Genomic DNA, 72089 nt, shown 5'->3' with positions numbered 1-72089 from the left:
AATAACTACCAACAGTGCTCCAATGTCAATTGATAACCTCAAACAGAATATCACTGTTATGTGCCTGTAATGCTGTAATAGTGATATGAGTTATCTACGAGGACTGAACTGGCGGCGCCTAGAAGTAGGGTGAAAGGTTGACTTGTATCTTTTGATCTTAAACTTTAACCCTAAAGCTGTGCGGGTGAAAAATAAATTAATTGAATGGGATGCCAGTTCGGTGTGCATATTAACCCAAATATGAGTTAAAATGGAGTGATGCAATCTTTAGCTTTACGGCTGAGATCAGCTGTTTCAGTATAGGATCATGTTTTAGCCCGTTAAATCAAGGACACCTGGGTCTAGTTTCTAACCATCAAAAAGCTACTGACTTTTCTCAGGATCGAACCGGCGACCTTTTGATTGTTGGTCGAGCACTGTAACTAGCCAGTGCCCAGTATGTCTGTAACAATCACAGAAAATAGAACCCAAAGGTAACAATTCACTGATGAGCAAATAGTGTAATTTTTAACAGCCAATGCTTTTCCTAAAAGGTTTTTAAAGATTCTAAGACAAAAATAAATGCCGTAACAATTAAATTGTTTTGAGATCATGGCTAATGCTGCAAAAATCAGACAATAATTATTAGACAGTTAGTTAGTTATGTATCATTTTTAAGTGTACGTACTTGTTTTTTTTTTTTTTTTTTTGTTTTTTTTTTTTAGAAAAACTGAAAACTAAGTGTATTACTTATAGAGTAAATGTGAATATTTATTTTCAGTATACCAACAGGACCTAGTAGAGCAAGTTAAATTCCAGTTGAATTCTCCCCCTCGAACTTTTGTAATATCTTACACTTCGCATATTTTATTCAAAGTTTTAGTGTGATTTGTTTATTGGTTTTATAGCCACGTTTTTAACTGTACCTCACCGATATTTTGCAATGAAGTAATTTTTAGTGCAACTGCTGAAATAGCTTATTTACAATAATTGTTTTCTATACTTTTGGAACTATACAGGTTTTTTCCATGTACAAGTAACACTTTTTTATCAAATATACAAAAATACTTCCAACTTGTCAACTGGAATCATTAAAGAATTATATTGTGTTAAAAACTTATCTACACAGTTTTAGGTCTAATCAGATTAACCAAATTATTATGTCGACACCAGAAAAGGATGAAGGGTTGAATTGTTCAAACAGTTCGTTTAAAATATGCATTTACTCCAAAATTAAGCAAATGTGGAGTTCAAAGAAAAATGTTCACAATTGCCAAATGTTTTTATTCTAAATTGTGAAACCCTCAAATTACTATAGAATCTGAAAATAACTTAGATAAGCTGGCTGAGGATATTTTCAGGATATCAGACGAGAATGAAACTGTAAGGACTTTATCGAGCCAGCTCAACAAAGACCTTCGTAGGTCAAAGGGCATCAGATGACGTAAAGACACTGAATGTAATCCTACTGTAAGTAAGCTTACAAAGCATTCAAATATGTAACGTTATACCTTTTAGGATGTAGTATCATTACTCATTGCAATTTAGTAATGTTTAAGTAATGTTTTTGGTGCGCAAAATATGTCGTAGGTTGGTTCTACTATTTAAAAGTATGGTAATATACATTCATATTATAAGCTTGACAAGTTCAAAGTAAGATCAAATACAGTGAAGAACGTATTTTTAACGTCACCAGTTCACTTGACTATTTTAAACCTCTCTTTTTGGTAAAGATTTCAGTAATTTAGTCTGTGATCCTGTATTGACCTTTGAGCTTTAAAATTAAAATACATCAACTTCTCAATACTCTTAGCACATTTTAAACTGTTAATTTTACCAATAAAAGTGTTTATGAGATGCGAAAACCAACAATTTCAATTTGAGTTAGTTCAAGAAACGTTCTAAACAATTGAGAAAGTAAAAATAAAATCGTAACGATCTAATTTAGAACATCGCCAACCATGTGATTGGAAGATTAACTGTTATTACTTTTACGCCCTTGTATGACATATTGGCCTTTTGTATAGAGGGCCAAAATCAAAATTTGTGCATTGACGTCAATGGACACTCACTGCATTATTGGCCAATCAGAGAACGCCTTAGTCCACTATTCTAGTCCCATTTCATAACCTTTCAAACCCCCATTAACACGTTCGCTACTGAGCGTCGCATATATGCGACGCCACGGTCATTGCCACAGACCGAGGTATACATTTGAATCTTACACATAGACCGACTGTCACTTGGATAACAGTACAGACCACGGGCGAAAACCTGTAAAACAGTGATCATTTACATTGTAATACGCTACAATTGTGTTTGTAAATAAATTATTCCTGTTTATTTGTATTTTTTATAACCTTTTGTAATGTCGCATATTTGCGACGCTCGGTCTACAGCGAAGACAATAGTGAAAATTATCATATTTTTCTTGAAATAGACTAAACGTCGCATATATGCGACAGTTCATTTTTATGTGTTTTAAGGTGAAAGTAAGTAAATAAATAAACAGATTATTCAAGAACAGTTTATAACTGAACAAATATAAAAGCTACATAGGATAATGCAGCATACATACTGCATACATACATACAGTGATGCAGAAAAGTAAAGACCAGTTTTTCCAACTATTGTATGACGTCACCAATCATCATATCCACAGACCAAGCGACGCAGTTGTGCGTCAGACATCTCTGTAGACCACTGCAGGGAATTCAGTGCCTTCAAATAGACCACTACAAAGATATAAGCATTTTAATAACATTAGAACCCCGACGCAAATATGCGTCGGCAGTCTATTTTAATGTGACTAGCCGTCGCATATATGCGACAGCAGTCTATGGGTGGAAACCGGCCGTCGCATATGTGCGTCGCTGGTCCATGTGAATGGAAAATTTCGTACTATTGCAGTAGCGAACGTGTTAACTGTTGATAAGAATCTGGTTGGGATCAATTGTGATTGTTGTTCAAATAATACAACAGACACTGAGCAACATTTAAAATAAAGTGCTGTATATTACAAAACTGGGATTATGTTTTAGGGATCCAGTTGTACGAGTATGTTTTAGGGATCTAGTCGTATGAGTATGTTTTAGGGATATATTCGTATTAGTATATTTTAGGGATCTTGCTAGTCGTAGGAGTATGCTTTAGGGATCTGGTCGTACAAGTATGTTTTAGGGATATAGTCGTAATCGTATGGTTATGTTTTAGGGATCTAGTCGTAGAAGTATATTTTACGGATATAGTCAAATGAGTATGTCTTAGGCCTTTAGGGATCTAGTCGTACGAGTATGTTTTATGGATATAGTCGTACGAGTATGTTTTAGGGATCTATAATCGTACGAGTATGTTTTAGGGATATAGTTCGTATGGGTATGTTTTAGGGATATAGTCGTGATCTAGTCGTACAAGTATGTTTTAGGGATCTAGTCGTACAAGTATGTTTTACAGATCTAGTAGTACAAGTATGCTTTAGGGATCTGTCGTACGAGTATCTTATAGAAATCTAGTCGTACGAGTATCTTTTAGGGATGTAGTCGTATGAGTATGTTATAGGGATGTAGTCGTACGAGTATGTTTTAGGGATCTAGTCGTACAAGTATGTTTTAGGGATCTAGTCGTAAGAGTATGTTTTGGGTATCTACGATTTATTCAATATTGCATAGTGACAAATATAGAAATCTGATTTCACAATGGTACCTTTGATGATATCTGATAAGCACAAAATATCCCAGTTCTATGTTAAACTTGTCAGTAAACTGTTAGTTTATGTTCAAAAATAAATTCCAGAGAAATAATTCCAGAATTTAACAGCGAGCTGCAGTCAGCAATTATTATTTTCTGCCGTGTCAATAGAACGACACAGATAACAAACCGTTACAAAGCCAAAGTGAGAGGACCGTATTGCAAACCACAGCAACTTTATGTCTTATTCTTGCAGCTAATTTTTCGTCATGTAGCCTATGAATATTCGGGGGAAGTAGCAATTAATTGTTTCTCGATACTCCTTGGGGTCGCTCAAGTGTTGCATCACCCTATGCAGTTTCTCTGTGGATCGAAGAGACTAGCGGAAGGCTCGATTGCAGCATAACACCTTTAGATGACTCAGTCAGTATCTGTTGACAAAGTTTATCTATGGTTTCGCCGTTCAATGAGGTAACCAGTTAGCGATACGGCCTTTTAAGGGTTCCATTACATACACCTCCCCAACTACACTATAGAAGTTAATTTATTTCGTTACACAATAAAGGTGGCAATGTACTATGCAAATATTAAAACGTTTGCTCATAGCTCCGAAAATTGCAAATCGTCCTATAAGTCCGAAAATATTTTAAGCTGTAGGAACTTTAGGTTTATTAGCTACTAAGTTATCGGATTAAAGGAACTTGAAAACGACACTTGTTATCAAAAGCCACGTGTTATCGAGGGTCTTCTAATTGAGGTTCCACTGCATTTAAATTACTACAACTCACCATTAAGATTATTTATCAAACAAAACAAAAATGAATGAAACTTGTAGAAACACAGCTGACCTACTTTGGGTCAACTTAAGATAACCGTTATCTGCTAGCAGACGACAGACGTACATAGAGGAAGCAGTGACGTGACGACACGCCTCCATCGATTGTTGACGGTATTGTGAGTGCGGTGTTGCCAAATCTACCAAACTGCGTCGTATCCTTTACCTGCTAGCAGACGACAGACGTACATAGAGGAAGCAGTGACGTGACGACACGCCTCCATCGATTGTTGACGGTATTGTGAGTGCGGTGTTGCCAAATCTACCAAACTGCGTCGCGTCCTTAACCGGGTCAAAGGGGGGCAAACAGGGGGCTCGCCGTGCGTAACGTAATAAGGGGGGGTGACGAGGAAAATGCGTTCAAAGTCAACATTGGGTTAGGTCACGTGTGGAGGTTTGTTTGGTGACCTTGGGCGACCTTAGTACGTTGTAGGCAAATAATCATCCAATACGTACTATAGTGGATGGTATTGGTTGTATTTGGTTGCATAAGAATTCTTATATATTTTGTAGAATAAGAATAAATTGCATAACCACAGAGTTTGTGGGATTTTTCTCTCTTTGGGTGTTTGAAATCTGCAAAATGTTGCATCATCTAGAAGAATTCGTTCGGAAATAAATTGTTTAGTACATCACTAAGATTCTCAACAATGTGATACCGGTGTAATTCATTGATGAAAATCGCACTTCTTCACTACCTACTTAGTATAATTCCATTAATTAATTAATAGAAAAATCCAAACAAAATATGTTACACACCCTTTTGCTATTATATTTTCTTATTTGACTTGGCTGGTGCAATTTTAGGGGGTATAACGATATCGTTTACCGTTAAGATGTGTAAAGTCTTGCACAATTCAATCCAATGTTAGAGAAATGTTTTTTTTTATCTTTGAGTTGATGCATGTCTAACAGAGAACCAAGTATACATATATTAAGTTATTACTCATGAGTTTTAAAACCTAAAAAAGTGTTTGAACTCAACAAAAACAATTTTCACTATCAAAGAAACCGGAATGGTAACTTTTAAAATACACAAAAGACGTAATCCTACGTATTTGTTCTGACGCCACTGAAGTTGTTTTGTAAGTTGTTACTTTCTATCAGCTGTTGCTGTTACTATTTTCGTGTCGAAGCCAAACTTTGTGGTTGATTATCGACAGTTTGGTCCCTTATTGCGTCACATCGTTGCAACATATTCTTTTCGCTGCGTAGTTTAATATATCTTATCTGAACAGTTTAAATCCCTAGCTTATTATGTAAGGCCATAAGGGATTGGGCTGTATATTATGTTGTGTATGGTGAAAAACAGATAAGAAAAGCTTAGGTGGTAAAATAATAGTGAAAATGTTCTGAATATGTTTTCGGATCCAATTAGATTTTAAGCCTTGCATCCTTTTCAATCATTTTATTAAGTAGTTTCCAAATAACATATGTTTAAATGCTATCTTTATAGTCAATGATGCTATGTATGTTATGTGTTAACGCTATGTATAAATATAAACACCAAGATCTTAGTCTAGCAGTAGGTAAACCTGTTGATTTTCAACACAAGGCTAGAACAAAATTCGTAGTAACTTACATAACTCTGAAAACAAATCAAATGTGTTCGGACACTTCGTACTCAGTGTTTATGTAACTACAAACCGTAGTCAGGAAGATAATACAGTATTGATCCCTGACTTTCAACAGTCCATTCCCGTTCAGGTTGACCTTGTTATCAACCAAGGTTCAGCATCATCTGTCATTTCCCTTCTCGTTGCTGAGTATTAATGACAGCAGGCGCTATTTTTTGCCATGGCGTACTGTTGTACCTGAAACATCTTTTTTTTTTCAATTTAATTTCAGACTGTAATTTCTAAAAAATTTTACCTCGCATGAAAGAAAAAATTTCATTTTTTCTTCGCCATTGACATCTTTTACGTTTTTTGGGAACGGTCAAAACCATGGTTTTTACTGTGGACCTATTGTTGGATAGCACCATTTTCATTTTGTAAGAAACCACATGAACTATCTTCATTGCTGATAACACAAAACTTATTCAAACCAACAATGAGACGTTTAAAATTTTGTGTGTTGCAATTGGTATTTTTTAAGTTGAATCTATTTGCAATTAATATTCTTCCGCCTTTTTAAGATATCTGCCCAACCCATGGTCTTGTTACTATCTACAGTGGACCTATCCTTGGATTCTGTATTACCCTTAACCGATGGTCCAATGAGGACTGAACGGAATTAAGAATTTTCAACGTTTGGAATTGATCCATCAACCTTCAGACGAAAGCAGGCACTATAACCATCTGGCTACACAGACAATGGAATATTTTGTTTTAACTATCAAATTAGAACAAGTAAAATGTTTCATTGCGACATTATTTTTTACAAATACCATTCACCCTTTTTCCTTGTTTACGTTAAACTATAAATATTGACACCAGATTCCGTTCCATTCTTCAGTTCAAGGCAACAACAAGGAAATTGAAACCTTTGTGGAAAAAAAGTCGGACATTAGTGAAGTCAAGTTTTGATAACAGACTAATGATGTTGTCGCAAAGCATCATGGGAATTCCCTGGTAGCTTGAATAAGTTGGACAACTGGTGGGTTTTCCTTGTGCGTATGCGAAGTTTTTTTCTGTGAATGAATCGAATGGTAATGAATCGCGATAGCGTAGTTGGTGAGTTCTAAGAACTCCGATTTAACTGCCAACCGGCGTGCAAATAGGTAGGATTTTCCAACTTGTAAAAAATTAAGTATATTTTGATGGATGAACGTATGAATCAAACACAGGAATACCAGCTGCGCTTTGAGTTCACAGATAGCAAAAGGGAGAGAGAGCACATACAATTGGGTGAGGTCTTACAAATGGCAGAATCCGTCAGGGCACCAAAGGGTCGTGCCAGTTTGAGACATCCTATATTGGCCTCTACTCTCTAGAACACATCAACTAAATAAGTAGCCTCACTTTCGTTTAGAGCTTAGTGTAATGTTATTTGCAGTTAACAGTTTTAGATTTGTTTTCATATACGAAATCCATTTCTCAAAATGCAATTCCAACTCCTTTCATCCTCAAGAACACAGACACACTTCAACAGATCCTTGAGGGACACACGTGTCAATCTATTTTATAACACTCGTAATCAATGTAAATGACCAAGGCTTGTACGACTTCCTACCTTCCCACATCTCCAGACCGCTCCAGCTCCACACCCCTGTCCGACCTTGGAACGGCTCCAAGGTCACTGTTATTTTTAGCGGCTCCGGAGTTCCCGCTCCAAGAGTCTTCCTGCGACGAACCACCGCACAGGAATGCGGTGTGAAAGCTGAGAGTTTATGACTCAACGCGCCATGAGCCATCAGCCATCATCCGTGAGCCATCAGCTATCAGCCGCGGGTCGTACACTCATCCGAATGACGACATGTTATGCTTGGAGATTTTCCATAAGTCTTCAAGGTTATCTTAGAATGTATAGGGAATCCTTTTATTTATGTAAGGTATGTGCAAGTGCAAGACTTATGGTGCAAAAGAGTATTGCAACTAACACAATACCCTTGTGTTTCGCAAAATCACTTTCACCAAATACCTATGTAAATTATATGTATAGTAAATCTCTGTAGGTTACTGATATTTTAGTTACAAGCCTTAATAAAGGCTTACCATTTACCTTAAGGACGTCCATTTTTATTTTTCTGAAGACAGGTGAGAAAAAAAGATGCGATAACTTAAAAAATCTTACAAATAACCATCAAAATTTTACTATACCATCATATCTATTGAAACATGATTATCTCATTAAGTCAATTCATATAATTAGCTACAAAATGTGCTACTAAAATAACACTTTATATTCTATCATGAATCATGTTCATACTGTACATTACAGTATTTTTCTAGTAATCGTGACATTACACCATAGATATCTCCTCTATCTATCTCTTACATAGTAACAAAATAATGAACCACTGAAGTGGCAATACACGACATCTTAATCCACAATACATCATTAGCCTCTTGATAATCCACAACAATACATCATTAATGACACTATCTATAATCCTGATGAAATGAAATCATTGCAATGCTACTATCCATTCTCAATCTATTACGATACGATCATTACGATAGCCATATCTATCCTCTACTAGGCTTATCTACATAGACGTTATCTATTCTTTGAATCCATTCTCAATCCTTTACGAAAGTCATGTCTATCCTCTTTATAATATATTTGATATTAAACATTACACACACTCGCACGCTACAGTTGGTATGGATACTATCTATACTACTACATATCTATCTATCACTTCTATTATCTATTAGCCTTGCCGACGACCTCGGGGTGACCGTGACACCATAGTTTCGAGGCAATGTCCAAACCTAAACTAGACTAAACTAGTCTAATATGTGCCATACTTCGTTGGAATCGTTGGACAATATGGATGCAATTTCGTGAACATCTCCGACGATTTAATATCATTCAAAAAATGATTTTTCTTCCAAACTGAAATCGGTAATTAGAATATTGACAGCGAAAATGGGTTTTGAAACCTAGGTGAGGTTTAAAGGAAATAAGAAATGGCTAGGCTGCTGTTTTCTTTGAAACCCTTCAAAACTACTAACGAAGAAACGAAGATATTCCAAGCTAGATATGAAACAAGAAAACCACCAACGTTTCATCGGTTATTGCGTTGTTCGTTTATATTGTAACTGCAAACGTCGTTATCAAAGAGTGACGCAAACCACGAAATTGGTCAGTTCTAATCGATCTATTTATAACACAGGGAACCTATATCGAACTTTACTTAACAACAATGCACTTTCATCTTCTCTCTAGAACCGGATGAGATTTGACTGCAGAAATAGAACAAGAAGAAGTAGAAAGAAAAAGTATATTAAAAGGCCCCATCTAGGCTTATAACCTACAAATGGAAACGTCGTTTTTTATCTGTAATGAAATATAATGTTTGAGTTGATCCTACTAAAGATTATCTTACTAGTTCTAATGACGATGGAGACATCAAAAGTGCTTGATAAGTTAATTTTAAGTTTAAAGAAGCTGAGTGAGAAAAGAAGTATATGACGTCAACACTATCTGTGGTGGTTCAACATTGAACTTTTTCATCAGAAATTTGACTTGACATGTTGCATATGAAGAAAAGAATTACATGTTACTTTATGAATGTAATCGAAACCCAATGGTGTGAAGCTGTCAAATATTCTGTGCCTGATTCTGATGTACCTAGATCGGGTTTTATATCTATGTTTGTTGTTCCATGACAAGTGTTACAGTACTTGAAAATTGATTGTCATGGAAGTACTGTACGAGTGTTTTGAGAATACTCTTTTGAAAGCGGCCCAAACACCTCTTAATTATGTGTGTAAATGCCAAGGATCTACATAGTAGAAAATATGAGTTTTTCTTCGTCTCCCTAAAACAATATTTCAACAATTGTTAGTTTAAATAATTTATTTCAATATGAATAGCTGAATGAAAAATGATACACTTGTTGTGCAATCGGCCTCATAAACTTGACAAAGTCATGTTTGTAAAATATCCATTTACTTCCATCTTTTACTGGAACAATCGTGGATGCAGAATTCAGAATGAGTAGATTAGGAACTATTTTACGTAGCAGCTACGCTACATGTCTAGGACACAGAATACGTTTTGTCTAGAACTACGAACTAGACTGTCGAGGTGAATGGGAGTTTCGAATTTCGGAGAGGGGGCTCAGAGGGGCTGGGGGCTTGGGGCACGTGGAGAACCTTCATTGACCCAAATGTTGTTGTGACGAGTTGCACGTAGGCCTACGCAATACGCGCCGACGCGGTCGCACTGCGTAGCGTAGGCCTTGAAAGAAAGGATGGGGTTATTTCCGGTACCCATGAATTTATGTATAAATCAAGTGCTGATTTAATATTTTTACGCAGTCGAAATTTTGTTACTCAGTCGGTTTTTGCGTTAAACACGAAGGATCAATTTTGCGGACGTCAGTAGGGTTTATTTGATATTGGATACTTTTACAAATTTAGAGAGTGAAGTTGTGGTGTTTTACACAAAAGGGTTATGATGGGAACTCTAAAGAACATAGTTCTACATGATGTAGCAATCAAATATTGTTGACAACACAGTAAACGTAACAACTACTCACGAAAAACATTTCTGTTGTGAGCATTGAACATCCCTTGAAAAGTTTTGACAAAACTAGCGTGATTTTGGACTGAAAAACTATTGTTTTTGTTTAGAACACATATTGTTAACTCTGGTATATGCAGAGTAGTTCTATGGTAGTACAAGAACGTTACGTAAACTACGTTATTTAAACATTACACATACAGCTGTATTGAGATCATCACACAAACAGCAATCCCATACTATGAACTTTACACATAATGCTATACTGTCGATGTGTACATATATCTAAAATTTTTCACGTTTGCACAAAACTATCAAGAATATTAGAACAGAAACGGTATGGATCACAAACATGCACAAATTATGTCACTGGTACGAAAGTAAAATAATATTTTTAACATTACATGGAGCTGTCCACACCATGTCTAGATTAGTATAGGATTCGGGTTACGTAATTTGTGTTTATGATCCATACAGTTTCTGTGATACAGTACTTGATTTGGTATACAGTACATGATTTCACCGGGTAGTACGGGATTCAGCAAGCGTCCAAATTTTAGGTAACTGTAATAAATATAAGGGTAGAACAAGACAATCGTGGATAGGGTTGTTTAGTTTTTGAATTATTGAAACCAAAGTTCTTATATAAAATTCATTTTTGTTGTCGTTACCTATTATTATTTCTTCTAATTAAAGCAGTATTGTATCTTGTCATGTTTATTCAGATTATAAAACATATAACAAGTGTATAGGCTATAGAAGAAACTTATTGTTATACTTTCGGATATCTGGGATTATATGGGGGCTCGGAATTCCTACGTTTTTGACACCTTAGAATCTAGTTAAACACCAACACGAGTTTCTTCATAAATAAAATACAGTGTTTTGCCAACTCAATCAATTAGCTTATCCCAACGCAAAACCTGGAGCATATTTCTAGTTATATCTTTACGCAAATATATATATATATATATATATATATATATATATAGAGTATTTATACTTTGTTTAAGAGACTAAAATTCCCCCAAAATACACCAGAAAACATATAAATTCTTCACTGTTGACTAAACCATTACCATGTAGCTTATGGCCGATTTTGTAACTAAAATCCATATTGAAAACAATAAATTATTATGGACAGAAGAGTATATAGTTTGGCGACAAATTTATTCGTCTTGAGTATTGCATCCTTTGTCTTTGATGGACATTTCCCGATGCTATTGTCCATCTGCGACCTGAGGTAGAGAACGGGACAGAGGCAGGTGTGCGTGGCAGTTTGAAGTGTGCGTATTTGGCAGTAGATGGCAGCACTTTACTCGACTATGCTATTTGCCATTGTTATCTACAAGACACAAGTCACTTTCTACCTCACACCTACATTTCTTGATGTGTTTTCCTCATATAGTTAAGTAGAACTCTAGGCTACTAACTACTGATGATAAAAGTTTACTGATGACACTAGCTTTGAGGACACTTTTTTCTTCGGATTTCCTATTTCAAAAATTGTTTTCTTGAAATAGGTTAGTGACATCCAATTTTTGATTTCACTCTAAATGCATTATCGTTCCTGCCTCAAAATCTTAATTGGCGTTTCGTGTATTCAATCAATCCCCAATTAGGTTGAGGCCAATAAAGTCCAAGTCAACAAACCGGACCTGGGGAAGTGGCTGTGTTGCAATAGCTCCAACAATAACCGAATCAGCTGAACAGACGCTATTTTTAGCAACACAAGCAGTCGTTTGACCCCACAGACGAGTGGAAATTTCCACTGATCTCGGCCAATGGGAGAGCGCGGCGGGGAGGCGCTGTTTCTCGTAGATCGATGCGACCGCGGCGCGCCAAGTGACGACCTTGGGAACCATCCGGACCACGTGACTTACCTCTAGTACACACCTCTCAGGTGATTCAAAAGACTTCCCGCGCTTTTGACCCCCACCTCGCGCCAAAACGACCCTCGTTCCCGCCTTATTCGCCCACAGCACGGAAATGAATGGAACTGGTTTCATAATTACATGCAGTAAGTGGAGGGCTGCTTAGTTGTTTCATAATAAAATTACAATTTAATCAAGATGAATTTCCAGAATATTTTATACTTTTTAAATCAAGGGGAAATTTGTGGAACGACGTTGACGGGATCGGCTCAACGATTTTGTGGTGACGAAGTCACTGAGAAGCTAAATTTTAAGGCATTACATTATCCTTTAGGTAAAATCCATTGGTGATTGGTGGGATTTGAACCCGGAACCTCGGGGACCAAGTCCCTAGTACCGTGATAACAATGATATATACTGAACCATTTGATATTAATTAAATAAGAGTCGTTTATAGAAGGAGCATAGTTAATTTTAAAAACTTTATTAACAAGAACATGCCACTATAGCATGCAAATCATGTTTTTCAACAGAACTATTTACAAATGAGTTGGGTGATAATTTGTCTAAGTAACAGAGTTTTTTACTCAGAAAGTAAATTATTTTGTAATGTTGTGCTAATAAATAACCAATTATCCAAAGGTTACACACCGGTATGATATCGGAGTTAAGAACGTCCTAAACCCTAAGCTTGACTTTTCAGGGTTGTTTGTCAGAAGCCCTCAATTTTCAGTACATCAAGACATCAAATTAGGCAGAGGAGCTCTTTGATGGTGCAATATACAGTAGACCGCCTTCCTCGTTATCATTTATCAACCTCTTGACGAGCCGCCGACAGATACAACTTACACCTACATCTCTTATCATGATAATCCTAATATCAACACTAGTTGTAGGCGACACTTGTGGAAAATTGTACGACCTTGTCTAATTCAATGAAGGTAATTAAACTCAGGTAATTACTTTAATCTTGGGTTTATATTTTTCAATTTTAGGTAGGTGTCAACTACAATAAACAGTATACTTTCTCCCATAAGCTTGTCAACAACATTTATAATGATTAAGCGCAAGGTGGGAATAGGCTAACTATGATATTTTATTGGTAAAATCGCAAATACACTTTTAAACCGTATTTTTTACAGGAATTGGGGTTCCACCATTTCCATTAAAGGACTAGCATGTTAAATTTTAACCAAAATCGTTTAAGCGCTGTTTTTTTTTTTTTTGTCAAGATGCGATGTTTCCGCAGGGGTTTAAATGGGAAAATTGCAATTATCAAGTACAGTGGGAGAAGTTACAAGCTACATAACAAAGCTATATTATTCATTTCATCCATTCATCACTCAACCAATTAAAGATATATAGCGAAAACCCTACCCAATGAATGTCCTGTGCGAATAAAATCTGTTAACATATAATAAAATGCAGTTATATCTGTGGTCTATCTGCTTTGCCTCAATTTTAAATCCAATCCTTCTTAGTCAAATCAGGTGAAAAACGAATAATAAATTTCGATGACGACAAATGAGGAAAATGCACCATCTTGTATAACATGACCTTGGCATGTGATAGCATTGTAGTCTCGCGAAATTTAATCTCTTTGAAGATAACAAAGCCCGAGGGGCGTGACGAGTATTTGCATGGAGTAATGAAAACGAGAAGCAACATGAATGAGTCTAGACAGAAGCCTTGTGTACTCTGTGGCGCCGGATCATATAACAACATACACCACATCCTAGTTTAGTTAGTACATGCGCCTTGGTCTTGGCTTCAGGAAAATTTAATTTACTGATTGAACCTTTAATTAACTACTAGCATGTTATAATATTTAACTAAATTGAGAACATTTCCTCCACAGTCACGTCAAGACAAAATGAAGATTAAAAAGTAAAAAAAATTGAGAGTTTTCTATGGATGCCTATGGGAATCTTTGTCTCAAATTGGCTTTACCTATGCTTAAGTTGTTTGGCATCAATAAAGCAAAAACTAAACCATTTTATTAGACATTTAATTTTAAAGAAACAACAGGAATGGCTTGATTTGCAATTTCTACTGGTTACACAATACTGGAGAAAAGATTAAACTCCCTCTGAGTTATATTCTAGTTGCCAAAAGGCATTTTTCACCCAAACCTGAAAGTAAGGTCCACCCGAAGTTTTATGGTGTTTTCTGTTTCTTCAAGACCTACATAACTAAAATCTGCAAGGTGCCACTTTGTCACCCTTGAGCAAATTGAAATATTCAAGATGGCTTAAAAACTGTATATTTGCTGTATCTTTTCCTATAGAAGAGACAGGATAATAATTTTTGTGTCTAATTTTATGTTTTAAGGGTCAGAAAATACCAATAATTGATTATCTTAGTAATAAAAAGACCCCCGCCACAGCAAACCTGCCAACTAAGCGAATTTCCAGTTGCCTGAATTGATTTTCAATTAAATGTATTTAATTAACATTAATTTTTATGAGTACTTAGGCTTGCTGCTACAGGGAGGGTAAAAAAGTGTTTTTTTGTGTGAAATATTAATAACTTAGTATAAAATAAATAAATTTACCAAGTTTGATCAAAATATATCCATAAACAAGCAGACTACAACATTTTACAATATTCCCCATAAGAATAACATAGGAATTTTAAAATAACAATTATTTAAATTTTCTCCGTATCTAATAATGGTACAAAAACACTTTGATATACTAAATTATTTGCTTTTTTAAGCTCTTTAAGAAGGTTTGAAGAGAAATTGGAAAATTTTGCGTTTAGAGAGTCAAAAATTAGAAAAAACAATTTTTACTCCATAAAACCCCGCGTAAAACCCCGTTCCCATGGTCCGATCATGCTGGTTCTCGAACTCATTCAAGTTTATCCTGCCATACACCTTCAAACCAAATTTCATCAAAATTGTATAAAAATTACTCAAGTTATCGTGTTCACGGACACATATATGTAATTGTCTATTATGAAAAATTGAATTTTGGTATGTTTCAAAACCCCAACTTTTTCAATCAATCAATCAATCAATTTATTTATTGAACTATAATGAATACATGCATATTATACAATAGGTGCAAAAAGCATACAAGGCTTTTCTGCACCAACTTATTATGAAAAACAGTGTTCAGTGTTCTCATGCTAGGATTTTGTCAGATCTTTTTATACATTGCCCTATATGTATGAATGTATGATTCCAAATTATGTTTTAAATGTTCTCAAAGCAATTTTTCCCACCTCAAAGTGTATTTTAATCGAACTAGATGTAGTGGTGCAGCCTGCGTCACGACTAGTGTTCCAAGTTGAAGACTAATAACAATATATCCCATAATATATCTTCAAAGCAATATACAAACTGATATGAGGTTGATAATTGTTGAAAATTGTATTCAGATTCTTTTAAGAGCCACAAAATATGAATGTTCTTATCACCTGAGTTTGTATTTGCAAACATTTAAAGGTTTTACAAAAAAAATCTTCGAAATTTGCTATTGTTTCAATTTAATGCTGTCTATTTTAAATAAAACAATAATGAAATGGTATAAGGTTATTATTATCTTAAAGTAAACTTGAAGAGGAATCTATTAAGACAAACCGCAAATCGTTAAGACGATTAGTTGTCAAATAATTGATGTTTTACTAAAAGCTTACATAAATCCAATATGGCGGAAGTTTTTTCAAAAATGGCGGCTTTCCACCACTTGGATTTTCTTGATTTTTAGTATAATATTCTTGACACCTTTTTTGACAAAATCCCATATATTTTGGAATATATGGGGAAGAAATATATTTTATTTCTTTTACCTTAAGTTTGATGTTGGACCGTATTTTGACTAGCCTAAAGAACAGTGTTTTTTTCTTAATTCAAGAAAACTATAATTTAAAAAGCAGTTGATAAAGTCATTCACTGTTCCTGAAGAAGGATAATGCACTGTCCACAGTACAGCACAAGCATCAATTAGGAGAACTGCTTGTAAGTTAACTGATTTGATGACTGTGTTCTGTTTGAATGTAGCACTTATCCTCAGAAACCATAGTTATAATGTTTTAAGTCAAGTAAATACTTGAAAACATTGTTGATAAGGTAACTTTGCAACAAATTAATGTGGAAATTTATTAAAAACTTATATTGATTTATTATTTTGGGTAATTTTCTAATTAAAACATCAAACTAGGCACAAAATGATTATCCTGTCTCTTCTATAGGGAAAGATACAGCAGATATACAGGATTAGTAAACCGAACCAGCATGATCGGACCATGGGAACGGGGTTTTACGTGGGGTTTTATGGGGTAAAAATTTGTTTTTCTAATTTTTGACCCTCTAAACGCAAAATTTTCCAATTTCTCTTCAAACCTTCTTAAAGAGCTTAAAAGAACAAATAATTTAGTATATCAAAGTGTTTTTGTACCATTATTAGTTACGGAGAAAATACAAATAATTGTTATTTTAAAATTCACATGTTATTCTTGATTATATTTTATATATTAGGATATATTTTGATCAAAATTGGTAAATTTATTTATTTTATACTAAGTTATTAATATTTCACAAAAAAAAAACACTTTTTTACTCTCCCTGTAGCAGCAAGCCTAAGTACTCATAAAAATTAATGTTAATTAAATACATTTAATTGAAAATCAATTCAGGCAACTGAAAATTCGCTTAGTCGGCAGGTTTGCTGTGGCGGGGGTATTTTATTACTAAGATAATCAATTATTGGTATTCTCTGACCCTTAAAACATAAAATTAGACACAAAAATTATTATCCTGTCTCTTCTATAGGGAAAGATACAGCAAATATACAGTTTTTAAGCCATCTTGGCCGCCATCTTGAATATTTCAATTTGCTCAAGGGTGACAAAGTGGCACCTTGCAGATTTTAGTTATGTAGGTCTTGAAGAAACAGAAAACACCATAAAACTTCGGGTGGACCTTACTTCCAGGTTTTTTGACCGGCAACCAGACTATATCTGGAAATATTATCTTCAATAATTATTGTTGTTGTTGGGGTAGCAGGTTTACCTAAATGGAAAAGTCCATTCTGGAAAAAAAAGCTATGTAGTTATATAACTGAATACTGAATCGGATAGCCTTTTCATCGGGGTTTTTAAAGTCCAATCAAAAGATATGTTACTTCAAAAACTAAAACCTTCCTCTGATGTAATGTTCTAATTTTTGAGTGTAGTAAAACTTTCTTGTATTACTTTACTTAAGTGAAATTTCCAATTAAAGTAAGCTTACTAAAAAGAATTCCTTAAACCTCTGCCCTTCCCTTGTGCTATACATGACATCATAACCAGTTCAAATATAATCATTTACACAATCGAACACTTTTACAGGTAAGTTATTCAATTCACATGTATGAACTCTTTCTCTGGACAAAAATAAAGTGTTTACACAGTATTTGCCCCTGACCTGAAACCCCACGATTCACAACACTGTAGGGCTGGGGATGAATACATTGAGAGAGAAGCTATACAACCTCCTATTAGTTAGTAAATTATTCCCACTTTTTAAAATTATTCAAATTAATTTTATGACACATTCCCCTCCCCTTGTAAATAAACATTACCTTGATCACGTAGGTTATTTACCTTCTAGGTCAGTTTGTTCCATTTTTTTATACACTTTCAAAGGTCAGTTATTCTCCTCATCAGATTGTTTATACAACACCAAAGGTGACTTATCCCCCAGAACAGTTTGTTTTATACAATATCAAAAGTGATTTATCCCCCAGAACAGTTTGTTTTATACAATATCAAAAGTGATTTATCCCCAAGGTCAGTTTGTATTACAATATCAAAGGTGACTTATCCCCTAGTCAGTTTTTTAATATAAATTTTGGGTGAGTTATCCCATAGGTTACGTTTTTCATTGTATGAGTCTATTTGACATATACTTCACATATTTCTATTGAGAACTCATCAGGTCTTCTTTTGTGAGTTAGAAAACACATAGAGCAAAAACATTTGATTTATTTAAGAAATTTACTTACACACTCTACAAATAAAAATACAACAGATCACAAAATAAGGTTTAACATTATTTATTTAAGAAAAAAGTTGAAATAGTCTATTTCAAAATGTTTAAGGAATAAAAAAGACTACATTAGAACTGCCACAGTAAAGTGTTAGCAGGGTTTGTAAGTCACTAAACAGAATACAAATAAAAAAAAACACAACATAAGCTAGTTAAAAACTAGAGTCTGAATCTCAATAAAAAGTGTACCGGTATCTCCGAAATAATTATGCAAAATTTAATGAATTTGCCAGATAAATGATTAATAATTGCACTAGGTTTATTCCATCATGTTATACAGATCAATCAAATATTGAATCCAAATACACTGTAGTACTGAAACTAAAACAATTTACTTCTTAGGGTAGATCTTACAATTATTGTTGCTTGCCCTTTAATCGTAGTGAATAGGTTTCTTTAATTGAAATAGTTTGAAAGGTAGTTAAATAACCAGGAAGGAATTGTAAACAATCAACACCTTAATCCAGACTGACACACAACTTAAAATCCTGTAGCTGATCTACAAGGGCAATGATTTAAAAGACAAAAAATGGTAAGACGATTTTAACATGAGATCTCAATGGAAACTATTTTAATGGCAGGTCTGTGTAATTTTATCTTTGGGTATGCTCAAATAACCAAGAATGTAGTTTACAAATCTAAAATAGCTCATTTAAATCCAGATAGCACACCTACATCCTTGGACAGCTAATGTTGTATTGTGTATCTGTATTTAGCCTGAGACCCTATTATTAACACACTAAATATAGATTGACCGCATTGCTGTTTAAGGCTGAATGAGATATGACATTTATGTTGGTATTTATATAAGAAATCAAAATCAAATGCATTACTTTACTTTCTTCCTAAATTAGAGGATTTGGCAATGTTACACATTAAAGATTGAAAAGTTATGTTTAGTTTGGATACTAAAATCTTTTTGTTAACCAGCATTATAGCTCTATATTTTATAGAAACTGCTTCCCAATCTGGAAAATTAATTAAAACAAGGAATTTCAATAGAGATGTTTAACCTAAAAAAGTATATCCCACTCACTCAATGTAAATAGGATCATTTTTAGTTTATAATATCACTGTAATGAACCTTAACTATTATATACAGTACTAGTACTGTAAAAATCTTAAAATATCAAAAGCTATACAGTATTGAACAAGTATGAATTAACGGTATTAACAATATATACATTACATTTCTCTTATGTACAAAAACCTTAAATAAAAGAAACTTTACAAAATCTACAAATACAAAATTTCAAGTGGGTTTCAAGTTCAACGATAACATCTCATTGAGAATGTCGAGAGTTTTTAACTGAAAAATCACTTTTTGGGAGTTCGTCATGACTTCAAGATCTGGCAACAAGCACAGTATAAAAATTAAATCTTTACTATCAAACCCATTTCTCAAGTTTTCGCACTTGAAAGCTTCTTTGATGAAAGGCGGTGCTCCATCTAGGTATTCTTCCAGCTCCTCTTCTTTACTCTTCGTTCTCTTTATTATTTGATCTTGAACATTGCATTTCTTACTATCCAACTGGTTACTTAACATACTAATTGATTGCATTACAGCATTAGCCGGCAAAGAAACCGGAGGTTTAAATAATACCTTTTTGCCATGGCATAATTGAGAAAAACCCTCAGCGTTAGCCATAATAACATTTGCATTATGTCTAACACTGTCATGTTTGAGTGATTTACAATCCAAATTTGAACCTGATTGTATTTGTTCATGGCTTATATGAGCACTAACAGACTTACATGTAGTTGCTTTGCCCGTATTGTAAGTGTTCAAATTTGTTTGTGTGCCTTTTGCCTGCTTTCTTGCTAAACCAACATTCATATGACTCAAATCACTTCTAGAACAAACTGTGTTTGTAACATTTGAGACAAGTTCACTTAGATTCTTGATCGAATCACTAGTCTGACAAGATTTTCGTCTTTTTGGAGGAGTTGGCTTGTCCGAATCAGGAAATGTTGTAGAAATTTCAGGATCAGATTCGGACACAAATAGAACTTTCCCGATATTTGCATTTTTCTGAGAGAGTAAACCCTGGTTAACTGTATCTGGATGCTCCCTTTTTGCATTTTGATTCAAAACATGTTTATTTTTCTCAAAGGTGGAAGATGAGCCTCCATTGGGGTTTATGGGTTCAAGCGTTAGTAATTGCTGACTATTTGTGGAGTTTGGTAACTGAGTAGTAGACTGAAGCTTGCCTGTGAGTTTGGACGGAATAGTTATGTAGCCAGTCATTGATTGACTGTTTGTAGGTTTATTCACTTCTACATTGTAGGCAGAAGCAGTTGACGGATTGAGAGGAACAATATGTTCACCATCCCTTACAAACAGAGGAGACAATACAAAGTTTAAAGCTAAAACAGGATCACCATTTACATTTGAAAAATGCTTTTTTGACAAATGCTCTTGTTGTAAGCTTGAATTGGTTAAAGGTACTTTGGGTTTTGGCAGGATAAGTTTATTTTTTTTCTCACATGAAACGGTGGTCTTTGTTGGCTGAGGCGAATCGAGGATCCTGTGTAAGATAGAGCTCTTAGAAAAACTAGTTGGTAATGAACTGGAGAAATCTTTGCTGTTCGGCTCTTTCAAACATTGCTTTTGAACATTAGTATCAAGACATTGAGAATCTAATGAATTTTCTGAAGATTTACTTAATCCCTTCAGATTAGGGGTAATAGGAATGCAAGATACATCATAACCTATCATTGTAGGCTTATGAATGCTGCCAATTCCTGATTTATCAATGGAAAACTGATTTAACTGCTTTTGGTCAAGAGGTAGCTGATTTAACTGATTTTGATCGAGAGGTAGTAATAAAATAGATGTTGTGGAGGACTTAAAACTCTTAGGATCTTTGAACTTTTCACTGGAAAATTTATCTACTTGCTTCATATCATGAGGTGAAGCAATGGAAGATAAACCAACATCTTCAGGATAATGTTTGTTTTCTGATGACCTTTTTGAAGGTTGACCTATTGGAGTATTTCCTTTTTGGACAGTAAACCTCTGATCATTGGACACTTCTGATTTATCAACCAACTGATTTAAACCCTTCGAATTGTGAGGTGGTGACAAGAGTGGAGTAGAGGAAAGGTTGTCGTCTTCATCATCATCAATCACAATTACTTCAATGTTGTAGTTGTGTTCTTTTGAGATTTCTTTCTTATTCATGGATCGATTCAAATTGTGGGATTGGTGTGAGAGAGGAGGAAAGGGAACTTTGTCATCATCTTTACCACCAGCCAAGCTGGGTTTTGTATGTTTTGCGTAGCTTTTATCATTTTGTTTCTTTGAAACTTCTTTTTTACCCACCGGTCGATTCAAATTTTTCGAATTATGAGCTAGATGTGATAGAGGAATGGTAGAAACCTTGTCATCTTCATCATCAGTAATGCTTGATTCTTTCTGCTGTGTGTCCCTTTCAATGGATTGTTTCTTCGAGACTTCTTTCTTACTCACCGATCGATTCAAATTGTGAGATAGGTGTGAGAGAGGAATAATAGAAGCTATGTCATCTTCATCATCATCAGTCATGCTCAATTCTTTACGTTGTTTGTTCCTTTCAATCGTTAGATTTTTTGAGATTTCTTTCTTATCCACCGATTGATTTAAATTTTTAGCTAGATGTGAGAGAGGAATAATAGAAGCAATGTCATCTTCATCATCATCAGTCATACTGGGTTTTTTATGTTGTCTATCCCTTTCATTGGTTTTTTTCTTTGAGCCTCCCTTTTTATCTACTGATCGATTCCAATTGTGAGCTGGATCTGAGAGAGGAATGGAAGAATCACTATTATCTCCATCACCGTCAGTCATACTGTAATTATGTTCCATTGCAGGTGATGCTAAAAACACCTTTTTATGAGGTGAGCTCAATTTTGGAGTCTTGGCAGGTGGAGTTAGTTTCAACTGAGAAAAGTATTCCCTTGAATGTACGATAACATTTGTACGATTTGCTGCATCAATTGCTGATTTTGGTGTTGAATCACTTTTACTTGTAGGTTCAGGGTTCTTGAAAATATAGTTTTTCAATTCAGGCAGTTCAGTTTTACAGCAGTCTACAAGAGAAACAATGGGATTAGATATTCTAGCTAATGTCTCTAATGAGGTTGTATTAGACAAATCCGTACCTTTCTGTGTGTTTTCAGAAGCTACACCATCACTTATTTTGCCTACAGAAATTGATGAACTGGTTGTTTGATTCTGTTCCCCAATTATATCCTTTTTTGGCGACATCTTTAACGGATTGACTAACCATGTGCTAGCTCCAGATATGCTCTTCCCTTTGAAATGCTTTCTATTTAATGATTCTTGCTTTTCAATCTTGGATTGTTTGCAGTTTTTTTGTTTGTATTCGTTAATTTTTCTTCTAAATTGAAACTTATCTTTAGAAACTGGATTTTCATCAGAACATTCATTTTTTCTTTTTGACGTGTTTACTTTTTTCCTTGATTCGGTAAAATTTCTAACATTCCTGGATTTTAGAGAGGTCAAATTTGATATAGAACTATCTTTACCAATGGTTTCATTAAATATATCTGATGTTTGTAGGATTTTATTATTTTCTTTTTTCATATTACGCATAATCCTTTTGTAATGTTTAGGTCTTTCTACTGTTTTTTTATAAGGAAAAACATAGTTTTTAGCATTAGTTTTTCTTAAATTAAAGGTTCTACTAACTTGTATTGATTTTATATCTTCTTTTGATTTTTTCTTTGTTACTTCTTTTTTTACAACAGTAGATTTTGCAGTATTCTCTTCAATGGCTTCTTTATCTTCAAACTGACATGACTTTTCTCTTGTGAATTCCTCGGATATTTGATGAATTAATTGCTTTCGTGATTCTTTTAATGTACCCTCTTTTCCTTCTTGGTCTTTTGATAATTGTGTGTGTTTTTCATGATCATCTTTCTCAGCTACATTTTGTTTAGCCTGCAGGGACGCTTGAGTAATTAGTTTGCCTAGTCTACAATTGACCAGATCCCTTTCTTTATCTTCAATCTGACATTTTTTTTCTCTTGCAAATTTCTTGAATATTTGATGAATTAATTGCTTTCCTGATTCTTTTAATATATCCTCTTTTCCTTCTTGGTCTTTGGTTAGTTGTGAGTGTTTTTCATAATCGTCTTTCTTACCTACATTTTGTTTAGCTTCCAGGGGCGTTTGAGTAATTAGTTTGCCTAGTCTACAATTGACCAGATCCCTTTCTTTATCTTCAAACCGACATGTTTTTTCTCCAGTAAATTCCTTGGATATGTGTTGAACTAATTGCTTTCCTGATTCTTTTGACATGTCCTCTTTTCCTCCTTGGTCTTTTGATGGTTGTGAGTGTTTTTCATGATCATCTTTCTCAGCTACATTTTGTTTAGCTTGCAGGGACGCTTGAGTGATTAGTTTGCCTAGTCTACAATTGACCAGGTCCCTCCGCATCTGTTCAAATTTACTTTCCTGAGGTGGTTGTTCTTTACATAAAATTTCTTCTTTCTTTGTGCATTGTGTGTTCTCTGTTGTTACCTTTTGGGAAGCAAGTGGACATTTTGTAATAGATAAGTTCTCAAATGTGCAATTGGTCATAGGTTGATTCGTAGAAACTTGTTTCGGTATACTTTTCCCTACTGATTGACTACTGTTTGGTAAACGTTCATCTGAAACACAGGACTTGCTTCCTGTACTTTGTTCAACTTTTACTCCTTGTTTTCGTGATTTTGGAGGCCTATCTATTCGTGTAGATTTGTGAATGAAAAGATCATTCATTGCTTGATTTGTAGAAACTTGTTTTGGTATACTTTTCTCAACTGATTGACTAGTGTTTGATAAAGGTTTATCAGAAACACAAGACTTGCTTTCTGTATTTTGTTCAACATTTACACCTTGTTTCTGGGAATTTGGAGGCCTATCTATTCGTTTAGATTGATGAATGAAAGTATCATTCATTGCTTGATTTGTAGAAAATTCTTGTGGTCTACTTTTCTCAACTGATTGACTAGCGTTTGGAGAACCTTCATCAGAAACACAAGACTTGCTTCCAGTATTTTGTTCAACTTTTACACCTTGTTTCTGGGATTTTGGAGGCCTACCTCTTCGTTTAGATTGATGAATTGAAGGTTCATTCATTGCTTGATTCGTAGAAACTTCTTCCGGTATACCTTTCCCAGGTGATTGACTAGTGTTTGGATAACGTTCGTTAGAAACACAAGACTTGCTTCCAGTATTTTGTTCAACTTTTACACCTTGTTTCTGGGATTTTGGAGGCCTACCTCTTCGTTTAGATTGAGAAATTGAAGGTTCATTCATTGCTTGATTCGTAGAAACTTCTTCCGGTATTCTTTTTCTAGGTGATTGACTAGTGTTTGGATAATGTTCATCAGAAACACAAGACTTGCTTCCAGTATTTTGTTCAACTTTTACACCTTGTTTCTGGGATTTTGGAGGCCTACCTCTTCGTTTAGATTGATGAATTGAAGGTTCATTCATTGCTTGATTCTTAGAAACTTCTTTCGGTATACTATTCCCAGGTGATTGACTAGTGTTTGGAGAACATTCATCAGAAACACAAGACTTGCTTCCAGTATCTTGTTCAACTTTTACACCTTGTTTCTGTGATTTAGGAGGGCTACATTTTTGTTTAGGTCGATGAATAGAAGGATCACTTTTAGTTGGTTCGACACTTAACTCTTTTGCTCTAGGCATGACTACAGAAAGAGGTTTTAACATGATCGAGTTGCTGGAAGAATAACTAAAATTCGAAATTGAAGTTCCTTTACTGAAAACATCGAGAATAATTGGGGTTACCTCTTCATAGTTTGTTGTTGGATTTGGGCTTGAAAACACATTTGGGCAATCAACATGACTTTCCTCAATATTACAATCAGGCAAGGAAGTATCTTGATCATCTGATAAAGAGCTCTGAGGAAGCTCATTGTCAAATATGTGAATACTACCTTCGCTGAAACCATCTTGTGATGCATCTAAAGCTGCATTTGACTCAAGTTCAGAAGTGTTTTTGGTATCTAGTAAATTGTTTTTTGTTGCTAATTTGTCCTCCAGATTCCCATATTCAACAGAATCATTAATCATAAAAATTTCCTTTTTATTCTCTGAGGTCATGACTTTTTTAAGTTTTTGATTTTTGCCAAAATTTTGTGGAGAGCTGACTAACGCTATTTCTGCATCATTTGCAAGATTTAGAGAATTATTAAGTGACGATTCTTCCTCTTTGCTTCTGATTTCCACTTGGTATTTGATGTTTTTAAATAACACAACCATTTCTGATTCTGATGTTCCTTTTGTAGAATCAACAGTTGAGTCTTCTTCTGGTTTACCAATATCTCTGGAATCTTTTCCTAACTCATCATTTCTCAATTTCTTTGTCTTTTCATGCTCACCTTTCTCTTTTTCCTCAGTTACCGGAACATTTTCGGTTTCTTCTACTTTCCTGTTGGCATTGAAAAAAGTAGAGTCTTCTTCTTTGCTGAGTTGATTCTGAGTAAAAATTAATCTTCTTTCTATTTCCTCTTTATCCAAAACTTCACTTACCATCTCTTCTTCTCCAGATATCCTTTCATGTTGACGTGTGGAATCCGATTCTGATTTCAAGCCAAGTGCTTTACGGTCAATAAGCGAAATATCAGCTTTAGATTCGTTCGTTGACTCTCCTTGAAGCTCACTTAGATGAGTTGGAGGAATTTCGACATCCAGTTTGATCTCCAAAACACCTGAAAATAAACACAATAAATAACGTTTTTGCCACCCTACACAGTAAGCAGCGTTTCTTTACTTTTTATAAACCAGAAAGTGGATGTTTACAATCATGTAATAAATCAAAATACCCCCGCCGCAGCAAACATGCCGACTAAGCGAATTTTTATTTGCCTAAATGTATTTAATTAACATTAGGTTTTACGAGTACCTAGGATTGCTGCTACACTGCTACAGGGAGAGTAAAAAAGTGTGTTTTTTAGTAAAATATTTTACAATATTCTCCATAAGAAAAACATAGGAATTTTAAAATAACAATTTTTTGAAATTTTCTCCGTAACCAATGATTGTACAAAACACTTTGATATACTGAATTATTCGTTTTTTTTATGCTCTCAGGCCCCCAAGTGGTTTTTGACCTCAAAAAAGTAGGAAAAGTAGGACTTTTTCAGCAAAAAGTAGGACTTTTTACTGAAAAGTAGGACTTAATTTTACATACAAATCGAACTTTTTTGCTGATACAATATATATTAAAAACCAAATAATACTAGCATACACAATAGTTTATCAAATATAATAGTGTATATAAATATACAGGGTGTTTCCAAATTGTCTGGACATATTTTGTGGACTTGTTTCTGGGGCTAAGACAAACATAAAATTCTATATAAGTATGCATGGGTCTAAAATGCCTAAATTTTTGTTGGTCGGTCTGTTTGTGACATTTAAAAATTATTTTATATCTTGGGCATTTTTCAAGATAGAACTTTTAAAATGGTTATAAATGTGTATTTTAGAAGGTGAAAAGAGCTTGCAAAGTTTCGATCCAATATCTCAAGCCGTTTCAATATGGCAGTCATTTAAAATCTTTAATGCCAAATTTCATGAAAACCGTAAATATTTAGAAAATGGTTTCCAGGATCAAAAAGATAGAGAATTCAAATCCAAATCAAATGAGACCTTGTTTGTAAAATCGGATGACAAACAACCATAAATAAGTTTTTTTTCAACATTCGGTTACGCAATTTAATAGCACTACCATACTGTATTTTTATTTGTTATTTTTCAGAGCAGTATGGGTAGTCCTATTAGGTTGCGTAAACAAATTTATAAAAAAACTGATTTGGTTGTTTGTCATCAGATTTAAAAAAAAACAAGGTCTCATTTGATTTGTATTTGAATTCTCTATCTTTTTGATCCAGGAAACTATATTCTACATATTTACGGTTTCAAATTAAATTTGGCATTAAATATTTTAAATGGCTGCCATATTGAAACGGCTTGAGATATTGGATCAAAATTTTGCAAGCTCTTATCACCTTCTAAAATACACATTTATATCCATTTTAAAAGTTCTATCTTGAAAAATGCCCAAGATATAAAATAATTCTTAAAAATCACAAACAGACCGACAAATTAAAATCTAGGCATTTTAGACCCATACTTATATGGAATTTTATGTTTGTCTTAAGCTGGGTCCTAGACGCGGAAGCGGAGAGAGGAACGCGGAGAGCGGAAAAGAAATTAACATGGTGTTCCGCTCCGCTTCTAGGAAAACAGAAACATTAAATTACCTAAGACAAGTGGAGTCCGCTCTCCGCTTCCGCGCCTAGGAAAACCCGGCTTTAGCCCAAGAAAGAAGTCCACAAAATATGTCCAGACAATTTGGAAACATAACTAAAATAATTCTATATATAAATTTTAAAATTAAAATCAATAATTAATTATTTTTATTTAAAAAATCTTCAACTAAAAGGCCGGATATAGTTTTAGCTGAGATTGTACACCAAATATTCAGAAGTAACGCACAAGAGAAATTAAAATGTTAAGGAGTCATTATCTACAGTCATCACAAAAAAATATTTAGGACAAGCAGCATTAAATAAAGGATAGAAATAAATATGTTTCCCTAACGTTAACCAGCCCTAATTTGTGTTTAAAATGGTGTTATAAATAAGAAATTTGTTCTTTTTTTATATTATTTAATATTTCAGAACTAAAATTAATATAAAAGTAAAATGAATTTTTTTGGGTGGAAAACAGAAGCATGAATAGTTATTTAAGTAGGCCTATAAAGTACGGAACTAGATATAATATAAAATTCTAAAAATATGTTCCATAAGTATTTTGAATTAGTTAGATTAGAGCAATCTTAAAAGTAGTAGGAATGTTTGAATTGTAATGAGTAAAAACTATTTGAGCCAGTGAAACTTGGACATTTAAACTTAAACTTAAGCCTTAATTTATTTTGAATACAGTTATGTCAAAAAATCATGTTTAGGCTAATCAGGGAAACACTGGACCGATAAGTGCTAAAGTAAACTACTTTTGAACTAGTATCCCAGGGCTCCCCAGGAGCATTGATTTCCCCTCAGTTCACTTCATTGGGGAATCTATAGTTCGGCCGCTTAGAAAGCGACCTCCTCCAGCATTGGTTTAGCATTAGCACGCAGGTCGTTTTCTAAGCGGCCGAACCATAAAAGACATGTCAGAATAGTAAGCACTGATAATAATCACAATTTTTATTTTCTATCACAATAGTATTGCCATGTCTTTGAAAATAAAAATGTTTTCACCCAATAACAATGTTGATAAGATTAACCATACAGATACTACGGTACTGGAACATATAAATTTAAAATTTAAAATCATTTAACAAATTGTTTTATAAAAAAATTATCTCAGTCAGTCATATTTTTTAGGAAAAAACTTCTCATTGGGAAATATTGATAAGTAAACATTAATAAGTGTAATAAAATATCGCAAAATCGACATAATTTTTATAAAAAAGTAGGAAAGTAGGACAAATGTGTAAAAAGTAGGACTTTTCCTACTTTCCTACTAAAAAGTAGGAAAAGTAGGACGACTTGGAGGCCTGTGCTCTTTAAAAAGGTCTGGAGAGAAAATGGGAAATTTTGTGTTGAGAGGGTCAAATATAAGAAAAACCAATTTTTATCCCATAAAACCCCCCCATTCCCATGGTCCGATCATGCTGGTTCGCGAACTCATTCAATCTTATCCCACCTTACACATTCAAACCAAATTTCATGAAAATCGGACAAAAATTACTCAAGTTATCGTGTTCACGGACACACATATATATATACAAAATTGGACGAATGGTGTTTAGGCCGCGGCTCCACTTGCCGTAGATTACCGCGCTGCAAATTGTAGCTGGTCAGTTGAGGAAATGGGAAGGCAGCGATCAAACGAAGGTGGCTCCACTAGCGACAGTCTGCAGCGCGCTACATTTTACGGCGCGCCGTAGAATGTAGCGTCGCGCGGGAATGGAACTCGGACCATTTTCGCGCTACATTTTGCAGCCAACAGGCGGCTCCACTAGCTGTAGATTGTAGTGCCGCGTCAAGTCAGTGTACGTAGTAGACACACGCTACAATCAGTATAGACCTTTTAGTGTCCTTATTTTTTTTTATTTTTTTGTGGATTGGTTTGTAATCAATGGAGTCTGAACTGGACTGTGAAATTATTATATTAGAAATTATTAAATTATTACATTGGGAGTGTGGGAATCTTGTTTTATAGAGGTTGTGTAGGTGTTTCCTACTTTATATTATAAAGTAATACAGTAGTGATTGGAGAAACGAATACGCGAAAACATTCAATTTGTTTTTAAATGCAGCAGTCGTACAATTGTTACGATTATTAGCCCTATAAAAAGCTCCTAATGGCTGTTTTAGATTGTTATTAATAGGTACAACAAAAATTCACGAAACTCATTGATGTTCACCTTACATTGGTTACTTAGAAATATTACTTCTGAGGGTAAATGAGTGTAATAAAATTCAAATAGAATAAAAATATAGATAAAATGACCATTAAAGTAGAGTAATTTGATACACCAAGGATTGTTGAAGCAAGGGTTCACTGTTTAAAATTAATTAGTAAAAATTCAGTACACTAAAATTACCTTAATGTCACTGAAAGCCTTTCCTCTACTCCAATTGGTTCTCTTAGTTTGGTATCCTTCTTCTTCAAACGTGTTGATACTGATTCTATTAAGTAATCAAATGAGTTTTGGGACATTCGATAAAATTCAAAAAAACATGCCTGAACACTTTTGTAGTTTAGTATGCAATGTGTGGAACATTCCTTCGGACTTTCCGTTGCTTAATATTGGATGGATCAACCTTTTCCTGCTGTGTTCGGCGTCATCTTGGTCTTGATAAAGTACACTGATAACATCACTACGAATGTTAATTTGCGGCATGATCCAGGGTCACATTTACCTTCGCGCTACACTAAACTGCTAGTGGAGCCACGGTGCATGTGAGAGGACGCTGCAGATTGTAGTTCGTACTCTGCTGCTAGTGGAGCCATCCAACATCAAAATGAAAAAGTAAATCGATCCTGGGCCTAGGTCTTACCATGCCACCTACGGTAATAGCTACTTCCCTATAGGGAAATTCGCTAATAGACTTCAACTTTAAAACCAAACATTTTGTCTAAAAATGGAATTCCCTTATACATTAAATTAGTACCAATACAATTCTACAATGTAAAAATGATAAAAGAGATAAAAAAGAAAAAACAAATTTATTAAGAAATTAAAAATGTAAATTAAAAATGCATTTAAGAAGAAAATATACAAAAAAAGGTAAACATTACGATTTTTAGACTTAAGTCACAGCTAAATAAGAATGGGATAGCTAAGGTTCCTTGCACACTACACTATTTCGCCCATCTGAGAAAAATCTGACAGGCAAATATTTGTAGTTACAAACCAGGCCAGATTATTACCCGTTTAACACCCGGCTGGTGCCACTATAGAGGTCAGCTCCCAGCAAGGATAAAACCAGGTCTCCAGCTAAGTGGACTACGAGATAAATGGACGTTTCCACACTAAATTGGCTTATGGGTTTTAGTTGTCCGGGAACCATCCTCACGTGCAGGTTGTTATGTGTAGTTTTGATTTTGATTAAATGATTTCGCTATTAAGTTAAATATAAACTACTTAGTTATTGGCTGAATTTTTTATAGACCCATGAAATTGTGTATCATGTAATTGTATTGTAAGGTGTCAAGTGTCTATGTAGAAGAATCCAATAGATGGACTCAGTATTCTTAAACCGTAGTAAGTTGTCAATCGCAAAGATGGTAATATGATATATCGCTCTTATTTAAAATAATTTGCGCAGCCTACATAGAACAACGGTTTTCCCAATGTTGTGACCCAATAAACCAACACAATAGTTATCCTCTACAAGTTAATTGTTTGCCAAGTCCATCAATCATCAATCAAATAAACATTATCAGCAAACAAACACATGCTGTCTCCTATTAGCGTTTGATTAAACGCTGGGAGCAACTATAATATTTTACCAGTGGCCATAAATCACAAAAATGCATAACTTATGATCCTTAATTTTTACGGAATCAGGGGTTGTACCTTGGGTTGCCAACTAAGGTTAGGAAAAAATCAGGTAGGGCTTCCTCCTCCAAGGGTAAACACTGACAAAAAACAAATTATTTTAAAAACTCTAAATGAGCATGACAGCAACATTGTTATTAATGTCTCTTACTCTTTCTTGCAATCACAGTGACATTGTGATCATTTCTACTGTTGCCATCAATCATTGATTGTATCCCACGATATAGTGGCAACATCTGTCAAATCTTTTCGTACTACCATTGGAACATAATGATTAATGACACCTATATGCTATTGCTTTTGAAAGTTTCCTAGTTCATACAAAATATTGGTGCAATTTGGACCTAATTTCTTGTCAAAATTCACACACGATTCTCGGTTTTTAAGGTTGCCTGATACCTTGTTTAAGAAAAGTTAAACTTAAAAAGTTATCTGTAAATAATTACCTGTTTCACAGTCAACACCTGAACTAGAAGCTTGTGGTTCATCAATTACGTCTCTTGTTGGATGCATGGGAAGATTTTCCAAGACTGAAGGAATCTTTGTATCTCTGCCAGAACTATCCTGCCTAACCCCTGCAGTAACGTCTCTTGATGGATGCATGGGCAGATTATCCGAGACAGAGGGAATCTTTGTATCTCGATCAGAACTGTCCTGCGTAACCCCTGCAGTAATGTCTCTTGATGGATGCATGGGAAGATTATCCGAGACTGAAGGAATCTTTGTATCTCGGTCAGAAATATCCTGTGTAACCCCTGCTGGAACGTCCTCTGATGGATGCATGGTCAGATTATCCGAGACTGAGAGAGTCTTGGTATCTCGGTCAGAAATATCCTGCGTAACCCCTGCAGGAACGTCCTCTGATGGATGCATGGTCAGATTATCCGAGACTGAGAGAGTCTTGGTATCTCGGTCAGAAATATCCTGCGTAACCCCTGCAGGAACGTCCTCTGATGGATGCATGGTCAGATCATCCGAGACTGAGAGAGTCTTGGTATCTCGGTCAGAACTATTCGGCGAAACCCCTGCAATCAAATCAAAGTTGTATAATGCATGACCCAAAAGATATGTACAGGTATTGAGTCAACTAGTCTAGGATGGAAGGTATACAACCAAATAAGGTTTGAAAATATAGTTTGGAATGAAATCCAGTTATAATCATCAAAAATCTGTTTAAGTAACTACTTGATTAAACGTAGGACTATTCTAAGAATCCTATTTAAAAATTTTGAATTAGATTGCAGATTTATTACATCGAATATGAAATCTATTAGACTATGAACATGTATACTGAAATAATTTTTATTTACTTTATTTTAAACTGTTCAAAATCTTATATTTTTAAAATTGTAAACAAGAATGACAGCAACATTGTGATCATCTACCACCATCACAGAAACACCCATGAAGGTCTCTTGCTCTTTCTCCAAGTCGCTGTCACGGTGACATCATGATCATTCTTACTGTTGCCGCCAACATCTTTGATTGTCTTTCACAACCATGGATACATCTTTGAACCCCCAAGACCATGATTTATAAACAACCAAGGGGATGGATTACGGATATATGCAATAGCCCCATTTCCTGGACCCATACAAAACTTAAGCTGTACCATGGATCTGTGGCTGGATACCATGGATAAGAAAAGTTAAACTTAATTAATTATCTGTATTTAATCACCTGTTTCACAGTCACCAACTGAACTAGAAGCTTGTGGTTCATGAGTAACATCTCTTGATCGAAGCATGGGTAGATTATCCGAGACTGAGGGAATTTTTGTATCTCCGTCAGAACTATCCGGCGTAACCCCTGCAATCAAATAAAAGTTGATTGCTATAAATCATGAGAACAGAAATGTGCAGGTATTGAGGCTACAAACATACAGACAGCGTAGCGTAGCGCAACGTAGCGTATCCAAGCGCAGCTAAGTCCAAGAACTTTTTTTAAGTATGTAAAAAAAAACTTAAACTGTTACTAATTGATAGAGCATTTTACTCATTTGAAGAGTTTTACAACATGTAATTACATTAATTAGATTTTCCTTTTTTATTTAGTTTAACCAAGTATTTTTAATTAGTAATAAGCTGTTTTGACGCCATTCTGTATTTATGCATATATTTCATGTAGGTATATAATGTATAAATCTTGAATAAAGCTTTTCTGATTCTGATTCCAATACACACAGAGGATTGTAGGTTGTAGACGATCTTAATAAGGTACATCAGTAGACAATGGCTCTGTCGAAGACGGCTCGTATTAGTCGTGTCGAAAATACCTCAAGGTGGCAGTTTATGATCAGTAGGAGAAGTGTCGGGGTGCATGAAGTGTGGAAAGGCAGGGACAAACATGGTGAATATCACCAACTATTTCCAATCCTTAGGAAACACGAGTCTCGGTTTATGGATTACACAAGAATGTCCACTACAACGTTCGATTACATGGTTTGGTGAAGGATGATTGGGAGAAGCTGACAATAAATTGGGGGAGACCAATTGGTGCAGAAAAGAGACTAGTATTAACTTTAAGCCTGTCTGCAGTTGAATGCGCTCCAATACGCTCTGAGAAAAAATAAATAGTTTGTTCCTCGGTCGTACGCTGTGCTGCGCTACGCCGAAATACGCTACTAGTATGTCATACCTCATTTCAATGCACGATTTTGATATAAAACATGCGTTGCGCTAAGCTACGCTGCGCTACTCTACGCTGTATGTATGTTTTTACACTAAGATGGAAGGTTTACAAACAAATAAGGTTGTGAAAATATAGATTGAAATCTTAATTTATTTTGCAAAAAAAGTATGTATGTACATCAACCATTGCAGTGACACAAATTAAGGGATAAAATGGAATTTCAAACTTTAGCACAAACAAGTCCCATTTTGTGAGAGTGCCAAATTTTAAGGCACACAAATCATTTGTCTGTTCTATGTCGATAACATTTCTTTTTGATACTTCTTGTCTCTCACAATAGTAGCAACATCTGAGATCCCCCAAGACCATGGTGACACCATAATTTATAAAAAAAAAAAAAAAAAAAAATGGAATCTAAATAACTATACAGCCCGATGTGTAACTCACTCACTCAATGGGGATACTAATTCTAGACCACTTCTAGATGAGCTAGAGATCTGAAATTTGGCACACTTGTAGGTCTTGGGCCCAAACCCACGGGAAAATCCTAAAAAGTCGCATTTTTTTACATTAACCCCCCCCGTAATCTCGAATTTCCCCCCCTTGTTATTCTTATGGGAAATAACATTGAAAATTCCCGACTTTGGTATGGTCATATGAATCGTTTAGAAACGTGCTAGAGACTTCAAATTTGCGTAGTATTGTAGTAAGAGACCTTACATTACCGGTGGAATATGCAAAAGTCCCATTTTCAAATTTTAACCCACCCAAAAATCCAAAATGGCGGACCTCTGAAAACGAAAAAAACACTTTTTTTTCAACCGGATGTAGCTCGAAAACAGTAAGAGCTAGAAAAGATTTGAGAGTATATCCAGGAACAGGAATTAAATTTTATACAAAACCCTGTTAGGCGTTTTCCAAAAATCGCACTCCTTCAGCTTCAAAAAACGCCCTACTTTCAAAATTTGGTAAATTTTTATTAAATTTTTACCGGTTTTCGCCATGTTTTCATACTTAAATAATTTATTTTTTCAAAAATTATTATTGCTTTGCATTCTCCTTACTTTATTTTAAATTTTACTCATTACATGTTTTTTCGTAACTTTACTCCTTGACCCCAAAACTTAATTTTAATCTCAAAATTTGAAGGTTTTTTGCCACTTTTACGAGCCCCGTGTTATTCTTATGGAGAATAAGATTGAAATATAATGACTTTGGTATGGTCATATGAATCGTTTAGAAATGTGCTAGAGACTTGTAATTAACCCACCCAAAAATCCAAAACGGCGGACCTCTGAAAACGAAAAAACACTTTTTTTTCAACCGGATGTAGCTCGAAAACGGTAAGAGCTAGAAAAGATTTGACAGTATATCCAGGAACAGGAATTAAATTTTCTACAAAACCCTCTTAGGCGTTTTCAGAAAATCGCACTCCTTAAGCTTCAAAAAACGCCCTACTTTCAAAATTTTGTAAATTTTTTTCAAATTTTTATCGGTTTTTGCTATGTTTTCGTACCTAAATAATTATTTTTTGCAAATATTATTAATGTTTCGTATTCTCCTTAGTTTACTTTACATTTCACCCTTTACATGTATTTTCGTAACTTTACTCCTTGACCCCCAAAAACTTAATTTTAATGTGAAAATTTGATTGGTTTTTACCGGTTTTACCAGCCCCATGTTATCCTTATGGAGAATAGCTATGTAATTTTAATACTTTGGTATGCTCATCTGATTAGTTTAGAAACGTTCTAAAGACTTTAAATTTTTGTAGTATTGCAGTATGGGATCATCCGTTAATGGTGGAATTTGCAAAAATGCCTTTTAAAAATTTTAACCCCCAAAAAAATCCAAAATGGTAGACGTATAAAAACGAAAAAACACGGTTTTTAATACCGACTATAACTAAAAAACGGTAATAGCTAGCAAAAATTTGAAAGAATCTTCATGAACAGGAATTAAATTTCCTACAAGACACTATTACGCGTTTTTAGAAAATCGCACTCCTTCACCTAAAAAAAACGCCCTACTTTCAAAATTTGGTAAATTTTCTTCAAATTTTTAACAGTTTTTGATAATTTTTCGTACATAAAAAATTTTTTCTTCAAATATTATTAATGTTTCGTACTCTCCTTAGTTTACTCTACATTTCACCCTTCACATGTTTTTTCGTAACTTTACTCCTTGACCCCCAAAACGCGTAGGTCAGTAACGCTGTATAGTCATTTGGTTCTCGCTCTAATTTTTGCTAATGGATTTGGCTACCCATGATTAAGTTTCACTGTCACTTCTTCCTATTTATTGGACTTGTTATTTTGGCGATTTTGCTGCAATTTTCTGTAAGCATGGAATTCTCTTGCGTTGCTGCTGGGTCGTTCCACCAGGGAGATCCCAGATTTACCGAGAGCAACAACGCTCAATGCATGGCAAATGCAACCTGTGCCCTCGCATGGCAAGCATTCTGCGGCGGATTCAGTACCAACGCTATTGACGCTATACTCATGGCGGGCGATAGCTTGTATACACTATCTCGCCGTGAGCATAGCATCACTAACCGGTATCTGTTCCCTGAGGACCTCGCCAGGCACTTCGTGGTTGCACACCATCGTGTTACCATCGAAGAAATTTCTTGTGTTTGGGACGGGTTGTATCCGTTACGAAACGATGGCCTAGATGAGGTGACCTCTTCCTTGTCTTCGGTTTTGGAAGCAGCTATGCCCGGTGACTCCGTTGATAGCGGTTTTTTGTTTACGGGACAGTTGGTGACAGTCGCTTTTTGGCGTTTCCAAGGGCGGCTGTACCTCTTTGATTCCCACGCGGTAAACGAAAACCGTCGTCGAGACATTGATGAGGCGAGAAATAAGGCTAGGGTGTTCGTCTGTAATAGTTTTCGTTCTCTAGCTTCCCTCATTTTGGTGAATTCTGCGTTCGTCGGTGGGCAGTACTCCGTCACAAAAATAAAGTTTTCCGTCAACGAAACTCAAACTGTCCACACGGTCGACTGTTCGGACAATGACTTAACTCAGTTATCAGAATCTGCCTCTGAGACAGTTGTTCAGAAAACCAAATGTCCTGGTAGACCAAAAACAATAAAGCGTGGTCGTCCAAAGCTTTTAGACACGACCCGAGAAGAGCAAGTGGATGCGGCGAAGAAGAAGTATAGGGAGACGCACGCTGACAAACTCCGGGATGACAGTCAACGTTACACTCAAACCCACCCTGAGGTGCACCGAAAGGCTGTTCAGCAATACGACCTGCATAATCCCGGTGCTTCTGCTGAGAGAGTTCAGATTTTTCGCCTGAAAAATCCGAAAATGTCTGAACTTCGCTATATGCCCGCATCACTTGCTCGGTCCGTAGTCAAAAATGGCCCCATGTCTGTTTGGAATGGGGAGCCACTCAATGAAATACAACCATACAAATTAAAAAAAGTCAGTCTCTGGGTTGACGACGTTTACAGATGTCGTCATTGCCAAGCACGGCTCTTCGAGGAGGAGAAGAATAGAAAGCAATGGTGCTGCGGGGAAGGAGCGTTCAATGTTCTCGACATTCCTCCGTTGCAAGAACGCTTTTATTCCGACCGTCTCTTCCTGGAAAGAGCCCGTGCGTACAACGACCTGTTTGCTTTCTGCGCGCTCGAAGTGTCAGGCGGGTATCGTCATCCCAGTGGTCTTTCTTTTTTCAAGATCGAGGGAAGAATGTACCACCAGGTCTACAATCTGGACGCCCCAGGACAAAAGTTCACCACTCGTTCTGGGAACGTTCAGTTTGTGAATCGGTCCCGCCTGTATATTGACGATGGCGAAGAGCGCCGTAACATTGCGATGGGTAGATCGCTTGATGCCGAGATCATCGACGGTATTGCTGATTTCCTGTCTAGGGAAAATCCTTACATTGAGCATTACCGTCGATTGAGCAACGAGCCTTCCGTAACAGCTCACTTGGCTTTTGAAGTAACAAGCAGGTCTACCCATGGCCCTGTTCTCGGTGATCGGCAAACAGGCGTCGAAGTGCACGCCGTGCTCAGCAATGATGAAAACGACACTGAGCCCCGGAGACTGACTATATGGAAATCCGGTTCCGATAGACCTACATTTATTGATCTTTTACACCCCCTAATGGAACCTTTCCAATATCCCCTACTTTACCCGCAAGGCACTGTGGGATGGCACGTTGGCCGCCTTGATAACAAGGGTGCCAAACTGACTCAATTTAAGTACTCGCGGTGCCTCCTACTTTCTGAACCTCGCTTCTCTCACCTAGGCCGTCTCTCACAAGCTTGGCAGGTTGAGATGTTCGCGAGGTACGAGGAGGAGAAACTGCGTTACATTAAGTTTACGCAGCTGAAGAACACCGATAGTGCCTTGCGGGTGGGGCCGGTTGACGAGATTCGGAATGCACAGCAGGTCTTGAACGACATCGCTCGTGATGAAACCGTCCAAGGCGAGGGTGGGGTGCAGGCAGGAAAAGTCTACCTCCCAAGTTCGTTCACCGGGGGGCCCAGGTACATGAAAGTAAAATACGAAGACGCTATGGCAATCGTATCGCGCCTGGGTTCCCCCACTTTCTTTTTGACGTTTACTTACAACGCGACTTGGGAGGAAAACAAGAAAGCTTGCCCTCGTGGAGGTACTCGCAGTGACCCTAGCACTGCTTGCAGAGTTTTTAGGATCAAACTTCTGGAACTTCTCCGAGACCTGCGCAGCGGAGCAATGTTTGGACGCTCTGTCTATATCGTCTACGTCATCGAGATGCAAATGAGGGGCCTTCCTCACGCCCACATTGTATTCAAGATTGACGGCGACGGACCAGTTCAGGCGTCCGAAATTGACTCCATCATCCGCGCGGATATTCCCTCGGAAGAAGAGGCCGGAGGCCGACTGAGAAAGTTGGTCCTCAAACACATGATCCACGGTCCATGTGGTAATGATCATAGGACTGACTTTCTCTGTTGGGACTCTGCAAAGGGTTACTGCACCAAATACTTCCCCAAGCCCTGCTGTGAAACCACCCACGTCGACGAGAGGGGATTCGTCCAGTACAAGCGAGATTATACCAATCGGGGGACAATTGTATCACGCAATAAGAACATTATCGTACATGACGGTTGGGTTGTGCCTTATAATCCCGCACTGATGTTGAAATACGAGGCTCACATCAATTTGGAGCTGGCGTCTACTCGCCGCGTGATTAAGTACCTCTTCAAATATCTTATGAAGGGAGGATCTCTCCAGAACGTCACAGTTACTCCCTTCAGTAAGCAAGATGATGAGGTACAGCATTACGTGACGAAGAGAATGGTGGGTGCCAGTGACGCGTGCTGGCGTTTATTAAACTTTCCAGTATCAGAATCTGAGCCGGCTGTTGAATGTCTTCCCGTCCATCTGGAGGGCAAGCAGTCCGTCCTGTTTAGACCTGGCCAACTGGCAGAGGCAGCCGCTAGGAACAGCTCCAAACTCACCATCTACTTTGACCGGCCTCGTATTTCACTGTTTGACGACCTGACTTATCAGGGGTTCTATGAAACGTTTGTGGTTCATGTCAAGCGCCCAAAAACTGCGGAGATATACGAGCACCCCGATGGCGTCCATTTTATCACTGCCCGACAGCGTGGCGAGAAGGTGTGCAGACTGTTTTGGGTCTCACCGAGCAGGACAGAACAGTATTACCTGCGTATCCTGCTTATGACTGTATCTTGCCGTGGTTATGCCGACCTCCTGTCCCGCGGTGGACCAAACTGCCGCACTTTTCAAGGGGTCGCGCGGCATCTTGGCTTGGTGCAAGACGAACAGGAGTACCACTACGCACTGCGCGAGGCCGCCACTTTCATGACTGGCCCGAGACTTCGTTCTTTCTTTGTGATCCTCTGCAACATGGGGGCTCCTGCAGCTCTCCTGTGGGATGCTTTCCGTGATTCCATCTGCGAGGACCACATAGAGCGTAATCCTCTCGATGTTGAACTGGCCTACAAGCTAGGTCTCATCGATATTGATCGGAGTCTTCGTCGGCAGGGTTCTTGCGTCGCAGATCATGGCCTCCCCGATGTACACGATGACACGACGGAGTTGGGCAGAGAACTGCTCTTACATGGTGAAAATCAACAGAGAGTGTTTGTGGAGGAGTGGGTGCCAAAGCTCTCTGAAGATCAAAACCGCGTATTTGAGTACGTTACCTCCGTTCTCAATGCCCCTGCCAGCGGAACGTCGTCGAAAATCATTTTTCTTGACGGCCCGGGAGGCTATGGGAAGACCACTCTGATTCGTGTCATTCTCGCATACGTGAGAGGTTGTCGTCAGGTTGCACTGGCAGTCGCTAGCTCTGGGATCGCCGCGGGTAACATGCCTGGTGGAACTACAGCTCACAGCATGTTCCGGTTGCCACTCGACTTCGGTGACGGCACCGGCTTTTGGAACATCACCAACGGCTCCCAGCGAGCAGAGCTCATCAGGGCCGCAAGGCTCATTGTCTTTGATGAGGCCCCGATGGCACATTGGTTCGTTTTCGAGGTTCTTGACAGATCCCTGCGAGACCTCATGCGTTCCAGTGAGCTATTCGGTGGTAAAATATTCCTCTGTTGTGGCGACTTTCGCCAGATCGCGCCTGTCGTTGTAAACGCTCGTACTCCAACTGACATTGTTTGTGTCTCACTTCGGGCTTCCCATCTGTGGCAGCATTTCAAAATTTTTGCCCTGACAACAGCTCATCGGACTAGTAGTTCCACAGCCTATTCCGAATTCCTTCTTAGGGTAGGCAACGGAACTGTCAGTTCGACCACTTTCTTGGAGGGACGGAACGAACAAAGTCTAATTCCGCTGCTCGGGATTAGACAAGTGACGTCTTTGACTGATTTGGTCGATTCCGTCTTTCCCGCAAACGTCCTACTCGACTCTGATATGTGTTCGCGACGCGCAATCCTCTCGACTCTGATAGTGAACGTCAAGGAGATCAACGACCACATCTTGAACTCCCTCGACGGTCATCTGTACGAGCTGAGGAGCGCCGACACAGTCGACAGAGAGAACGACGATGGCCTGGATGTCGACGTTCAACTCCTGAACACGGCTACTGGCAAGGGCGTACCAGACCATGTTCTGCGGCTGAAGATCGGTTCTGTTTGCCTCATTATGAGGAACCTCAACATCGCTGAAGGACTCGTCAACGGCACTAAAGTCATCGTAATCGGCATCACCAACCGCCTGATTACAGTGAGACTTCCCGGACAGACGCAACCTATCGGAATTCCCCGGATTACCTTTACTTTTGCGTTTGTCGAGGGTTCGCCGTTACGTGTTCGTCGACGTCAGTTCCCACTGATGTTGGCCTATTGCATGACCGGACACAAGAGCCAAGGTCAGACAATAGATTCAGTCGGTGTTGATTTACGGACCGATTGCTTCACGCACGGGCAACTATACGTCTTGCTCAGTAGGGTCAGACATCCAGACCATATTGTTGTTCTCGTACACCCCGAACGTGTCCGAAATGGAATCGCATACGCAAAGTACATCGTGTATGGCGATCTCCTTCTCTAAACCTGATTTGACATTAGCAGTAGGCTAGGGGATCTGCTTAATCAAAACTCCCCGTTGTGACTTGACAACATCGGCAGTACGATAGGGGGCCTGCCTTATCAAAAGTCCCCGTTGTTGTATAAAGTAGTTAGTAAAGTTTACTAACTTGTACATTTGTAAATAATTGTAAATATGGTTCCGACGTTTCCTGGCCTCCCCGTGGCGGAACTGGATATGCCATAAATTGTATGGCTAACCGACAGGGAAACAAACATTACTTGATCTATTTTCATAAATATATACATGAATATCTACAATAATCTATTTAATTCATATGATACTTTACTATTATCAACTTATTCACTTATCAATCGACATACTAATCAATCTACTCATCTTATACAACAGTTCTCTAATTTGTACATTTGTAAGTAATTGTAAATATGGTTCCAACGTTTCCTGGCCTCCTCGTGGCGGAACTGGATATGCCATACAGTTTGTGGCTAACTGACAGGGAAACAAACATTACTTAATCTATTTTCATAAATATATACGTCATGAATATCTACTATAATCTATTTTCTATTTACATCATATATACATGAATATCTAATATAATCTATTCACATCATATAATACTTTACTATTATCAACTTATTAACCTATCAATGAACATCAATATAAATTTACTTATCTTGTACAAAAGTTTACTAACTTGTACATATTCAAATAATTGCAAATATGGTTCCGACGTTTCCTGGCCTCCTCGTGGCGGAACTGGATATGCCATAAAGTTTATGGCTAACCGACAGGGAAACAAACCTTACTTAATCTATTTTCGTAATTATATACTTGAATATCTACTATAATCTATTTACTTCATATAATACTTTACTATTATCAACTTATTAACTTATCAATCTCCTCTAATAAATTCATGAAATCGTTATTACTTTAATGTCGATTTTTACTATAACGAACCCTTCTCTCCTCATATTATTACTTCCTTTGACCAAAAACTCAATTGTAAAAATACTTGACTAACATACTCACTTACCGCAACTTAAAAAATGATTTTTTTATGAGGTGTTCCTTAAGCTAGAAGTTATCTTACTCAAAGTTAACTTATATAACTTAATATTGACGGTTTCACTTCTTGCTTTGTTACAACTTAACTCTAATCTACTAATGACGACTAACAGCTAGGGGGCCTGGGGGCGGAGCCCCCAGCGAGCCAAAGGCGAGTGGAGGACATATACTATTGCTATTAAGTTTCCTGGTCCCGTACCAAATTTTGGACGATTTTTATTTATAAGATTCTTGGTTTTATAAGATTGGTGGTCAACACCCTGGATTAGAAAAGTTAAACTTAATTAGTTATGTGGATTTAAATTACCTGTTCTGCAGTCAACAGCTGAACTTGAAGCTTTAGGTTCATCAATCACGTCTCTCGATGGAAGTATGGGCAGACAGTAAGATGCTGAAATTTTTGTATCTGGGTTGAAATTCTCCAGCGTAACCCCTATAATCATCAAAGTGGATTGCTTGAAAGCATGATAGCACATATGCACAAGTATTGAGTCATATCAATCAAGATAGAAGGTTCACAACCAAATAAGGCTGTGAAATCATAATTTGTATTTAAATTATCTGTTTTAAAAGTAAAATTAAGTTACTCCACATTCCACTAAACAGTGTGGTGGGAGAAGGTTAGTGGGATTTCTATTGTTCGGCTGTTAATGATTTTTTTTTCAAAAATCAAGTCAACACGCAGATAGAAAGTTTCAAATGTCCTATAGAGGCGAAAGAATTTAAAGCTTTTGGATTCGGCAGTGTAGGATTTATTTTGCTTTCAAAGCTATAGGAATGATCCTAAATTCGGTACTCTGACTTTTTTTTAGTGTTCGTTCGAAGCTGTTGGATTTTAAAATAAATATTTTGGCTCTGTAACACAAACTTCTCATTTGGTACTGTAGGAATTTAAAATCCTACAATGCCGAACATGATAATGTATTCGACAAAATGGGACTAAAACATGATTCGGCACTATAGGATTCTCTGCTATGGCACCTTCTCAGTGTTATTAAGAGGCTAAATTCTATTCTAGCATGATTGCCTAGCTTAAAACAACATTACCTGTCCCACTATCTACTACCGAACTTGAGACTTCTGGTTCTTCGATTTCCACTTTCGCTTCAAGTTCTTCTTTACAATTTGGAGAATCATTAATAGCTGATGAACTATTGATAGATGTATCAGGATTTAAAGCATCAGTGGCATCACCTGAGAGAAGAAGTCTAAAGGTTAGAAGAATTTTCTGATAGGTACTAAATACTTTTTGAATAATAGGCGGTACTTAGGTATTATCGGAGACCACCCATATACGGCGCGCTTTGTGGCGGTTATTTTCAGTTGGGTTATTTTAAATATGTATGTAGAACTTTCCTCATTTTGTTATGAATCTAACGATACCAGATGAGTCATACTGGCGCCTCCCAAATCCCAACCCAAAGTCAGGTCATTGACCGGAGCACACGCATCACCTTTCACCGCCTTCTTGTATCTAGGTCAGTGTCGTGAGTGACTCATGTGGTATCGTTCGATTTATTACGTAACGAGTAAAGTCCTATGAACATATTTATTATAACTAAACCTAATATAACTGCCTCAAGCCCACTATATACCTACTTGGCGGAGTAAATGTGACAGCAAGCGGTGGCGACGCTTTCAACTCAATCCTAGCCTACATCGCTGCCTTCTAGGAGGCAGAACTAAAAGGTTGCTAATCGTAATCATGTCAATTAAAGTATGTTCTTTCCAATTATGTAGTTATTTTTGGTCTCCAGAATAAAATCCCTCTGAAATAAATGGCTTCCGGATAATACCAAAGTAGGCCTACCTAATAGGCTGAACTTGTAGGCAGCTTAGTATGCTTTGTAGATAGGAGTGATTGGGCATCCTTGTACATAGTACCGGTACCCCGATTTTATAACATTTTAGCTTAAAAAACAAACGTGACTGAGGGTATCATAACAGAATCAAAAAACAGAAATGTGATGCTGACATCTTGACACAAGAAACCACAAGGAGAGACAGCCAAACTCCTTTCAAAAAACTGACCCAAAAAGAGAGGCTTCCACCTATGACAGCAATAATACGAGGCGACCAGGAAACTTTGGATGACTTTTTCACTAAGAATATAGATTACTAAGATTACTTCAAAGATATAAATATCCAACACAAGGAAAGATTATCAGCCTCGATTAGTCACTCTGAAACCCCAGGCTTTAGAAGTACCTTGATCCCACCCCAAGTAGATACCAGCAACACCCAAACCTCTTTTTTAGGACCCTCAACCAAAACACCGGCAACAACATAACAAAATCTAAAAACAGTGTTGACAACCAATCAAAACACCCACTAGTTCGCAGACACCAGCTCACCCTTGCCCTAAACAACCAGACTTCATAGTTGTTACAGAACATGGTCTCTCCCGAGAAAACTTAGAAAAAACACAGCTAGCTGGCTACACCCTAATTGGAGGTTACACTTAAGAAATCATACAAAAGGGGGAGTTGCAGGATATGCCAAACATGGCCTGGAAAAGTATATGAAAGTACGGTACTTAAGATAAGTGATGACGACTCAGAACTAGTATGTGAAACTGCTCTTTGCGAAATAAAACTGAAAAAAGGAAATAGTCCAGGTCATGGGAGTCTACAGGCCTCCAAGGGACAATCTGGAACAAGCGATAGATAGGTATCTTAGCAAGCCAGCTGGAATATGCTCTCCGGTAATATACCTGCCCAGTAAAAATGACAAGGAAAACACAACACAACCCAAAAAATTGCTGGGATGCTGAATGCTCTAGACTTAAAAATCTATATATAAATGCCCTGGAAAAAGAAAACTGCACAGGTCTACCTGAAGATAAAGCAGAAACCGCAGCAAGAAAAAGGGACTATGACCTAAGACTAAAGACTTTGAGGAAAACAACATCCCACTATATAAGCAATGCCGACAACAAGTCCACGGCAATCTGGCAGGTTATAAATAATGAGAGACAATCAAGTACCAGTATAGCAAATGAGTGGGAACTCCTAGTAGATGGGGAGCCATTACAGGACCCAATTAAAATAGCAAACCACCTCAACAGTTTTTTTGCTACAGCTGCGGAAAAGACACTTCAGGCCAACAACACCAACACACACACCAGAACCCCCGAAATTCCTCCTTTAACAGATAACAAACTAAAATTTCAGCTTGCAACACGTAACGAAGTAATAAAAGCAATATACTCACTTAAGCCAAAAACTTCATCTAGCACTGATGAAATATCAGCCAAACTGGTCAAAACATGCAAAAACTGATTAACCCACTAACAGCACTCATCAACAGCACTAAGTCTCTCAAACAAAGGGTTTTCCCAACACAGCTGAAAACTGCCAAGGTATACCCTAAATATAAAAGTGGACCAAACACAGATGCTAAAAGTTACAGACCAGACCTTCTCTAAAATCTTTGAAACAATCGTCCTTAACAGACTAATATCCCATCTAGACCAAAATCTGCTGCTCACCAGCCAGCAACATGGCTTCCTTAAAGGAAGATCCACTTCCACTGCCTTTATACAGCTCACCGAGCACATAATAGAACAACTAGAAGATGGTTCCTCAGTCACAAGTCTGTTTCTGGACTTTAGCAAGGTCTTTGACTGCCTTAACCACAAGACACTTCTTAGAGAATTGGGAACTCTGGGTATTGAGGGATAGTCTAAACAATGGTTCCACAGCTATCTTAATGGCAGACAGCAACTAGTAGAAATTCAGCATGTAGAAAAAAACAATTGCCATAAAATACATTCCGAAACTGTCCCTATACGGAGAGGAGTACCACAGGGGTCAGTTCTCAGACCAGTCCTGTTCCTCCTCCTCACAAATGACCAAACAACGCTACAAGAATACTGCCAAACCACAATGTATGCAGATGACACTGTCATCACACTAACTGACAAATCAACAGAAACTTCAAACCGAAACATCAATATAGCCTTCAACATGACTAAACAATATTGCACAGTAAACGAATTGGCTCTAAATGAAAAGAAAACTGTTCAGCTGAACTACTCTACTAAAAATAAAGACACAAACGTATTAATCCCTGGGATAGAATCACAAAATAATACCAAATATCTCGGCATTATCATGGATTCAAAACTGATATGGAAACAGCACATTGACCAACTCTGCAAGAAGCTACGCTCTGGCATTCATGTCATCAGGCGAATGAAGCAGGTTGGTGGTCTGGACACCGCAAAAACAGCCTACCATGCCCTGGTCGAGTCACACCTCAGGTATGGTCTGGTGGTCTGGGGAAGTACATCCAACAACTATCTAAAAAGAGCCCTTGTCCACCAAAAAAAAGCTATAAGATGTCTAGCAGGCCTTCAATATCACATAGACATTCACCATCACAATACACGGAACGCCTCAAGCTTTACAATACCACCTCACCATCTAAGTCTCTTTGAAAAGAAGCCATCCTACAAAGGGGCCCTATATTTAAACAACCTACCAGAACAACTTAGAAATGAACCAACTCACTGTTTCAAGAACTAATTAACAACATGGCTGCAAGAAAGGCCATTCTACTCAGAAAAAGAATTCCTTGACAACCAGCTTTAACAACATATTAAATCCACAAATTTTAGTTATCATTCTGACGCATGTACTGTTCTCAACGAACATGTAAATAAAGATCATTGTCTATTGTCATAGGGCCTTCAATTTACTATTGTATCTAAAAAGATTTTTTGTTAGAGAGTAACAAGACCATGGTTTGAAGCTTTTGTTGTAAAAGAACAGGTATTGTGAAAGAAAAATAATTATGGACACAAGAGTTAAAAAAAAAACGCAGAATATAACACATAAGGGATATCCCTCTTGAACTGTTCTAGGGATAGAACGGCTTTTACGGCTCAATTCACAACAGTCTCCTGGTTTTATCCTGTAGTAATTACTAGAAGCTACTAACATGTAGATACAAATAACGGTCTTAAGTGTAGGTCCTTGGTAAAGTCTGTAACCTTGACTCTGTATTCACGAAAGCAGACTTGAGAGTCCAGCAGCAGTTGGTGATTTGCTTTATCTTAACATCTGCTGAGTCAACAAGTATTCAGCATTGAGCTCACAGCAAATATGAACTGAGTCGTTTGCCATAAGCAAATGGATCAATGGATCAAAGAAACCAGTTTGGACAATGCTTTAAGCGTAACTAAGTTGTTGATTTGTACCAATATGCGGATAGAAACCATCATTCTCATAGATAAGGGAGATTTCAACTTTAGGCCTAAAAATCATCAAGAATGTCTTTGCTGCTGTTAATCAACGGTAACAAGAGTTGTGCATAAAACTCGCATTGAGGGTAAAGATCTTAACTGGTTGAGGCAGATCTCCTTAACTCTGGGGTTTTCTAACTAGCCATAAAATATTGTCAATGTTTGCTGTCTAGTCCTCACTCCTTTAAACCGGGTTAATATGAAGCCAGTTGGCGGACAGGTTACCTGAAATACATTAGAGGTAAGTAATCTGCCCCGTAACCTGCCTGCTCTACTGGCCTAACTTAGTGTAAGCGCAGCTTTATAGTGCAGAAGTGTAGATAGATGCACTCAACAAAGATATAAATTGCCATCACTAAGTGTTTATACAAGAGTAGCGTGCGTAGGATACACGTGACGTCACCGCGACGACTCGTGACAGCCACATGCGCGCGCAACCCGAAATTCGGAGACGAGGGTCGAAGAGTGAGTCAGTCAGTAGTGTGTGGTAGCGGCCTGCAGTGGACTTCTTCGATCGGATGAGTAGCCTTAGCATGAGTAGATAATACAGTGTGTAAATTAAGTATGGAAACAAATCTGTATTTTTAAAACCGAAATAGATGGAAACATTCTATTTGTGGCAATAATAGTTAACAAAGATTCCGCAATTTTTCACATGAAAAATATTTTTTTACCCCCCTAACAGGGTAGGTGGTAGGGGGTGACTTATTTTTTTCAAATAGCAACCCCTATTGAGTGACCCCTCATTTTGAAGGGTTTGTCAAAAGAAACACAATGACGCAAATCCGAAGTGAATATCTCACTCCTAGCCCAAATGGCGGATATTCCAAAATTTGATTTATTGTACGTGAAAAGCACCAATTTCACAAATAATGGAAAGAAATCTGTATTTTTAAAACCAAAATAGATAGAAATATTCTGTTTGTGGAATTGATTGTTGACATAGGTTCCGCAATTTTTTTAATTAACAATATTTTTCAACCCCTTTAACAGGGTAGGGGGTGGGAGTGACTTATTTTTTTCAACAACAACCCCTATTGAGTGACCCCTCATTTTGAAGGGTTTGTTAAAAGAAAAATAATGACGCAAACCCGAGGTAGATATTTCACCCCTAGCCTAAATGGTGGGTAATGAAAAATTTAATTTTTGTAAAAAAAAGCCCATTTTGGAATATCCGCCATGTTAGCTAGGAGTGAGATATTCACCTCGGATTTGCGTCATTGTGTTTCTTTTGACAAACCCTTCAAAATGAGGGGTCACTCAATAGGGGTTGCTATTTGAAAAAAATAAGTCACCCCCTACCACCTACCCTGTTAGGGGGGTAAAAAAATATTTTTCATGTGAAAAATTGCGGAATCTTTGTTAACTATTATTGCCACAAATAGAATGTTTCCATCTATTTCGGTTTTAAAAATACAGATTTGTTTCCATACTTAATTTACACACTGTATACTAGGTAGTAGGGGTTGTTAGGTTCATTTCAGTATGGTTTGAGCAATGACGAGAAATGTCGGTGATTGGTGGAAGATATATTGGGCGAGGTAATTTGATTAACACTCACACAACCATATTTCGCTCCATAAGTGCACATCTCCTGATAAAACTTGCAGATGTCAAATACATTGCCTATGGTAGTTTTTTTTTAATCGCAACATTGTTTCAAGGACAAATCTGACTAGTATAAAAGATGTATTGTGTGAATCATCAACTTTACAAAAACTAACTTGATTTTTAAATCAGAAAAATTGTAGGCCTACCTATTTTACTTTCACCAATAAAACTTGAGTCTTTTGGTTTTTCATTCTTTTCTTTGTTTTGAGGCTCACTTCTACAATCAATTGGATTTTCCTCTGTTCCCAAGGGACCGTTGACATCTGCTGTTTTCTCCGCCATTATCTAAAAAAGTAAACCAAACGATTATACAAGGGCCCTAAATTAAGGTATCCTTCAAGGTCCTCTTGCAGTTTGTTAAAATCTCAAATTATAGGCTAAATGTGTTTTTTGCCTCGCACAAAACAGTTGTTGTAACTAGAATAGGTTTTTACTACAGTACTTATTCTAGCCGGAAATAGAGTTTTAAGACTTTTTATATCAACTTTTGCAGAATGAAGCATGCCCTAAAAGAAACATATAGATCCAGATGAATCTCATAAAATCAATCTGAAATTGGGGAATCTTAGTACGGGTGGGATTCTTAGGAGTGAGCGATTTTAACTTAACTAAGTATTAAAGCAAAGCAATATCAGCACTAGTACTAGTAGTAGTAGACAAATTAGTACTTTTTTAAACAGTTTTAAATATAATAATAATATCTATAGTTCTTACCGTCAACGCAATCAGGGGTAATATTCCACTACGGCCGTTTCGGAGATGACTCCATCGTCAGGTGCGTAGTGGTACACTAAACTATAGTCTTGTCACATGTAACACGATTTGTCTTCATTTGCATTGCGTCAGGGGTTGAATAAATAATACACATATATTTATTCAACCCCTGACGCAATGCAAATGAAGACAATTCGTGTTACATGTGACAAGACTATAGTTTAGTGTATTACTACGGACCTGACGATGGAGTCATCTCCGAAACGGCCGTAGTGGAATATTACCCCTGATTGCCTTGACGGTAAAAACCATAGATATTATTATTATATTTTCACGCAATCTGCCACACTCAAGAATATAAAGTTTTAAATAGTAGTAGTAATATTTTTAACATTTGTGTCAGCGGCATCCTAAATAACGTAAGTTGCATTGAAGTTATGCTCAACTAACTTGTACTAAGAATTTTATCCGTGATTTTAGTGCTAGCTCTTAACAGTCACTTCTTGAAGAAATATTTTAAGGTAGGTACACTACAAGACAACTGATGATCAGAATACTAAATCTTTAATCTCTTACACCTGTTTATTGAATTGTTTTAATCCTGCTCCTGTGCACCATCAGAGGTTAAATCGATACTGATGAGAAGTCTCTTCTTTGGAATCATCTCAAGCTCATTATCCTTTTTTGAAGGACCTAACCTAAACAAAGCAAGTTAAAACTTTATTTAAATAGGCTTGGCGAATATCATGTTTATCATGCAACTGTCTTTTCCAAATTCCAATGCATAACAAATATAACTTAAGCTAAAGTTAGGCTATTGCTTTTCTATTGGTGTTGCTTACCCTAAATAAGTTTTACCGTACTGTCATTATTTTCATCCAAAGAATCTGATCTAACATAACTACTGGAATTGCAGTTAGGCCGAAACTGGCTGTAAGTTAATGAAATGAAATGAATGAATGAAAAAGTGCTTTATTAACACAAAAATAAACTGCATAAATACATATGAACTTATAACTAAACATAATCTTCTGCATAACAACAACAAAATTACTAAAAACAGCACATTACAGCAATGGTCATAAGACCGTCTGCCGGGTTGACAACATTTTATTTTATACAACTAAAAATGTGAAATATTTGTAATAAGCTATAATATGTATATTGTTTTGCTGCTAGACATTGAATTCTAAAACCAAATCCCACCTATACTTCCAAGCCTCTTTAAGAAAATTTGCAAGCGAACGCCAATCCTTACCATTAAGAAAATCTATAAACTCTGAGCGAGTTAAAACAGGTTTCAATAGCCATTTATTTCTAATTTGTGTTAAAGTTGGACAACGAGCAACAAAATGATAAGTGTCCTCATTCTCATTTAGATTACACAAAGAGCATATAAAATTAGCGTCTGTCATCCAAGGTTTAAAATTTAAGGAAATAGTCTCTGTCCTTACTTTGAATACCCATCGTCTAACAATATCAGGAACGTTATCTGATAGATATCCATTATCTCCAAGGTCAAGATTCAGTGAAGCATAAGTTGTGTGGTATCGTGAGGCCAATGCCGCCTGGACTAACCCCCGCCTGCTCTCCCCCCTTACTGCCTCTACTACTGATAACAGGTGTCGATGGGTATCCTCAATGGAATTCACATCAAAGGACAATTCAATTCCATGTTTACTTCCAAGACCCTTCCAATCTCTGCTCCAATAAATATTTTCGCTGATTATTTTCTTTGCTAATTTATTTGGTAGACGGTTCAGCGGCAGTGACAGAGCATGTATGATGTAACGAGCATGCATGCTGAGTGTATAAATGTACTCTTTTTCTAGTCCAGTTTCGAGATACAATGCATAGTTGGGAGTATTTTTTGCCAATCCTAAAATTTTCTTTACAAAATAACAAAGAGTCCCATCTACATAATCACTTTCCCATAAACCCCATATTTGACACCCATAACAAAGAGTTGATCTGACAATTGAAAAATAAATAGTGAATTTTTTACTTAAAGGTACATTTTTGTTATTTAGAAATGTATTCCAAATACTGTTAATTGCTAATTTTGAAGAGCTGCACTTGTGTTTTAAATGCAAACCCCAGGATAGTTTAGAATTTAAGTTTATTCCCAAATATTTATAATCATTAACCACATCGATTCTTTCACCTCGAAAATACCATTTGTCATTTTTCCTCAGTTTCCCTCCTTTCCTAAAAACCATAATCTTTGACTTACTTAAATTCACAGTCAAGTTCCATTGTTGACAATATCTCTCAAGGTCATTTATCATTAACTGCAGACTGGTTCCCGTCGGAGCCATCAACACAATGTCGTCAGCATATAACAAAGCCTTAATTTGAACATCTCCAAAAATGCAGCCTCCACTTAATGAATCTATAATGTCATTTACAAATAAGTTAAAACATAAAGGACTCAAAACATCTCCTTGTTTTAGACCGAGGCCTGTTTCAAAGTAGTCTGTTATTCCATCTTTACACCAGACAGCTGACGAAGTACCATTATATAAATCCATTAAAACGCGTAACATATGCGTAGAAATACCAAGACATGATAACTTATAAAACAAAGCATTTCTATCTATTGTATCGAAAGCTGCAGTAAAATCTACAAAAAAAGTATATAATTTACCCTTTTTTTTACTGAGACACAATTTTGCAGCATTTGAAAGAATAAAAACATTATCAATTGTCGAATAGCCACTCCTGAAACCAGCCTGATATTCACACAGCTTATCATGATCTGTTATCCAAAGATTTAATCTGTTGTGCAGTAAACTAGTGTATAACTTAGCTACGCAATCTATAAATGATAAACCCCTATAATTTTGTGCAATGTTTTTATCACCATTCTTAAACAGAGGATAGATAATTGATTGTTTAAAACTTTTCGGTACTTTATTAGTTTTGAAAATATTGTTATAAAAATTCAGCAACTTAACTAAAAATGACTCTGAACCATTTTTAAAGAACTCGTAGGGTATTCCGTCAGCTCCTGGTGCCTTACCATTCTTTACTTTCAATAAAACTGTTTTTAATTCGTTCAAATTAAATTCTTTATCTAGAAAGTCGTCTTGAATGAGAGGAAGCGCATAACAGACATTGGCTGACAGCAGGGGCGGGTTCAAGAGACTCTTAAAGTGTTCTAACCATTCGTTTGGGCTGACTTGACCACCTGTATTAGGACTTTGAATCTTAAAACTATTTATAAGTTTCCATAAACATTTACTGTCTTTAGCCTGAGTCAAAGATAAATACATATTGTCAAAGTAAGCAGTTTTTTTTGCTTTAAGTAAATTTTTTAATGATCTGTTGGCCTCAATATATTCATTTTTTATCTCAATTTCATCGCTTTTTCTGTACTTTCTCAATAGTTTAAACACATTGTGCCTAGCTTTAGCGCACTGTAAGTCAAACCATGGCTGTTTCCTTGCAAACTTGAAAGAGTTATTTGTATTTGACTTTACTTGTTTAACATGAGCTGACTCTGTAATGCATTGAATGAGGCTCTTAACATTTCTTTCCTCGTCTATGTCCAATTGCAAATTTAAAGCAGCAGTGTGTATTCTTTCCTTAAAATTAAAATCATCAAAATTGGTCCACTTTAATCTTGGAAGTAAAGATAAAACTTGTCCCTCGACTCTGGAATCTAATTCTTTCCTTATCTTAAGAGTTAATTGTATTGGCAAGTGATCTGACCCAATGTACTCTATTATCTTAAAATCACTAACTATTTGTAAACAATGAATTGAAACAAGTGCTAAGTCTATCACTGACGCTCCCAATTTATTTACAAAAGTAAATTCGCCCTTAGAATCACACTTTGTTCTCCCATTCAGTACAAGTAATCCAAAATCATCACACATTTCTAAAATTTTTTTCCCATTTACATTTAAAACTGTATCTTTTGACTTTCGATCATAATTTAGGCATGCATTGGTCAGTATATTAGTATCTTCAGTAATGTTTTGCTCACTAGAAATTCGACTGTTTAGATCTCTAATTACGATTAAATTTTTACCATTGTTACCATGGATTATTTCATACAAATTTTTGAAATCATTTTCCCAAGTGCTATAATTCAAATAAATTGGCAAAATAATAAATTCTCTATTATAGTTTTCTTCCAGTAACTTAAAAGCAGTTATATTTCTAAAATATTCAAACTTAATATTATTGAAGAATTTTGACTGTTTATTTATTCCTAAAACTATACCACCTGACTGTCTACCTAGTGTTGCATTTCTTACTGCAAATTTAAAATCTATCTTAAAGTTAACTAGTCTTTTTAAAACTAAATCATGTTGCTCGTAAGTTAACTTAACTGCTTAAGAGGAATTGGCCATATGTAGCGTGATCTTTGATGATCAGATTTGCTGCAAGCAATGCCAACAAACCAAATTTAACAACAAATATAAATTGTTATTAGCCTGGTAAATGCTTTCATTAGGCCTAGGCCTAGGCTATGTCTATATGTAACTTCTTAATGCAATGATTCTAGAGTTTTCCAGCATCTTGTACAGAGTTAATTGTTGTTACTGAGCTCCTGAGTGGGATAAAAAATTTAACTTAATTTAAAAAAAGGGAGGTAGGCTACATCATAATGGGTTTACAACAATTGTTCAAGCCGCAGGGTCACAGGCAATAAGTTAGCCTAGGCCTGGTAGGCAATTTAACCTTCACAGGTCACTTAGAGCAGCATTTTGTATTTAGTCAGATTGAGGGAAGACCAACCAATAGAAATCTGTTTCATAACTTAATAATTCAAGAGGAAATCTATTAAGCCCCCCATACACGGGCGAGCATGTTCGCGAGCATGTTGGCGAACACGTTCGCGAACATGCTCGGCGTTGGCAACAGACGGACGAGCAAGCTCGCGAACATGCTTGGCGTTTCCAAGAGACGGACGAGCATGCTCGCGAACATGTTCGAAAACATGCTCGTCGCTCGGTAGCGGTTCCTAGGCCTATTCTTGCTTTTCTTGTGCTCTGTGACAGTCAAGTTGTGTGTAGGCCTATTTAGCCTACTCCTGATTTTTTGCTGCAATTACAGCATTTAGTTTTTTTTTTGCAACATACGCATTATTTCTTAGACATAAATCAGGGGCGATTTATTTTTAGCCGATTTTGTAATCGGCCGATCTAAAAATAGACCGTTTGTGCCAGGCCTTAAGTTATCGGATTAAATTCATTCGTCATGGTTTGAAAAGAATGTTGGTTAAAATTCCATAGTTGTGCAATCCTAACATTTCTCGTAGTTTTGCTTATTCTAGCCTTTCTTAGAATTATTTAATGGTGACAAATTACTACAGAATTGATTGTACACATTTGTGTAGTAATATACATATTGTAATTGATAAACCCTCTATTTTGGAAACTTATTTAAATTTGTATTTATTGCGTTACAAACAAAAATATATATTTATTTAGCTTCTGTAAACATTGATTCTAAATCTATTACTGTAATAAAGGCGGTAACGAAGTAATCGTTTGGAACCGGAACGGTTACTTGTAATGTGTCCACGAGTGTAACTGGAATCATAGTAGCGGCTACATGGATGGAATCATTTGCATATCTCTACCCAAGTCGCAGCGGCGAACATGCTCTCGAACATATGGTCGTCCCCACAGACGGGCGAGCATGTTCGTTTTCGGGCTCGTCAAGTCCGACGAGCCGAGCGCCGAGCCCAACATGCTCGCCACGACGGATCCCACACATGGGCGAGCATGTTCGTCGCCAACACCATCACGAGCATGCTCGCGAACATGCTCGCCCGTGTATGGGGGGCTTTAGATGGGGTACAGTTTCTTAACTGGGCTATTATAAGTTAATATCGATTTAAACTATCGATTCGATTAGATAACCTTCATGTGATTGTTTTCATTATCAGCAAGTTTGGTTAGGTTAGGCCTATGACAGACTCATTTTATAATAGGCTAGATATAAGTTAGGCCTACTTCAATTTGATAATTAGTTTCAATCGACATTAGCATAGCCTAGTTATGAAACTGTGCCCCTTAGATGGAGTATGCTAATAGATTAAGCTTACTACGTTTCACTCTACAGTAATACAAAATAATGTAACAACACATTCGGAGAGTTTCCTAATAGGCTAGGCCTATGCTTAACAACTTAGGCCTATTATAGGGCAGTAAGTTTTAGTAAATCACACTGTCATCTTACTCACTCATCTTAAAAGGGGACTCGTTCGCCTCAATCCATTATAGTCACAATCATGTAAGAAAAAGAAAATAATAAAACATTAATTTATTTCTTGTAGTTTGTTATTATTATTGTTCGAAGAATGTTCCAACACCAACCAACAACCAACAACCGAACAACCAGTTCGATTCGACCTCCGGCCAGTGTTTCCATTCGCAAGAAAAAAATATCCCTGGGCCGACGTCAAAAAATCCCTAGTTATCCCTAGTCCGTGTTCTAACAATCCCTCCAATTATCCCTCTTCATCAAATCTAGATAACTTATTATTTTTGCAGCAATACCAATGGATATCATGTATAGCCACCTAAAATATGGTAACTGGTGATAGTATTCTTCAATATCCCATATTATTTATAAAGTAATACTATATAAAAAACATTTTTGTCCATTTAAACCACGGCCATCTTTAACTCCAGGCAGGCCGCGGCCTGGTAGAATTGGCAACGTTGCAAGTACCGTATTATTGTTTAGCGCAAGACGTCCTATAAGTTAACATGGAAATAAAACATAATATAGAATCGAAAACCAAAGCAATATAAATTGAAAATCTATTTCTGTACATTCAATGTGGAGTCAACATTTTCATAGCCCAGTAACCAAGCTTTCGTATTCTTAAAAATTACATAAATACCATTAGCTTAGCAATCTCCAAACACCTTTTACAACACTATACTTGCAACGTTGCCACTTCGAAGGCCGCGGCCTCCGTCCTGGAATTAAAGGTAGCCGTGATTAAAAACTGTCTATGTTGTAAAAAACAAGATTAATTAACTAGAAAATGAAACAAATAATTATTTTTAAAATTTTATAAACTAATACATTTTATTTATAAGTCTTTACAATTGTTTCAAAAATATTACTCAAGTGTCCAAATTTAAAACTTAAATTGTCTTTTTCAAACATGGCCACCATGCCTTGGTGAAAAGGTTACACCAAGTTACTTACTAGCCAAAAAAACATCACAGAAATCACCGGCAAACAAAATCAAAACGAAAACAAACATTCGACATAGACACAGGGCACAGGGCTTTAGAGTACTAAAAGAAACAAATCACAGTAATCTAGATCCACCGAATTCCATTCCACCGACCGACTCCAGCCACTGAGCTATAATTCTAACTGGAGGTAGCACTGAATGTCAAAGATGCGTGTCGCCAGCCGCCATGTTTGCGTGAGGTGTGAGTTTATAAGGAGCCATGTTATTGGATAAAAAAACTCACTGCTATGTAACCTAGTTATAGAAGCCATGTTATTGCTATGATAAGAAAACTCGCTGCTATACCAACCTAACAAAATCAGCGACACGCTTTTGACAGACTTCTGCCATGGCAGTGCTACCTCCAGTTATAATTTTAGCTCAGTGACTCCAGCCCTTTGCTTGTTTCGTGCAGTGTTGGCTGTTCCCAGCTGTTACTCTTCCCCTTGTGTGTTCCGACTTTGAAACACTACGTCACTACCACTACCTACAACCATAGATAAAACATACTCTTTGAGGACTGAGGAGTATCTTTTATCTATGCTACAATCGATTTGTTTGTTACCAAAACCAAAACCTAGGGAAAAGTAGTATAATCAATGTGTTATCAATACCTTGCAAAATTAGCCAAAATAGGTCCTTAACGTTGTTGAAATATAGCCATAATGTATTATTTTATCAATATTTCAATTTTATATTGTCAAAGGCCTGAAATCCCTAGAAAATCTAAAAAATCCTTCAATTTCGCTGATTATCCCTAGTTATCCCTCAATCCCTTTTCAATCCCTCGAAGGCCCTAAATATCCCTAGAAAGGGATTTTTATCCCTCAAATGGAAACACTGCCTCCGGCCTCCAACCATTCGGTTGTCTTTGTCTTTGTCTTATTCTTTTTTCTTATTTGCTTACACATAGCTAGTTTGGTTAATTTACCATGTAGCTGCATTATTTCAACTTAGGTAGGTATATCACAACTGTAAATAAATGACCATTTTGAAGAGATTCAGGCTGGTGTGTTTAGAGTTAAAAGTGGCCGTGGCTCAGCCACGGCATAGACTAACCAACACAAATTCGTTCATCAGATGGAAGAATCATCGACGACAACAAACTAGTACCTACCATAAAACCATAGACTAGCCAAGGTATCTATGATAAAACATAGTCCCTTAGTAGATTTCTCATCCTTGTGGAACGGTATCTATGATAAAACATACTAGTACTAAATGAAAACAAAACATCAGTTTTAAATTTTTACAACACGAATGCAGCTGACCATAGCCCTCTCTTAAAATTAAAAAATCAAAACATAAAAATAATGATAACATAAACTATCTTGAAATCAAAATAAGCAATAACCTTTGATGGAATATACATATTGATCATATAACCTCAAGACTTGTGGTAGTATGCTGTCTTATGCGCAGACTACAAAATATAGTGGATCATCATATCCTGATGAAAGTTTATTATGACTGCTTTCATAGCGTATTGAGTTATGGCATCGTACTTTGGGGCGGTGGGGCACACGGAAGATTTCTCAGGTGCCGTTTGATGTCACTAACTGCTGACGTCACTAACTGCTGCGTCTGAGGAAACAGACAATTTTATAATTTTTTATTATTAAATTAAACTGTCATAACCTAACCAAAACCAACCAAACGTGCTGATAATGGACAAATCGAATGAAGGTTTACTAATCTAAAAAATAGTTTTGTTCATAAAATAAAATTATAAATGCCTACAATTCAATTTTTAATTTTTTAATTATAAAATAAACTGTCATAACCTAACCAAACTTGCTGATATGAAAAAAATTGTTGACAAAAATTTAATGCTACCAGCGAGATTCGAACCCGGTACATTCGGATTATCAGCCCGTAACGCTATCCACTTTACCACCGAGGCCGATGGCTTAAAGCCGTATCGTTGCGGTAATGGTGTTCCCTCAAAGTGACGTCAGCAGTTAGTGACGTCAAACGGCACCTGAGAAATCTTCCGTGTGCCGTCTCGCTAGCAGTGAAGCAAACAGAGCCTTTCTACTACAAAAGAGAATTAATAGAATAATATGTAAAACCCATTTTTTAGAACATTGCAGACCAAGGTTTATTAATCTTAAAGTTCCCACCCTTACCTCCGTTTATATATTGGAATCCGCTATGATGATATGGAAATTTCCGGAAGTCTTCAAACGCAACCACGAAATACATAATTATAACACCAGGCAACAAAACCCTATACACCTGAATTAATTGTCACCGAACATCATTAATAGCTGGTAATAGCTGGACCACATCACTCAGCAAGTAAAATATTTAATAAATTGCCAGAAGACATAAGAAGCTGTCAAGAAAAAAATTGATTCAAGAAAAAACTCAAAAATTACTTAATAGAAAAGGCCTACTACAAATTGGAAGAATTTTTGGAGGATTAAGAGAAGATAGGCCCTACCTGAAAATTAAACACCTTTGACGACAATGGCTGGAAAGCTACTAGTGGGATCATCACAAGTATACAAGTAAGTATACAAATGAATAAAATAAACCCTTCCAGTCTGACTATTCTTAATAGGTTTGTATATTATTGCCAATATTAAGGAAGAATGTTTTATCTGATGATTTATCTGATGATTCTGACTGACCTTTGATGTTCAAGTTCAAATAAATTATTGACTATAAACAATGATTTATATGACAGAAAATAATTGGGAAATTGGTAAAAATATCTATTTCTTTCCCTTGAGGTATTCTCTGATTTTATAGAATCAATTAATTTATTGAATACTGTTCCTGCAAGAAGAATTTCCCGTCGAAATTTTGAAAAAAAGATTAAGGATACCCGGTAAACCCATAGTATTGATTATAAATCTTCCAAGACCTGCAGTGTAATTTGATGTTTAAACCATATAGGACTTTTTACTTGACAATTAGCCTTAAACTTTTAAGACTACGCATTTGTTTTTATCGCAGGTGGATTCACGAACCCAGAGAGGACAGTATGGAACCCGCAATAAATAACTACACTCCTTCAGACCTCGGCGACCCAGTCCGGAACCCTTGGATGACTTTATGCCTGGGCCGCATGACTTGTTGCAACCTCATGAATAAACCAGAATCTTTACTGAGGCACGCCTCGTTCGTGCAAAGATCTACCTATGTGAATGTAGGGGGAACTGCACTATACTCAACCTCGCCTCAAAGTATCACTCCTATACGAGTATACGATGATAACTGCACTGCAGAAGCATGTAGTCGCATTTTTTCAATGAGGGGTCCGCACTCAGGTAAACATAACTTCCCTCCTCCTGACAGTACAAGCACAGCGATTATACCTTACCTTTTTGGGTGGAACCATTTTTTTAAGTAACTTCCTTTTGAATACAAATCAATAAATTATTCCCTACGTTTTTTGGCACTCATTCATGGGGGTGTTGTGGGATTGTAGGTGATTTCATGGTACCTTTTTGTTTTAATCACATAACTATAGTTCGACCGCTTAGAAAACGACCTGCGCGCTAATGCTAAACCAATGCTGGAGGAGGTTGCTTTCTAAGCGGCCGAACTATAGGTAGCTGAAAGATTGATCGTTACATCGCTTAAAAATTAAAAGATTTATTGATCACAGTAAATGAATAAATCTTTAACTCTACTGCTGGGTGGGGAAAGAATTGAAGTATTTTTAGAGGGCAGAGCTTCGGTTCTTATTAAGGGTCACGTGTTTTGGGCTAGAGTCTTGCGTCCTAGGAGAGTATATCGTAAAAAATCCCAATGAGAGTAAAATAATTAAAGTTATCAAAATCAAGCTCCAACGTTACCTATTGGAAATTTCTGTTGTCTTATAGGTCTAAAACTAATCAATAAAAAATTGAAAATTTTTAGTTTACACGTGCGTTATTTATAAAACAAATGTATTACTTAGACGAGCTGTATGTCGTGAGGTAAACACGATGATAATTTTCGCCATCTCGGTCACCAGTAAACTGTTTGTGACAAGTTTGTCGAGGGAAATGGAACGGAAAAGACACTGTCTGAGGCTGATTTATCAAACCTTCTTGAAAACTCACAAACTGAACTTGGTTTGTAGATGGTCATCATTGTTAATTTAATGACCATTGATGGGAAGTTTGCAAACTAGATGGCATATTGTAGAAAACTGTTTTAGGATAGCCTACTGTTTAGTATATTTCTAATCATGAATAACAGAGATAACATATTTTTTGAGGCAGCACCCTGTGCGATTGGTTAATTTTAACTATGATCTGTTTAATAACTAAATGACAATAGCTGGTTTATATGGATGAAATGTCTGTTTGTGATATTTAAGATTCAATAGGTCAATGGTATCTAAAGTCAATAAGATCTATATCTATAGTAAGTTTAAACTACATAACCTAAAAAATTTCATTTTCGTAGATTACCAAACACAAAATAGAATAGAGAACTGTAACTGCATAAACTAGATAAAAGGATCTACATGAAAAATTGTAGGTGTACCAGTGGTTAGCGTTTCTTTCAACAGCTACCAAACACTTCAAAACAAAAGTCTTTCAACAGAATCGATAAACAAAAACACAATCAGTTGCTTCAGCTGTACGAGTCTAAACAAACTCTCTGTACGCAAACACGGTAATGGTGGTAAATACCTTTGGTTAAACTGTGTTGGTAGGTAAAAATTATTAAAGTGTTCAATGTAATCCAATTATTGTTTACCTGTGGCTGTGTGTGTTATATATTGTAGTACAGAGGCATGAAAGTTGTGAATACTTGCCTTTTACTGTCATGGATCACTTGAAGAGAATATTCAGATTTTTTTCTGTTTGATATACTTGAAGTAGTTTAGCCAATTTTAATATATTATTTTATTTATTTGTTCACCACCATAAATCATTTTTAACCAAACGCAGCCATCTATTTTTACTTCTTTGACACCCTAAGTAGTTCTAAAATAATTCTTAAAAAATGCCAGTTGACATAAACTTAACCACTGTACAGTGTACAGTACCACCTAGCGCTGTAAATTAGAACTATATCTGCAAGTATTTAATAATTAAATCTCAAATAAATAACTACCAACAAGGAAGAACCAAATTGTACACGGTCATATAGGGAACACAAGGGAAAATAAAACCTAGTTCTCTCTAAGCTCTTTAATAACTTGGGAGAATGTTAAAAATGGAGAAATGAAGATCGTCCGTTATCAGCGCACGGACGTGATCGGAGTCTTGAGGATTCTTTAGCTCATAATAAAAATACAACCATACGACATATGGTTCAGATATTGGTGCAACACAAATAAGCTCAATCTTACAACTATAAGTGATACTTGGGTAAACTTTTATCAGGCTTTTCCAATACGTTATCCGTGATGCTACAATAGTTCTATGTAATTTATTAAAAACAATGACTTATTTATTAAACATTTTAAATTACGAGTATTTCAAATGGGTATGGATGCAAACAAAAAACTGATACGGTAAAAAACTTGAAATTTTTAATACAAAATATAAGGTCTTCAATTATGAAAAAAGGATTAAATTTGAAGATTTGCAAGACAACACTTAAAATGTGGACTTTTAACCATACAGGGTGATTGATATAAGTGTGCCAGCCGTTTTATTCGAAAACTATAAGAGATTTAAAAAAAAGTTAAATGGTAAGTACCTTGGATTTTTTATTTAAAAAATTTTAGTGAAGTCAAAAAAATTATTTTAGCCGCCATTTTTCCAATATGGCCGCTAACTTTGATTTTTCTTACAGAACACCCTGTATTTTGTGATGTGTTCTGGTAGAAAATGTAATTTTAAGATGGTTTTATTCATGTGATTTTTGCCATAAACCTAACCGTTTCAAAGATAATAATGGTTAAAGTTTTGCAATTTCTGCAAGAGAAAGAGTTTCGATAAAGGCCTAAGCAAGCATGCCATCTGTTTTATTCGAAAACCATTCAAAATTTCACAACTTAAACCATTATTATCTTTGAAACGTCTTAAAATTACATTTTCTACCAGAATACATCATAAAATACAGGGTGTTCCTTAAGAAAAATCAAAGTTGGTGGCCATATTGGAAAAATGGCGGCTAAAATAATTTTTTAGACTTTACTAAAATTTTTTAAATAAAAAGTCCAAGGCACTTACCATCTTTTTTTTATATCTCTTATGGTTTTCGAATAAAACGGCTGGTACACTTATATCAATCACCCTGTATATTTTTAACCGACTTCCCCACTACCAACAAAAGGAGGAGGTTCTCAATTTGTTTGTGGCGATGTTTTTTTTTTTCTATGTATGTTCACCAATTTCTCTGTGATTCTCTTACCGATCAGTGTGGTTCCACCACCAAAATAACCGGGAGAGTTTCTATTTGGTACCTTATATATTATGTTTAAGTATAATATTTGTTTTGGTGAAAAATTCTGAAAACCTTAAATATTCAACATTTATTTTGTTTACATTTGTGCAGATTGTTTACATTTGTGCAGAGAAGGCAATAAATAATAATAACATTCCTACAGCTGTTAGTTGAAACCATTTAAATGAAGCTACAGACAATTCTTCTCATATTGATCAATAAACTATTTCTTGCCATGGAGCCTAAATGAATTACATTGAGAAAAGTGCATTTTGTTTTGGTTACTATAAAAAATTTATTTTAACGTTTGACTTGATTTGTGTATACAGTAATTCTGTTTTTAGTATTGAATATTCTGACTTACAAAAACATATATGTTTCAGTGAATAGCTGTATGATGTTGACAAATAAAGGTGTATTGTGAAAACGAAAGCATTCGTAAAACAGGTCTAAATATAAATTAAATGCAATTATTCCTTACACGACCTAAGAAGTGTGACAGTGCATAATCGTCAATTGTCTTAAAAATGTTAAATATTTTAATTACTAAACATGCATTTGCAGATGTGGAATGTTTATTGATATTCTCTACCCAGTTACTATATGATATCAATACTATTATGCCTGCTTCGGAAAGTCCTAGAGGAAGATGATTTGCAATTTCGACTAGGCTATATCTTGATCAAACAAAACCACCTACATGGCTTGCACCACTTTTAGCTGAACCAATCTTTCATATACATATTTCATTTGCAGATGTGGAATGTTTATTAATATTCTCTACCCAGTTACTATAGCATATCAATACTATTATGCCTGCTTCGGAAAGTCCTAGAGGAAGATGATTTGCAATTTCGACTAGGCTATATCTTGAGCAAAAAAAACCCCTACATGACTTACACCACTTTTAGCTGAACCAAACTTTCATATAATATTTTCCAAAGGCACTATACGTGTTAACGACCAATTTTCCACTTTTGAGAGATTTTTTAGTGCTGGTAGCTGAGGAATAACTTTCATATTGTTCCAAAAGGCTTGAGACGTTACTGTATTTATTTTTATAATGTAGAAGTACACCGATTGCAGGAAACGATGATGTCTGACATTTCAATGTATCTAGAAAAGACAATTAGTTTTTCACTAGGCCTAATGTAATGGACAACTCTTTCTTTCTTAAGGAATATCTAAAAATGTTTATTTTCATACCCATTGATTATGTAACCTGAACAGGTGACTCAAGCAGTTTTAAAATAATGATTGTACTGTGGAACTTTTGATTGTTTCAAACAGTTTTGCTTATCAAAAAACCTCAAGTAATTAATATATAAAAAATTATACAGGCACTAAAAATCATGAAATAATTTATTTTTGTAAAAAAATACAACCGACTTCAAACGCTCTAAAAAGAATTAAATAATTTCAATAAAGTAAACTTTTGTATTAGGCAAGCTCACGTATTTCAAGTCGGCGCGGCTCAAACTGCAAATATGATTGAAATTAAATATTGTACGTGTATTTTAAAAATCAATAAATTGTAGCTGGGTAACATTAATATATAAAAAACATACTGAACTGTTTTGTTTATATATTAAAGGAAATATTTTCTTATATTTTATGTTTACTTCAGAATAATTATATATGAATAGGAAAATAATTTAGTTTGATATTATGATAGGGAAAAGAAGCTAGTTTAGTATTAAAACGTTACTTTTCCAAGTTAGAAACATTTAAATGCGTTATAATCTTTTTAAAGATATTCGTTAATACCACTATAATGCCGATCTCTGATTACGGTAATAAAATAACACTTAACGCATAACTATGAAAGAGACATACAGATTAACACTTTTAGTTATAGATAGTCACCTGCAATATGGACACCCTCTTTCAATTTTGTATCAAAAATCATCATAGAGGCGCGCCAACTTAAAATACGTGAGCTTGCCTAATACAAAAGTTTACTTTATTGAAATTATTTAATTCTTTTTAGAGCGTTTGAAGTCGGTTGTATTTTTTTACAAAAATAAATTATTTGCTCTAGAATAAGGAGGCCATAAATACTTCAATTTAACACAAAAGTTATATTTTGCACTCTTTAAATCAATTATTTTTTACATTACGATATACAGTATTTGGTAATTTATTATTTTTCTAAGGTGCTATTTTTATTTTTAGGATTTTAGCGAATTTCCCTATAGGGAAGTAGCTATTACCGTAGGTCTCATGGTAAGACCTAGGCCCGGGACCGATTTACTTTTTCATTTTAATGTCCCCAGAGGCCAAAAACACCATTCGTTCAAATTTTTATATATCTATATATAGATATATATATATATATATATATGTGTCCATCCGCACGATAACTTGAGTAATTTTTGTCCGATTTTGATAAAATTTGGTTTGAAGGTGTAAGGCAGTATAAACTTGAACGAGTTCGCGAACCAGCATGATCGGATTATGGGAACGGGGGTGTATGGGGGGGTTTATGGGGTAAAAATAGGTTTTTCCCATTTTTGACCAAAAAAACATAAAATTTCGCAAAATCTTTTCAAACCATTTTGTAGAGCTTAAAAAAACAAATAATTTAGTACATTGAAGTGTTGCTGTGCGCCTAATGGTTACGGAGAAAATTTCAAAAAAATGTAAATTTCAAATTCCCATGTTATTCTTATGGAGAATAAGTAAACTGTTGTAGTTTCCTTGTTATGAACATATTTTGATCAAATTTGGAAAATGTTTTTATTTCTTACTAACTATTAACATTTTACAAAAAAAAAAAAACAGTTTTACCCTCCCTGATGCAGCAAACCTAAGTACCTGTTAAACTAATTGTATTTAAATAGGAAATAAATGTTAAATTTTTAAGTAGACATTTTAGTGTAAATCCAATCAGACATATGGAAATTCGCTTAGTCTGCAGGTTTGCTGCGGCTGGGGTATTTGTTTCTAGGTTTACACAGTATTGCAATTGGCCTTAAAGAAGAGAAAGGTAAAGCGTATTAGATCGTAAGTGATGCTAAGTCATAATTAGCTTAGAGGGATGTAATCCTACCGGATCTTCCCTTTGGTACTTAATAATTTACGGTCTTTCGTATGCAAATTCCACGTAATACAATATCAATACAAATAGTGGCTGTTCACTTCAACCTATTTATACAAATATAAATATGATCACTAAATCAAGTGCCATAACAATTCAAATAAATAAGGTTTGGTAAAAGTAAATTAATTCTTTGCTAGTTTAATGAACAAGCATATTTTTATGATAGTGGTTTGTGAAATTTTTTAAAATTAATATTTTTGGATTCTTTTTATTTTGACACATTGAACTATTTCCTGGAGTTCGGCTCTTTCGGGACACCTTGTATAAGAAACTTGCTTAACAAATTTTTTTTAATATTTGTACAAGAAAGTATTTTTTTTTTAATTTTACACTTGTTGAGTCTTCATTATACTTGTAATAATCATGCGATCTTTCATTTTATACTGTTTAAAGTAATATTTTACCAATGATCAATGCAGATGGGTATTCAAAGACTAGAAGAAAATCAAGATTGATCAGGCCATAAATTAAAATTTGCCAATAAGACTTTGAATTATTGATGTCAACACCAAGCTATTTTGACTGATCGAGGAGGTATGTCTCTTGAATATAAATTGGCCTATGTTGTAATTACGTGTGGTAATTTAATATTTCCATGGTGAAAATCTAATAATTGCCATAATTCTTTATCGCAATTTATCTACAATTTAAAGAGTATTTGTGGTTTAATTCATAAAACATGTTATTTAGAGAACGCACTGTTTGTAAATTTATGATTTCAGCTAATTCCAAACTTCTCTCAATTTTGACCATGAGAAAATATCAGTTGCTTTTTGACGGACCGAAACTATACATGGATGTCCTTTGGTATATCCAGATCATTAGGGTTTATTAAAATAACTCTCTCTTGTCCAAGTAGTATTATTTGTTAGATAGAAAAATATCTGACTCTTGTACAATTTCAGTTACGTACGTGGTGTAACAGTTTCGTAGATTAAAAATTAACCAATCGTTCAACAAATTAATTGACAAATAAATCAATCATTAAATTATAGCGTAAATTAATAATCAAACATTCCATTTTATGATCAGACAATTTAATTAAACATAATATACAAGTTCTGCTGGTTTTTAATGATGGGCGTGGACAATTTCTGGAATCTTTTAGTAAAATTATTGGTAATTGTTTAAGAACTTCACCGTTATTCTTTGTGCAAAAATTAATTAAATTAATTTAAAACTACAGTTTCTGTATGGGTAATAACTAAGTAAAAATGTATAAATGAACATGAATATCCTATTCTAACACTTTATATTTATTTAAATTACTATTGTACAATTTATAGTAATATATGGAATAAAAGAAATTGCATGTAATGTTTAAAAATATGTTTCAAAAATGAATGCAAAACCGTCGAAATTGACTCTAACCCACTCCTGATAGAGCAATATCTAGTCCAGATATAAAACTAATCCCACTCGCAGTGAATTGCTTATCTTGAGGTGGTTATTCATCCATTGTAGTTCTAGAATTGAATTTGGGATTATCAGTAGAAAGTTAATTTGTTTTACCCTTTAATAAAAAATGTATCTGGATCAAAGGCATGTAAATTACAATATTTAACTCGTATTAAAATGTAACTCTGCTATTAAATTTTAAATTTAGTTTATAACGAACAAATTTGAAATTAATTACTTTAATTCTAACAAAAGTTAATTATTATCATCATTGTTACCAATTTACTAAAATATTCCAAAATAAGCCTTTTAGATATTCATTACCTACTCATCTACCAAACAGATAACTTTTTACTATAACGCTAAAACTTGTATGACTAAAACGAGAAATTCTAGTTCCAAAATCGTAAACAAACTAACCTACACTTGAGATAAAATTTAAATAAGGGATTCAGATGTATTAATTAAAAGAAAACATTATTAAATCCGATTATTTATAAACATTTCTATTGCTGATATTTATTTTCTTCCATTAAATCCTAGTACCCCAGGCTTAGGCTACCCCTGAAACGTTTTACTGTACATATTAATTCTGGCCAGGAATTGAGAGTAGTTTCATTATCGCTTAGCATAGACTTTCTTTAATGGCGGGATTCGGACCCGGTACTTTGAGGACCGGAGTCCCGCTCACTACCATCATAGATAAAAGGAGTGTAGACAGTAGTGTCTATACTCCTTTTATCTATGCTACCATACTCAACCAGCTCCCCAACTGCTGATTGTAGAAAATGAAAATGTAAATACGAATTTAAGATTGCATTTTCAAGTGTTCATACGTAATTTCCGTTTTATTGATTGGATGATTTGATAGTTTTAACCTTTAATGTTAACTATACTACAATAGTATAGTACACGTTAAACAACAATAGTACAATAGTACTCAAGTAATACTAAGTACAATAGTATTCAAGTTAAGGATGAACTAACTGATAAGTTAATACCGAGTTAAAATAATTTCTTTATCAGCGTACAGAAAAAATTATTATAACCAGAATAAATTACTGATAAAGCTATTTTTGTTTTAAAAAAGCGTTTTGCAAATACTGACCAATTATAGAGCAATTATTCAAGTTTCATTGTGTATTTGTTGAGTATTAAATTGTTTTGGGGTCTCTGGTCTCATCTCTTAAATAAACAGTGTGTAAATAGTATCGCATTTTATAATTTCGTCAACCCAAGAAATCGAGATAAGACTAAGAGAAAACAACTTGAGAAAACAAGATTCACCCTGGTTTGTTTTGGTGCAAAGCAAGGACAAGCTTATGTTTCAATTACATCATTTTATAGCAGTTAGTAGGGTCTGTGACGTATTTTATTCAACAACCAGAACTACGAAAAATAAAACTTGTCTTCTAATAACTTACATAAAATAACTTACAATAATTATTTCTTATAACGATCAGCATTTTTAACCTCCTCGTTTGCATCAACGATTCATCTTGGCTTATTAACACACCACTTAAATAACTATAATAAACACTAACAAATATGGAGCTAGAGTCACTAAAAATAACACATAAGTAGTTTAAATTGGTAAAAAGTTTGTGTTTTTACCTAGCAATATTAGCTTTCTGCTAAATTCATATATATTGTGGAAAATAAGTGATTACTGTTTGTGGTAGGTTAGTTATTGGTTATCCATTAATTTTATTTCATTCATATATTTGTTAGTTATTAAATCTTGAAATAACTCTAAGTTAACACTAATGGCCACACTGACACTTAGTTCAGTGGCTAGGTCAGTTTGTCCATTTGTTCAAAGATAATGCTCGCGTTTGTAATATCTTTTGTTGAAAAATACAATTTTATTGAAGACAAAACTGGTTTTTACATTTTATTAATTTGTTACAGGTGTCATTTTCTTAGTTAAGATTAGGGATGGTGGAAATACTAATGAAACTGCTGTTTACTACGGTCACAGAAAACTCTCGGTGCGAAACATTTTATTTTTTTTTAACAATTTCTAATGAAAAAAAAAACAATATAACGTACTCATTTTTTAACAGGTATTCTTTTTGAGAGGAAATAAGAAAGAGATTTCATTATATTCAAGCTTAAGTACTGGAAGTAAGTGAACAACTTCAATAAACAAGAATAGCAGTTTTATTTACTATATATATAATTGAATACAATTAAAATGATTTATTCTTTTTCAGGAATATAGGCACCAAAATCTGATAGAAATAAAAGTCTAGCTTTTGATAGCTCACTGGGTTTAGCATTTTAAACAGCATTTGCACACCTGTATTCATAACTTGAATGGAGTAAATTTTTTTGTACATTCAATAAATGACTTACTATTCTAATCTCCATATTTTAACAATTATCTTTATTCAACCCTACTCAGGTTTCTTACGACGTCATGTTTCAGACAGTATAAGTGGTACTGTAGCTGAATCTCTACTCGGGCCATGGTTAATTAATTGCATCTAATGGATCGGCCTCTCAGGGCACGACGAGCTCTCGTAACCTCTCAGACAAATTTCATTAAACTAGTTTACGTCTAGTCCGTATATGTAGCGCTCTTCCTCACAACATTATGTAAAATAAAATTAAGCATGGTAACTACGTGAAAAAGGTTTGCACTCAATTATTGTAGTTATACAAGAAAGCTTTATGCAATTTATCACCACCCGTATTATAATTTTAGACTTATTAGAATTTCTAACCATTCATCAACCCTACAAACATAATAATGATAACATTGACTATACACAGAGGTCTATGCGTGGAACGTATCCAGCAAAGCAAGGGGTGAGCCGGTATAGTACAAGGGAAGGATGAACCGTATTGAGAAAAAGTAGTGTCAGGTATGTACCAGGATACGAACCCACGCGAACATCGCTACCTTGGTCCCAAAGTCCGTGACGCTAACATCTGAGCCACCGATTCTGCATTCTCTAGGAGGATGACCAGGACAACTTGAAAAAGATAGCAGATACCGATTTAAAATTACTGTACTGTATATCGTGAATACCTTATTAAAAAAAAAATTGAACCAAAGATTAGCAAACTGCAAAATGACCGTAACTGCTACGCTGTGTACACTTAGGAGTTTAGCCTACAAAAGATTAATATGGAAATGTCAGAGCAATTCTTAGTTCTACAAGTAATTCTATGTGTTAATGAAATCGGAATATTTAATAATTGGTAAATACTAATGAGGCTAAGAAGTAGAACCATTTACTTATAATTATACCAGGAATAAGGTTGATCTCAAACTGATCAAATGCTGTTGTAGAATTTAAAGACAAAGTCAATAGTTTTATTTTTCATCGGAAAATATCGCATTTAATTAGAGGAAAGTCTCCTTTGTAAAGTTGCAAAGGAATATAAAACAACGCCATTTCAGACCTTTAATTAGAATCAGGATTGTTTTGAAGACAATTTGTTATACTGTGTTGTGTCCTTAACAAAATAATAATATTTTCAAATACTGGTCATTATTATGATTTAGCCAACAAGGGTAGTCATGTCCAACCGAATGTCCAATCTAGTTACAACCTAACTGTTTCCAAG

At 35.7% G+C, this 72089-nt stretch overlaps 1 protein-coding gene across 1 annotated transcript; it reads right to left on the bottom strand.

The window, feature by feature from the left end:
* Window positions 1–18538: 18538 nt before the first annotated feature.
* Window positions 18539–56787, bottom strand: LOC128983940 (uncharacterized). Its single transcript, XM_054403217.1, has 8 exons — window positions 56654–56787; window positions 51028–51149; window positions 49884–50022; window positions 43926–44072; window positions 43186–43311; window positions 33328–33456; window positions 32094–32672; window positions 18539–26275 (listed from the first exon to the last, which is right to left on the bottom strand). Exons 3-8 carry the CDS (start codon window positions 50017–50019, stop codon window positions 19800–19802), a joined length of 7593 nt encoding a protein of 2530 aa, XP_054259192.1. The 5' UTR covers window positions 50020–50022; window positions 51028–51149; window positions 56654–56787; the 3' UTR covers window positions 18539–19799.
* Between the last annotated feature and the right edge of the window lie 15302 nt (window positions 56788–72089).

Source organism: Macrosteles quadrilineatus, unplaced genomic scaffold (genome assembly GCF_028750875.1).
Source record: "Macrosteles quadrilineatus isolate MER2022 unplaced genomic scaffold, UCM_ALF_1.0 Scaffold_2__2_contigs__length_208266976, whole genome shotgun sequence".
NCBI lineage: Eukaryota > Metazoa > Arthropoda > Insecta > Hemiptera > Cicadellidae > Macrosteles > Macrosteles quadrilineatus.
The sequence above is the reverse complement of the archived record's forward strand: the minus strand, read 5'-3'. Positions and strand labels throughout refer to the sequence as shown.

Bases quoted from the DNA above. Each gene is read 5' to 3' on its own strand.
- LOC128983940 (XM_054403217.1), bottom strand. From the start codon at position 50,019: ATGGCGGAGAAAACAGCAGATGTCAACGGTCCCTTGGGAACAGAGGAA. The intron at 43,312-43,925 runs GTAATGTTGTTT...TGATGATTATAG, and splicing joins GGTAGTAGATAGTGGGACAG to GGGTTACGCTGGAGAATTTC. The intron at 33,457-43,185 runs GTAATTTAAATC...ATTTGATTGCAG, and splicing joins AGCTGTTGACTGCAGAACAG to GGGTTACGCCGGATAGTTCT.